At 48.1% G+C, this 59,485-nt stretch overlaps 4 protein-coding genes and 2 non-coding genes across 16 annotated transcripts; 4 read left to right on the top strand and 2 right to left on the bottom strand.

Moving 5' to 3' along the window:
- The first annotated feature begins 2,255 nt into the window (after nucleotides 1-2,255).
- Nucleotides 2,256-16,447, top strand: ESYT1 (extended synaptotagmin 1). 2 transcript variants are annotated; one of them, XM_016224537.2, is made up of 31 exons: nucleotides 2,258-2,732; nucleotides 4,280-4,321; nucleotides 4,508-4,642; nucleotides 4,762-4,835; nucleotides 4,935-5,007; nucleotides 5,169-5,258; nucleotides 5,427-5,482; nucleotides 5,908-6,031; nucleotides 6,119-6,295; nucleotides 6,421-6,503; nucleotides 6,812-6,860; nucleotides 6,987-7,073; nucleotides 7,175-7,267; nucleotides 7,499-7,570; nucleotides 7,791-7,877; nucleotides 9,677-9,826; nucleotides 10,158-10,313; nucleotides 10,442-10,618; nucleotides 10,790-10,872; nucleotides 10,998-11,046; nucleotides 11,156-11,245; nucleotides 11,376-11,471; nucleotides 11,771-11,842; nucleotides 11,937-12,023; nucleotides 13,906-14,046; nucleotides 14,163-14,317; nucleotides 14,424-14,522; nucleotides 14,603-14,734; nucleotides 14,813-14,918; nucleotides 15,133-15,182; nucleotides 15,586-16,447. In XM_016224537.2, the coding sequence occupies exons 1-31, from the start codon at nucleotides 2,343-2,345 to the stop codon at nucleotides 15,623-15,625; spliced, it is 3,315 nt and encodes a 1,104-aa protein (XP_016080023.1). In that variant the 5' UTR covers nucleotides 2,258-2,342; the 3' UTR covers nucleotides 15,626-16,447. The 2 variants fall into 2 exon arrangements, with proteins under 2 accessions (XP_016080024.1, XP_016080023.1); XM_016224538.2 differs by lacking the exon at nucleotides 13,906-14,046 and having other exon boundaries at nucleotides 2,256-2,732.
- An 8,251-nt stretch (nucleotides 16,448-24,698) lies between these two features.
- MYL6B (myosin light chain 6B) lies at nucleotides 24,699-28,906 on the top strand. Its single transcript, XM_016224471.2, has 8 exons — nucleotides 24,699-24,781; nucleotides 26,146-26,365; nucleotides 27,099-27,126; nucleotides 27,345-27,488; nucleotides 27,719-27,892; nucleotides 28,433-28,510; nucleotides 28,635-28,672; nucleotides 28,809-28,906. The coding sequence occupies exons 1-7, from the start codon at nucleotides 24,699-24,701 to the stop codon at nucleotides 28,661-28,663; spliced, it is 756 nt and encodes a 251-aa protein (XP_016079957.2). The 3' UTR covers nucleotides 28,664-28,672; nucleotides 28,809-28,906.
- Nucleotides 28,754-32,356, top strand: MYL6 (myosin light chain 6). Its single transcript, XM_087813759.1, has 7 exons — nucleotides 28,754-28,765; nucleotides 29,000-29,050; nucleotides 29,528-29,555; nucleotides 30,381-30,524; nucleotides 30,750-30,923; nucleotides 31,012-31,089; nucleotides 32,160-32,356. The coding sequence occupies exons 1-7, from the start codon at nucleotides 28,754-28,756 to the stop codon at nucleotides 32,186-32,188; spliced, it is 516 nt and encodes a 171-aa protein (XP_087669885.1). The 3' UTR covers nucleotides 32,189-32,356.
- Nucleotides 32,357-33,099: 743 nt separating this feature from the next.
- Nucleotides 33,100-53,350, bottom strand: SMARCC2 (SWI/SNF related BAF chromatin remodeling complex subunit C2). 10 transcript variants are annotated; one of them, XM_087814615.1, is made up of 30 exons: nucleotides 53,217-53,350; nucleotides 51,066-51,185; nucleotides 50,240-50,325; nucleotides 49,706-49,787; nucleotides 49,519-49,611; nucleotides 48,829-48,898; nucleotides 48,531-48,600; nucleotides 47,707-47,782; nucleotides 47,409-47,540; nucleotides 47,188-47,303; nucleotides 46,705-46,829; nucleotides 45,279-45,338; nucleotides 45,089-45,126; nucleotides 44,686-44,816; nucleotides 44,334-44,405; nucleotides 41,674-41,787; nucleotides 41,051-41,204; nucleotides 40,289-40,381; nucleotides 39,915-40,031; nucleotides 39,760-39,822; nucleotides 39,190-39,448; nucleotides 38,803-38,964; nucleotides 38,481-38,545; nucleotides 38,133-38,268; nucleotides 37,888-38,054; nucleotides 37,127-37,261; nucleotides 35,753-36,137; nucleotides 35,344-35,427; nucleotides 35,002-35,067; nucleotides 33,100-34,460 (listed from the first exon to the last, which is right to left on the bottom strand). In XM_087814615.1, the coding sequence occupies exons 1-30, from the start codon at nucleotides 53,325-53,327 to the stop codon at nucleotides 34,384-34,386; spliced, it is 3,459 nt and encodes a 1,152-aa protein (XP_087670741.1). In that variant the 5' UTR covers nucleotides 53,328-53,350; the 3' UTR covers nucleotides 33,100-34,383. The 10 variants fall into 10 exon arrangements, with proteins under 10 accessions (XP_087670741.1, XP_087670737.1, XP_087670743.1 ...); XM_087814611.1 differs by having other exon boundaries at nucleotides 35,002-35,427; XM_087814617.1 differs by lacking the exon at nucleotides 35,002-35,067.
- Nucleotides 53,351-54,207: 857 nt separating this feature from the next.
- On the top strand, nucleotides 54,208-54,289 carry TRNAS-CGA (transfer RNA serine (anticodon CGA)). Its single transcript has one exon. It is a non-coding gene; the product is annotated as a tRNA-Ser (tRNA).
- Nucleotides 54,290-59,051: 4,762 nt separating this feature from the next.
- LOC148093837 (U1 spliceosomal RNA) lies at nucleotides 59,052-59,216 on the bottom strand. Its single transcript, XR_015714118.1, has one exon. It is a non-coding gene; the product is annotated as a U1 spliceosomal RNA (small nuclear RNA).
- Nucleotides 59,217-59,485: the final 269 nt, after the last annotated feature.

The raw sequence follows: 59,485 nt of genomic DNA, 5'->3' as shown, positions 1-59,485 counted from the left end.
CAGCTGCTGATTGTGTGGCTCCTGGGCCCCAGCTGGGAAGAGACCTTCCTAGCATGAATTTTTTGTGCTCCATATACAGTCTTCAGTAGGAGGGTCTGATAATCTAGATGGGGTGAAAATGGGGAAAGTTTGAAAAGGAACCTCCATAGGTAACCCTATCTCCCAGCATAAGGGAACCCTTTCCCCCTACTCCAGTGCTTGGCAAATTTCAGTTTATAAAGAGGTTTCCCTTTAAGGAGCTTCATCCATTTTTCTCCTATAGTTCTGCTTCATCAGTTGGGGAACAGATCACTCTAACCTCCTCCAAACTCCTTGAGCTCCTTTTCTATCTGCTTATCTCTCAGAATATGGAGAACATAGGAGGCAGGCAGAAAATTGTTCCTTAAACAGTTCTGCAAACTGAATGAAGCAGTCTAGATACTGTAAGCCTCAGAGAAGTAGAGAAAGGGAAGTGAGAAATTTTAAGATTGGGCAGGGTTAGGTTTTAAGCAGCTTTGATGAAACACAGCCTGATGAAATCTATGCCCTGCAGAGCCAGGTAAAATTTATCAGCTGAAGATCTAGTCTTGCCTCAATGATCAACCCTAGTTCCTCTGCTGCATCAAACAATAAAACAAGCTCTACAAATACTGCAGTAAACAGTAATCATTTTATGACCAACCCTTGCCTCCCGGGCTTCCAGTTAGTCCAGTTTTGTTCTGTTTCTTTTTTTAGAGAAAAATTTTTTTATTGATTTTAGAGGAGGAGAGAGAAAGAAACATTGATGTGAGAGATAAACTGATCTGTGCCTCCCATATGCACCCCAGCTGGGGATCAAATTGCAACGTGGGTATGTTTTCTGACTGGGAATCAAACCCACCACCTTTTGGTTCATGAAACAACACCCAACCAACTGAACCACAGCTGCCAGGGCCAACTAGTCTAATTTCTAAGTCCCCAGACAACTTCACCTTTTTTTTTTTTTTTTTTAAATATACCTTTATTGATTTGAGAGAGAGGAAGGGAGAGGGAGAAAGACAGAAACATCAATGATGAGAGAGGAGAGAGAGAGAAAGAGAAACATCAATGAGAGTAATCACTGATCAGCTGCCTCCTGCACGCTGGGGCGCTCAACCTGGGCATGTGCCCTGACTGGGAATCAACCGTGATATCCTAGACCCTAGGTTAATGCTCAGCCGCTGAGCCACGCCCGGCCAGGCAACTCCACCTCTTAAGTCCTGTTAACTAGTAACAGTGGTCATCAGTGTACCCTGCATTTTCCCCTTCCTCAACCTGTACAGTACAGCGTAGAACTGCACTAGCTCTACATCCGACTATCTCAAACCTTCCGACTCCAGCAAATGAGAAATGGAATCGTCTCTACTCTTGGTTTCTTATTTTCGTGTCCTAGCATTTGTCAGGGTCTGGAAATGTAATCATTTCTGTTGCAGCTGAGCGTGCCTGCCTCCTTTTTGGAGCCGAATTTAGTTTTAATCAGCCATCTATGTTAGAATGGACTCTTGGAGATTTCTAAAAAGAAATAAAGCCTCATTTCCTATTCACTCTGCTTTCTTTTCCCCCTCTTCCCTGAAGGGTGGATTATCTCAACTCTGTAATTCTCGGATTCTCCAGGTTTCTGTAGCGTCTGTCGATACACTGCAGAGACAAGCTAGAGGACTAGAGACAGGGTAGGCGGGGTAGGTCAAGGAACACTTTCATTCCAAATAGGGTAATTTCCTTTCCAGTTTTAAGGACGGCCAGGAACATATGGAAAGTGCTTAGGATATGAAAATTAGGGAAGCTGACAAATGAACATGTAGGAATCGCAAACCAAATCCAGCCAAACCGAATGGAGTGAAAGGGAATCCTAACCCTCCACAACCCCTCAACTTCGCAACGGCAGCTCGCTCTAAAAACCGAGAGCTCGGAGGAGCGGCTCTGCGTGACGCCGTACCACTGGCAGTCCAATCCCGCGTGGGGGAGCTCCTGGTCCCGCCTCTCCTGTTAAAATGGTCCACCATACCGCCTTCTCTTTTTGGCCAGTCCGATGCTGCTCTTTAGCTCGCTCTTCCTTTTCCCGCCATCTCAGGCCTCCCATTTTGGCACTCTGGTCCAATCCGGGAGGCCCTGCCTCCCCCGAACCCTCCCCCTTCCCGCGGAAGAGGGGCGGGGTCTCGATATTTTGACTCCACCTTGGTCTGTGCCGCGCAGACCTACCCGAGCCCTCAGAAATAAAAGGGCGTGGCTGGAGGTCCCCTCCCCCATTTGGGATTCACCGTTTGCTAGGTGGGGAGCTAGTTTTAAGACTAGGCAACCTCCAGAGCGGGTCGCTAGGTCCCGCGGGTCTTCCCAGAGGTGGCACCATGGAGCACGGTCCTGGAGACGGCTCCAGCCCCAGCCCCCAGGACCAGCCCTCTGCTCCCTCCGACCCCCCTGACCAGCCCCCCGCTGCGCACACAAAGCCGGACCTGAGTTCTGGAAACCAACCTGCCGGCCCAGGAGCGGCTGCTGAGGCCCTGGCGGTGCTGACTTCTTTCGGGCGGCGGTTGCTGGTGCTGGTGCCGGTGTACCTGGCCGGGGCAATGGGACTCAGCGTGGGTTTCGTGCTTTTCGGCCTCGCCCTCTACCTGGGCTGGCGCCGGGTCCGCGATGAGAAAGAACGGAGCCTTCGAGTAGCGCGGCGGCTGCTGGACGACGAGGAACGGCTCACGGCGGAAACACTCTACTTGAGCCATCGAGAGCTACCTGCCTGGGTGAGTGACCACTCTCAATCCGCAGTGCAAAATAGCCCCCTTCTAGTCCTTCAGCTCTAGGGCTCTCCATCCCTATCTCTAAAGTCCGCTCCCCACCTTGGGACAATGGGCCCCGCCCAGACTTTCCTCTCTAGACCCGCTAGCTGCCTTTCTCCACTATCCCCACCCCGCATCCCGCCCCTTGCCTGGCCGCACACCCAGATCCCAGATCCCTATCAGGACTTCTTCCCCTCCTCTTGGGCAGGAGCAATACTAACTCAGCCGTGCCTCTCCCTCCTAGCCAAGCCCCTACTCGCTTTTGGTGCCACTCATGCCTTTGCTGCTGCTGGGTATCCCCGTTCCCGCAGCCGCTTAGAGGGTTTCCTCCTCTCTCCTGTTCTCAAGACTCCTCCCTCCTCCCCATTCAAGGCTGTAAGGTTCTTCTCTCTTTTCCCGCTGGTATCCCCGGGGACCCGCTGGGACCCAGCCCCGGGAACACTGCTCAGCCAAGCCCCCTGCACCTGGCCAGACGCTCCGGCCATCGCCACCTTCCAGCCTCAGGCAGCCGGGCCGCAGCGCAGCGCCGGCGGCTGCTGGACTAAGGGCGGGGGTGCCAGGAAGGGGGGGTGCGAGTGCTGCAGTGCCCGCAGCCCACACTCCACAGCCCTGGCCCGCCCCACCCTTTTCCGGACTTTGAGCTGCGCTTGGTTGGGGCCCAGATCCTTATCTCTCTGCCCCTGTCCTTGCAGAGACAGAGACCGTTACCCAGTCCCTCCTTACTCTTCCCTACTTGTTCGTCCCAGCCGAGGTGCCAGTCTAGAGGGACACCAGCAGGAGAGAGAAATCAAAGTTGACACTAGAGAGAGGCAGCCATGCTTCCCAGGCCGAGGATGAGAAGGGAATGGGGAAGCAGTGGTCCCCTGGGACTTGTAGCCCAGGCAGCAACTGTCCTTTGTTCCTCCTACTCCTCAACATGGAAACTAATCTTCAGAAGCAACCACCCCATCTCCTCCCCCAATATAAAGCACAGGTGTCCTTTCCCTTAAAAGAAGTCACACTGATCAAAAGAAATAAAGGAAGAAAAAAAAATAATCCAAGGCCTAAATAGCTCTTCTGGTCCCTCCGAGCTGCTTCCCTTTTCACCTTCCTGGTATAGCAGTCCCAGTCAGAGAGGAGGGAAGGCTGCAAAAAGAACCAGGCCTTCTCCAATCCCAGAATTTCTTCCTCAGACTATGATTTGGCAGGACCTCCCCCTCCAGAAAGAATGTGCCCTTCTCACTCCTCCTCTTGCCCCAGCAGCTGTCATTTCACATCCCTGACTATCCACAAAGCAACTAAGTGTGGCCTACATCCCATGAGCTCCTCTTGTCAGAGAGACCTCAGTGCCCCCAAACTCTGGAAGAATGAAACCTGGGGACATCTCAGCCCCTCCCCCAACCCCTGGTTGTGAGGACACCCTGTCACACTTATGTTTCCTTTCCTCTGTGGGCTACCCAACCCCAGTGTCTTAGTAGGAAACCACAGGAGGAGTGTGTGCCCAGTACTATCTCTGCCTTCTCCACCTCCAGGTCAGCTTCCCAGATGTGGAAAAGGTTGAATGGCTAAATAAGGTAAGGGTTGATTGTCTTGATTTTATTTTTCACGAGGGGTGAATGGGGTTCCCTCTTCTTGCCAGATCTTCCACACTTAGTTCTAGCCCCAGCCTAGACTCCAGTGCTCTCTGTGGGGAGGATTCTGAAGGAACGACTTTAGAGGAGGGACTGGGCTCTTCTATGACTGGCTCTCTTTCCTCCCAGATTGTGGCCCAGATCTGGCCCTTCCTGGGACAGTATATGGAGAAGCTTTTGGCTGAAACTGTGGCCCCAGCTGTTAGAGGATCTAATCCCCATTTGCAAACATTTACATTTACCCGAGTGGAACTGGGTGAAAAGGTATGTGTATAAGAGAAGTGGAAGGAAGGGGAAAGTAACAGGGAAAGCAAGTGGCCCAGGGGGGCTGGAGATACTTCTCCCTTTCCCTTCCTCTCTCTCAAGAATTCATCTCTCTCTAGCCATTGCGCATCCTGGGAGTCAAAGTTCATCCTGGTCAGAACAAAGAACAGATCTTGCTGGACTTGAACATCAGGTAACACCATTCACCACTCTTCCCATTTCCCATTCAACAGGATCCTGGTCACTTCAGCCTAGTACTAACCTTTTTGTTCTCTTCCCCACCAACCCCCAGCTATGTAGGTGATATACAAATTGATGTGGAAGTGAAGAAATATTTCTGCAAAGCAGGAGTAAAGGGCATGCAGGTGGGGCAGATATCAGGGGGCCTCCATAGTAGGGAGCCTTTATCCTAAGTTTCCTCAGATATGGGGAAGTGGGAGGTTGGAAAAACCAAGACTTGGGAAGTGTGGGAGGGGAAAGGAGGCCTTTTCTGGGGAAAGGCTTTGATCTTCTCTTCTTTTCCCAGCTTCACGGTGTCTTGCGGGTGATTCTTGAGCCGCTCATAGGAGATGTTCCTATCGTGGGGGCTGTGTCGATGTTCTTTATTCGACGCCCGGTAAGGGGAAATGTTGAGGGATGGGGAAGCAGAGGATTGGGAGGGTGAGGGTCGCCAGGTATGGGGAATGGAGGAGGGAATTGACAAGGCTGAATTCTGACAACTGTTGGATGGATATGACCAGGCCACCATACATTCTGTTCTGATCCCCCTGCTCTTTTCTTCTAGACCCTAGATATCAACTGGACAGGGATGACCAACCTGCTGGATATCCCAGGCCTCAGGTATCAAGGACTTATTGAGCACCTGCCAAGTGTTCCAGCCTGGCTTGGTGGTTTAAGGGTTGCACAGCAGTAAAAGACGCAGTGGTGCCCTCCAGGAGCCTTGAGCCTAGTTGGGGAGATAAGACAAATACCCCTGAAAAGTACCATGCTGTGACTTTTCTTCTGTGGGGGAACAGGCATTTTGGTAGAGAATGAAGGAAGCTGCAGACTGTTCAACAGGGGCAAAAAGAGAAAGAAGAGCTGGGATGGCAGTGAAGAAGGGACAGAGCAGTAGGTGAGAAATTAGGGTAGAAGAGTAGCAAAAAAAAAAAAGTTTAAAGAAAGGACTTCTGGCTTTAGGCCTCTTGGTTGTGGGAAACATAGTTGGGGTAAGGGATATTATAAATTGAGGCCACCCTCACCTCCTTTTCTACTCCCTGATTCAGCTCACTCTCTGACACCATGATCATGGACTCCATCGCTGCCTTCCTTGTGTTGCCCAACCGATTATTGGTGCCCCTTGTGCCTGACCTTCATGATGTGGCCCAGTTACGTTCTCCTCTTCCCAGGGTATGGCCTCTCCCCATTAAGTAGATCCTTCTCTTAGGAACCCTGTGCTTGGCCCTTAGTTTTTCACTATCTGATTCCTACCCTCAGGGGATTATTCGGATTCACCTGCTGGCTGCTCGAGGGCTAAGCTCCAAGGACAAATATGTGAAGGGCCTGATTGAGGGCAAGTCAGACCCCTATGCACTTGTGCGAGTGGGCACCCAGGCATTCTGTAGTCGTGTCATCGATGAGGAACTCAACCCCCAATGGGGAGAGACTTATGAGGTGGGAGAGCTGAGGAGTGGGGCTGTGTGAAATGGGGAGGACTCGGAAGGTTGTGGGGGAAGATGCTGATTGGATAGTCCTCACAGCCATAGCCCATGAGACCCTGATTGCTCTCTGCTCTTCAGGTGATAGTACATGAGGTCCCAGGTCAGGAGATTGAGGTGGAGGTATTTGACAAGGATCCAGACAAAGATGACTTTCTGGGCAGGTGAGACTCTACTTATGTTACAATTCTAAAGCCCCAGTGCTAGCAGGGTCACAAAGGTAATTATAATCCTTTTCCAGGCCTGGGAATTGTGTATCATTTCCTTCCCAACCTCCCATCCCTCGCCCCCACCTCACACACAGGCACATGCATGTGTGCGCATGCACACATACACAATCCTCTCCTGAGTGTAAGGAGAAGGGAGTCTGAGATGTGTCAGTTATTTCTGGGTGGGTGAGTGGAGAGCCAGTGACATGCTACTAATTACAACACTCTCCTTTTTTCCCCTTTCACTGTCCCTCCTCCCCCAGAATGAAGCTGGATGTAGGGAAGGTGTTACAGGCTGGAGTACTGGATGATGTAAGTTAAGAGGAAGGTGGGGGGTGGTCTCACCCATTCAGCAGATAAAAGTTGCTACATTGGTAGGGAAGAGGCTGGGTGGCTGTCTGATCTCTACTGTACCTCATTTTCTTCTCCTTCCTTCAGTGGTTCCCTCTACAAGGTGGACAAGGCCAAGTTCACTTAAAGCTAGAATGGCTGTCACTTTTGCCAGATGCAGAAAAACTGGAGCAGGTAACCAACATGGAAGCGGGAGGATGGCAGGGGAGAGAAATAGGTATCTGGAAGTACAGGGGACTGCAGGGACTAAGGTCTAACTACTGTCACCCCTCCAGGTTCTACAGTGGAATCGAGGAGTCTCCTCTCGACCAGAGCCCCCATCAGCTGCCATCTTAGTTGTCTATCTGGATCGGGCCCAGGATCTTCCTGTGAGTATGGCTTCTGAGGGTGGGTGAACAGGGAGCCTTGGGCCTAGCATTCCTACACCTTCCCTTGCCCCCTCTCTGCTTTGCTCCAGAAGTTGCACCATGTAACACAAGGGTTCAAAGGAGGGTTTCAGAGCCACCTCAGGGAAAAGTTTATGATGAGAGTCTACCTTCCTTTACTGAAACAAAAACAAAAACACCCATAATAGTGACCTCTGAATTCTTCCCCCACAGCTGAAGAAGGGGAACAAGGAACCCAACCCCATGGTACAGCTGTCAATTCAGGATGTGACCCAGGAGAGCAAGGTGAGGGCCATGTATCATTGTGGGAAGTATCATTTGTGTGTTGGGGGAAGGGAGGACTGCTCTTGGGATGAAGTTTCCCCTTTGGAAAGCCTATTATGGCAAGGGCTTTCTTGAGAAACAGGAATGGCACTGTGGCATGTACCCTTTTTTAAAAAATTTATTGGGGCGACTTTGGTTAATAAAATTTGTGGCATATACCTTTAATCCTGCACATCCCCAGGCTGTCTACAACAACAACTGCCCAGTATGGGAGGAGGCCTTCCGGTTCTTCCTGCAAGACCCTCAAAGCCAGGAGCTTGATGTGCAGGTGAAATAATCATCTGTTCAGCCCCTTCCGAATACCCTGTTCTGCCTTCTCAGATCTGTATCATTTCTTCTCTCCATGTTCTCCTTTGATCTCTATTTTTAGTCCATCTATCTAGACTCTACCTCCTCTACTATCTCTACTGTTCCCCACATATCTAGAATCACTTTTTATAACTGAGAATTGTACACTTAAAATGAGTGATTTTATGGTATATAAATTATACCTGAGTAAAATTATTTTTTAAAAAGAGAAAAGAACAGCCTTGGCTGGTTTGGCTCAGTGCTTAGAGCATCTGCCCATGGATTAAAGGGTCCCGGGTTTGATTCTGACCAAGGACACATACCTCAGTTGTAGGCTCAATCCCCAGCCCCAGCAACCAATCGATGTATGTGTGTCTTTCTCTCCCCCTTCCACTCTCTCTGAAAAGCAATGGAAAAAATATCTTCGGGTGAGGATTAAAAAAGAAAAAAGAGAGAGAAAAGGACATATTGAGTACCTATTAGGTACCTAGTGTTTGTTTGTTTTTAATCCTTCCCTGAGGATATTTTTTCCATTGATTTTTTTTTTTTTTTTAAATATATCTTTATTGATTTCAGAGAGAGGAAAGGAGAGGGAGAGAGAGAGAAACATCAATGATGAGAGAGTCATTGATTGGCTGCAGCCTGCAACCTGGGCATGTGCCCAGACTGGGAATCGAACCCTGATTGCCTGGATCCTAGGTTGACGCTCAACTGCTGAGCCACGCCCGGCCGGGCTCCATTGATTTTTAGACAGAGTGGAAGAGAGGGAGGAGAGAGAGAGAAACAGAAACATCGACGTGAGAGACACATCAATTGGTTGCCTCCTGCATGTGCCCTGACCTGAGCCAGGGATTGAACCTGCAACCCAGGTACATGCCCTTGACTGGGAATCAAACCTGAAACCCTTTGGTGCATGGGCCAATGCTCTAACCACTGTGCAACACTGGCCAGGACATTTTTAATTTTTTTATTGACTGGGGATCGAACCCACAACTGTGGCAGTTCAGGACAATGCTCTAAGCAACTAAGTCACCTGGCCAGGGCTAGGTACCTAGTATTTTAAAGGTCATAGAAAAAGCATGAAACAGTACCTGCCTTCATGAAGCTTAACAGCTAATTTCATAGATAAGACACACATATATAAAACCATCCAAGAAGGATTAAATATTAACTAGTGGGAGTAAAACACCCATAGTATAGTGCTAAGGATGGCCAAAGAAAGGTACAGAGGCTGGAGTAACTGAAGATTTTGTGAAGGAAGTAGGATTTTATGTGGACCTTGAAAGATAAGTAGAATTTAAATAGGCAGAGAGGAGAATGAGAACTTTCCAGGTACTGGGAACAGAATGAGCACAGGCAGAAGGGACCGTGGAGTGAGCAAAAAGACTGAAAAGATGACCCAGAATAGAGAAAAGGGTCTGTAATTGGCACAGAGAGAATGAAGCTGCTGCCATATTAAGATTTCCCCAGGCCCGGCTGGGTGTGGCTCAGAGGTTGAGCATCGACCTAGGATCCAGGAGATCGCAGTGTGATTCCCGGTCGGGGCACATGCCTGGGTTGCTGGCTCCATCCCCAATCAGGGGTGTGCAGGATGCAGCTGATCAATGACTCTCTCTCGTCATTGATATTTCTAGCTCTCTCTCTCCCTCTGTCCTCCTCTCTCTGAAACCAATAAAGACATACTTTAATAAATAAATAAATAAATAAATAGGATTTCCCCAGGATGCCTCCCTCTTCCCTAACATCTCTTTGCAACATCTCCTTCTTCTGTACCTACAGGTGAAAGATGACTCTAGGGCACTGACTTTAGGGGCACTGACCCTGCCTCTGGCTCGCCTGCTGACTGCCTCTGAACTCACCCTGGACCAGTGGTTCCAGCTCAGCAGCTCTGGCCCAAACTCCAGGCTCTACATGAAACTGATTATGAGGGTATGGAGGTGGAGGAAGTGCTGAGGATGCAGAAGGGTCTTTTAGATTCCTTGGTATTACCAGTAAGGATGGGGGAATCCTCTAGGATTAAATGAGCTAGTATGTGTGGAAGCACCTAGCCGGCACACACAAAAATGTTTGTAGATCTAACTGGGGGAAGACATGGTGTATGAATAGGATGTGTGTGGAGGGAGCCCCACAGAGATGAGCCAGTCAAGATGGGGACCTGGTTTCCCCATTATAGCCCCTGCTCTACCCTCCAATCCACACCTACCTGCCTGCTGGTGGCTAGCTGCACTTCTTTGATTCTACAATCACACTACCCTTCCAGATCTTGTACTTGGATTCATCAGAAGTGCGCTTCCCCACTGTGCCTGGTACTGCTGGTGCTTCAGACCTGGACAATGAAAGTCCCCAGACAGGCAGCAGTGTGGATGCCCCACCTCGACCCTTTCACACTACTCCTGACAGTCATTTTGGGACTGAGGTGAGTGTATATCTGGAAAGGACTAGGGTCTGTTTGCCCACCCTACGTGTGCAAAGCCTGTTTCAGAGCTGGTTCTAATAGGTTTCTCTCTGACTGCCATTTGGTGCCTCTGTCTGTCCTGTTTGCAGAATGTTCTTCGGATCCATGTATTAGAGGCCCAGGACCTGATTGCCAAAGACCGTTTCTTGGGGGGATTGGTGAAGGGCAAGTCAGACCCCTATGTCAAACTAAAGCTGGCAGGACGAAGCTTCCGGAGCCGTGTTGTTCGGGAAGATCTCAATCCCCGCTGGAACGAGGTTTTTGAGGTCAGAACTGACTGGCTAGGACTCCTCCCAGTTCTGCCCCATGCTTCCCCCTATCTCTGAGAGTGGTCCACAAAAGCTATGGGGTTCAGTTGATTGGATGGAGGGGGTTCCAGTCATTTGGAGAAGAAAAGGAGAGAATCCCCTTTTGTCTGCACTATTTTCTCCCACTAGGTGATTGTCACATCAATTCCAGGCCAAGAGCTAGGGGTTGAGGTTTTTGACAAGGACCTGGACAAGGATGACTTTCTGGGCAGGTGAGAGGCTGGAGTCTAGCCAGGGACATAGGCTGAGCCTCTGTAGGCCTTGGAAGTCTGGCCTCAGGGAGACAAAAGCTTGGCTCTGACCACTGACCTCTTGGCTTAATCTTTCTCTTTCACAGGTGTAAAGTGAGTCTCACCGCAGTCCTAAACAGTGGCTTTCTTGATGAGGTGAGCATAGAATTAGAATCAACAATCCTTCCTGATCTTGACCCAAGGCTCATTCTCATAGTCTCTCTGTCCCCACACCTCCAAATTTTAACCCTGCCTACTACCACAGTGGCTGACCCTGGAGGATGTTCCATCTGGCCGCCTGCACTTGCGTCTGGAGCGACTGACCCCCCGTCCCACTGCTGCTGAGTTAGAGGAGGTAAGGAAGCTACAAGAGGAAGGAAGGGACCCCAGATGTGTCAAGATGAACACTTCTATCTGATTTTAAGGTATATACTAATACAGGATGTTAGTCACCACTCCTCAACCCCCTGTGTGTCTTCCCCCAGGTGCTGCAGGTGAACAGTTTGATCCAGACTCAGAAGAGTGCAGAACTGGCAGCAGCCCTGCTGTCCGTCTATGTGGAGCGGGCTGAGGACCTGCCGGTGAGATCTCCCCACGCCCCATAACTCCCTGGCCCTCCTTCCACCTCCCTCAGGTTTGGATGCTCCTGGTATATTTGGAATAACAGTAAATTCCAAATTCCTCTCTTTCCCAGGGTGGTGCTGGGGTGGGAAGAATTGTCTGTCCAAGGAGGGTGGTGGCTGTTAAGTGATAATGGGGACATGACCGCTGGCTATGGATACAATTTGGAGGGAGGATCTGCCTAACTTGCTCCCAATTTAAGACAACTTTTAATATTTGTATTAAATATTTAATATTTAACACACTATTCTCTTTTTAGCTCCGAAAAGGTACCAAGCCTCCCAGCCCTTACGCTTCTATCACTGTGGGAGATACTTCTCATAAAACTAAGGTATTACGAAATGCTGCAGGGATAAGAAAGGGAGGGATAAGAGGAGTAGAGAAGAGACTATCAACCACTGCTGATCACCCCTCATCTCCACCAGACTGTTTCCCAAACTTCAGCCCCCATCTGGGATGAGAGTGCCTCCTTTCTCATCAGGAAACCAAACACTGAGAGCCTGGAGTTGCAGGTACTATAAATTCATTCTACAAACATTTTGCAGATATCCATCATGGGCCAGGCACTGAATCAGGCACAGGGCATTTACGAGAGCAGTGCTCTAACCTCTGAGCTACAGAGCCTCTGTGCACAGGGCATTTAGAGATAAAAGATTTCTCATCTTTATGGAGCTCATACTCTCTTTTGGAAGAAAAATTATTTCCAGAGAATACTTCCAGACTGATAATTGCTGAAGTAAAAGGCACTGTGCGGGGGAAGGGGGGAAGATGGGTTCTAACTCAGACTAGGGGAAAAGGTGGAGGTAGTAAGAAATGCATCCTTGGATGTCCCCTGAATTTAAGAGTAAATAGTCTCTGACCAGGAAAAGATGATCAGGAAAACTCTCCAGTCTAAGAAAAGACTGGAGAAGAAAGCAAGCAAATTATAGATTAGAGAGGCAGGCAGGTGCAAGATCACAGGGGCTTTTGAATATTATGCTAAGAATTTGGATTTTATCCTAAAGGCATAGGGAAATATGTGAAGGAATGAGAGGTGACATATTCAGATTTCTAATTTAGGAAGATCATGCTGAGAGCAAGATAAAGAATGGACAGCACTGGAGCCAGCTAGATCAGTTAAGAGATTATTAGAGTAACTGAAGTAAGAAATGACAGAGGCTGGATGGTATTTGGTGATTATTTTTACATGGAGTGGGAGGAGGAACAAGGGACAGCCTAGATGCTAACTCCTGTTTTTTTAGCATGGGCGGCTGGAGAGACAAAGGTGCCTTTGACAACATAGGGAATGCACAAAGCAGGAGTTTTTGCATTTGAGATCTGAGAGAGACATCCAAGGGGAGACAGCCATCCAGAAGATAGATCTATGGCCTGTTATGATGTTCTTCCCTCTCCCTCTTAGAGCATCATGAGCAAGCAACAGGTAGCAGCAGCTGTCATCATGAGTGTGAGTGAGATCTCATAGGGCTTGTGTAGAGTGAAAAAAAGACAAAGGATGGACATGCTGGGCCCTGTAACAATGACGGGGCAGGTGGAGGAAGAAGAGCTCTTCAAAGGGCCTCAAGTATAGCCAGGGCAGGGGGATACTCACCAGGAAAGAGTGGGTTACAGATATTGAAAGGAGTATTTCAAAAGACAGGAAGTGGCCAGATGTTGCTGAGAGGTAAAGTTAGATTATTGAAAATTATTCATTGACTTTGAAAACTAGGTCACTGATTATTGCAGCAACTTCAGTGGGATAAATGGAGTAGAAACTAGATATCACTAGGTTGAAGGGTGAGCAAAATGTGAAGAGGTATGGGAGATAGGGACAGGAGAGGTGGAAGGTAATATAGGACTGCTCACTTCTTATGGAGTAGTCAGATACCTTTTAAAGTTAATAGAAGAATAAGTAGAGAATTACATGATTAGAAACCAATAGAATTTAAAATAATGTAACTAGCCCTGGCTGGTTTGGCTCAGTGGTTGGAGCTTCGGCCCATGGACCCACGGGTTAGGGGCATAAAAAGAAAAAAGTTAAGAAAATAAAATAATGTAACTGTTAACAACACTAGCAGAGGTAGATATGCAAATGAGCTCAATTCCTCATCTTGCATAGCAGAGAATCAATCAGTGGATACCAAAGTTGGCAAATCATGAAATAGAGATTTAGGCATATTAATTAGAATTATGTTAGAACAAAGGAAACTGGAAGGTTTTGAAGGTTAACATTTGGAGATAGTATAATCTACTCTGGTTAAGAAAGGAAAGGAAGTGATGAGACCTTTAACTGTTACCAGGGCTTCCCTGCCTTTCACAAAGAGGAGTCTCTCACCAAAACCACCTGAGTCCAAGCGTTTGGGCCTGGGACACTAGGATTAAATCCTTTATCTTTCAATCAGTGCTGTTGCTCCACAGGTTCGGGGTGAGGGGACTGGTACACTGGGCTCACTATCCCTGCCGCTCTCGGAGCTCCTTGGGGCTGATCAGCTCTGCATGGACCGCTGGTTTACACTCAGCAATGGTCAAGGGCAGGTGTTACTGAGAGCACAGCTCGGGGTGAGTACCAGATGGTTGGCAGGAGGGGAAGGGTTGGTGGGAACAGAGAGCTGCATCCTCATAGCAAGGTAGTGGAGCAGAACTCTGCCCAGCTCACAGCTTTCTTGCCCTCCTAGATCCTGGTGTCCCAGCACTCAGGAGTAGAAGCTCATAGCCACAGCCATAGCTACAGCTCCTCACCTCTGAGTGAAGAGCTAGAGATCTGGGAGGGACTGCCTCACACCACCTCCTCAGCCCCAGAGCTCCGGCAGCGCCTAACACATGGTGACAGGTAAAGGACTAGGATAGAAAGATGGGATGCAGTCAGGAATATAAAGGATGAGCCACAGTTTCCCTAGGCACTGCCTTCTCCCAGACCTATCTCCATCTCTCTACAGCCCCCTTGAGGCTCCAATCGGGCCTCTGGGCCAGGTGAGACTGACTGTTTGGTACTACAGTGAAGAACGGAAGCTGGTTAGCATCGTTCACAGTTGCCGGTGAGACTCCATCAATCAGATCCTCCGAGTTCTCTCCCTCCCCCTTGTGTTGCCTTATCACCTTCATCTTCCTGCTGCAGGTCCCTTAGACAGAATGGACGGGATCCCCCTGACCCCTATGTGTCACTGTTGCTGCTGCCAGACAAGAACCGGGGCACCAAGAGGAAGACCTCACAGAAGAAGAAGACCCTAAATCCTGAATTCAATGAACGGTCAGTCAGTGGGCATTCAGGTGGAAAGATGGCAGGCTTGAGAAGGATACCTGTCCCTAATACCCAGTCCCTCTCCAGGTTTGAGTGGGAACTTCCCCTGGATGAGGCCCTCCGGCGAAAGTTGGAAGTCTCTGTGAAGTCTAATTCCTCCTTCATGTCAAGAGAGCGTGAGCTGCTGGGGAAGGTAAGAGGGTGAGAATGGACAGAGCAAAGATGAGAGTTAGAAGCTGCTGGTATCAAGGCTGTAATCCCTATTAGGGAGGAAGCACCCCAGGTGACATTACTTGATAGGTAACCCAATCACCTCTGCACTGGTTTGGGACCAGCAAGTGTGATGATGAGACATGGTCTGTGGAGCTATGAAAATAACGTCTTGCCTTTACCATCCTCCAACACAGGTGCAATTGGACCTCGCTGAGACAGACCTTTCCCAGGGCGCAGCCCAGTGGTGAGTATCTGATGGTCCGGGGATGGGCCTAGATTTAAGTAGAAGAAATCCCAATTATGGGAAGGGGGAATAGTATGCAAACTGAGCTGAGAACCATTGATTCTCTGAAGTATAAAAGCTCTTAGATTGTGTCTCATATTTTCATATTGATTTTTTTAGAGAGTAGAAGGAAGGGAGGGGGAGAGAGAGAGAAAAACATCGATGTGAGACAGACACATCAATCAGCTGCCTCCCACATGCACCTCAACCAGGGTGGGGGATTGAACTTGCAACCCAGGCATGTGCCTTTGACTGAGAATCAAACCCACGACCATTTGGTGTGTATGCTGATGCTCCAACCATTGAGTCACACTGGCCAGGGCAAGAGTTAACTTTATACCTGAGTATTCTCTTTCTCCCACAGGTATGACCTCATGGATGACAAGGACAAAGGCAGCTCCTAAAATGAGGGGATTAACAGCTTCACTGCTGTCTCTCTGCCTGGCCTCTTGCTGCATCACCACCTCAATGTGATGAGCCAAAAGCTAGGGCCCGAGGGCAGAGCCTGCACCCCTCAGCCCTCTCAACCTCCCAGGCCCATGCTAGGGCCTTTGCCTCACCAAAGAGGGAAACCATATGTTACCCTTTCTTTACTGCACGGCCTTTATCCTTCTGGGCTCCTGGGGCAGGGACCTGAGCTGGCTATTTCCTGCTCTGCCTGCAAAGTCTCCTTTGCGCCCAACTCCTCAGGGCCTTCTGTACCTGTGCCTGGCCACTGGCAGCACTAGCAGTGGCATTAGCTTATGCCAAATACACTTTTGGAAAGACGTCTTTAATTGAAGGATCATCTTCTTCCCTATCGTAAACAGGAAGAGAAAGGAAAATACAAGGGTGGGAAAGCGGATAGGCTAACCACTCAAGCTCTGAGCCTCTTGGACCACTGCATGTAGCGAGTATAGAGCAACCCAGGCCCCCATGTCCATTTCTGTTTCCACTTTCCTCAAGCCTGTCCTGAAAATTGTACCTGCTATGATGACTGGGGCCAGCCAGTCTCCTGATTCACTCTGGGAATTGGGAACACTTGGATTCTACCCAAGCCTTTAAGTAGCCGGTATCACTCTTGGAGCCTCTAGCTGGTGCTGTGCAGAGGGCCTTGGAGGACTCAGAACAGCAGGTCCAATTTTTTGTTATATGCCTACTCTGTTAACTCACTGACTAGTCGGAATCTCTTCATTCTGCACCAGCTCTGCCAAGCACTGTATCTTACATTAAACATATTCAAACCAGCTGTGGCTCTTTTCCTTAAGGACAGGGAATCTACCCTACCTATCAGATGCTTATTTCAAGTGTCAAAAGCTTTTATTTAATTCACAAATCATGTCAGTTTACCTAGTGGTCAGAACCTACTGTGGTTTCAGCCACAAAGAATGTTGGTTCTGTTGAGGATGGTCAAGGGACCTGTGTGACGTAGCTGCTGCTGAGTTTCCGGTGAGATTCATTCCCAGTCACTTTGATGGAGTGTGTTACCCACCCAACTTGCCTGCTGACCATTATTTCATGGGCTTTCCAGGAAAAGGATTCCCAAACCCAGTGAACCTGGAAGCCCTGTGCCTCAGTGGTATGTTTACCTATACCCAAAAAGACTTCAGGCCCACCCAAAGGGCAGCTAAATGAGGGGTATTTTATACCCATTCAGGTCTGCTCACCTTGAACTCTGCTCCTTTTGGGACCCTTCCTGGAATGCAAGCTGTAGAAACAGTGCACCATCTGTTCTACCAACCACATGGAAAGAGAGTGAGATAGAGGGAGAGAACTACCAAAAACAGTTACTGGAATAGGACCTTGGAGATTTCATAACTGCTTCAGCAGGGCCTTATTGCCTCTGGAAGAACATAAACTTTAGGATGCTGTCCACTGGGAGGAGAGGAAAGGCTCGGGGGCAAAGAAAACTCAGTTCCACAGGTTGTCAAAATTCACCTTATTAGCAAAAGTTGAACTTATACTCCATGCCATCTACTAACTCAGCTCGTTTTATTTTTCAATAACTCCTCTGTAGTCATTGATGGTTCTTCTGCCATTCTACTTTCTTATCAACTTAAGGGAATCCCAAGCATTGGCCATGAGCGAAAGGTCTCAGTTGCCCTCCCCCTGACCCAGAAACTTAAGGGGGGAACTGCAAAAACAGGACAGAAGAACTAAGGACCCTGTCTTATATTTGGTACTGGGCATGTGGCCCAAGGCCTCCTGTCCTAGCTGGCTTCGGCTACAACCAGGGATCTTGCAATGTGTGATATTAGGAAACACTCTTGACCTAGTTCATCACTTCAACTAATAAACATTTCCAGAAAACCTAAGGACATGGCACAAATTCTCCATTCCAGAAGGGTCCCTACTCTTCCAACTTTCTCAAGTTCAGGATACATAAGGGAGGAAGTATTGATCTACGTATTAAATACAAGATGAGATAATTCAATAACTGTTGCACTTATATATACAGAGATTAAACAAATTAAGGATCATTAATCACAAGAATTTACTGTTATTTCTCAAACAGCTGGACTTCCACATTGACACATACATGATGCCTACCTCTTCCAGAGAAAGGCAGATATAGTTGCATATGGGTACACTGTAACTTGTGTTTACAAATACTACCCCCTTGGAATGTGGCTTTATGGGCCCAAACACGTGTGCTGTAGTTAAGTGGGTGTAGTAACACAGTTGTCTAGCCAACAGCCATTTCCCCCTCTTCCCTATATTCAGAAAACCCCACAGCATTCCTTGTGACAGTGTGTTAGCTCCAAAGGATTAATCACGATTCTTTTTGCTATACAGTCACTCTCCCAGCTTCCCCTGCAACTGGCTCTATGACCCAGCTATGGTGAACAAGATGTAAGAGGAATCAGCTGGGGACTCCAGTATCAACAGAAGAGAGCCCTCATTGCCCCTTCCTTTCTGCTGCAGCAGAAGTAGCAGCTGCAGTAGCCTTCTTTTTTAAAAAAAAAGTATATATTTATTGATTTCAGAGAGGAAAGAAGGGGGAGAGAGAGAGATAGAAACATCAATGATGAGAGAGTCATTGATCGAGCCCGCAACCCGGGCACGTGCCCTGACCGGGAATCGAACCCCAATCGCCTGGATCCCAGGCCGACGCTCAACCACCGAGCCATGCCCGGCCGGGCTGCAGCAGCCTTCTTTAAGGCCATGTGGTCACTAATACAGGGAGTAAAAGCTAACATTATTACAGGAGTACCTATTTTATAAATTAGCATATTATAACCTGCTTTTTTCATTTAAAACATAAGCATTTTTACACTTCATTATATATTCTTTGAAAATATAATTAAAAAAAAAAAAGTCTTTATTGATTCAGAGAGAGGAAGGGGGGAGAGAGAAACATCAATGATGAGAGTTATTGATCAGCTGCCTCCTGCACACACCCTACTGGGGATCGAGCCTGCAACCCCGGGCACGTGCCCTGACCGGGAATTGAACCTCGATCATAGGTCAATGCACAACCACTGAGCCACACTGGCTGGGCAAAAATTTAATTTTAATGGTTGTGTATAATTCCATAGAATGCACCATAATTTAACTAATTCTCTGTCAGAAATATAGGTAGTTCTCACTGTGGCCAGGTAGCTCAGCTGGTTGGAGCACTGCCCCTATGCACCAAGGTTGTGGATTCGATCCCATCAGGGCACATACAAGAATCAACCAATGAGCTCTGGTCAGTGTGGCTTAGTGGTTAGTGTTTTGGGCCCAGTTTGATTCCCAGTCAAGGGCACATACCTGGGTTGCAGGTTCAATTCCCAGTCCCCGTCAGGGAGTGTATGGGAGGCAACCAATGGATATGTCTCTCTCACTCATTGAAACACTGATGTTTCTCTCTCTCTCTCTCTCCCCCTCTCCCTCCCTTCCACTCTCTCTAAAAATCAATGGAAAAAATATCCTCAGGTGAGGATTAACAACAACAAAAAATCAACCAATGAATGCAAAAATAAGTGGAACAACAATTGATGTTTCTCCCTTCCTCTTTCTAAAATCAACAAATAGCCCAGCTGGGTGTGGCTCAGTGGTTGAGCATTGACCTAGGATCCAGGAGATCAGGGTTCGATTCCCAGTCAGGGAACATGCCTGGGTTGCGGGCTAGGCAGCTGATCAATGATTCTCTCATCATTGATGTTTCTATCTCTCTCCCTCTCCTATCCTCTCTGAAATCAATAAAGATATATTTAATAATAATAAAAAAAGGCAACCTACTGAATGGGGAAAAAAATCATATATATGATAAGAGGGTAATATTCAAAATATCTAAAGGACTCATACAACTCAATAGCAAAAACAAACAATTTGATTAAAAAATGGGCAGAAGATCTAAATAGACATTTTTCCAAAGAAGACATATAGATGGACAATAGGTATATGAAAAGGTGCTCAATATCATTAATCATGCAAATAAAAGCCACAAAATCTCCTCACACCTGTTAGAAGGACTACTATCAAAAGTCAAGAAGAGCCCGGCCGGGCGTGGCTCAGCGGTTAAGCGTCGACCTAGGATCCAGGCGATCCGGGTTCGATTCCCAGTCAAAGCATATGCCTGGTTGCGGGCTTGATCAATGACTCTCTTCTCATTGATGTTTCTATCTCTCCCTCTCCTTTCCTCTCTCTGAAATCAATAAAGATATATTAAAAATTAAAAATAAAGTCTATTAGTTTAAAAAAAAAAAAGTCAAGAAGAGACCTGGCCACGTAGTTCATTTGATTAGAGCACTGTTCCAATACGCCAATGTTGCAGGTTCCATCCCCGGTCAGGACACATACAAGAATCAACCAATGAATGCATAATTAAACGGCACATCAAAGCAACGTTTCTCTCTCCCTTCCCCCCTTAAAAAATATTTAGAAAGTCAAGAAGTAAGTGTTGGTGAGAATGTGGAGAAAAGGGAACCTTTGTGTATTATTGATGAGAATGTAAATTGGTACAGCAACTATGAAAAACAATATGGAGTTTCCTCAAGAAATTAAAAACAGAACTACCATGGAATCCAACAATTCCACTTCTGGATATGTACCCAAAGAAAATGAAAACACTATAATTTGAAAAGACATCTGTACTCCCACCTTTACTGCAGCATTATTTACAATAGCCAAGACAGAAGCAACCTGTGTTCATCAATGAATGAATGAATGAAGATGTGTATATATATACACACCACACACATACACACAAACTAATATTATTCAGCCATAAAAAAGGAAATCTTGCCATTAGCGACAACATGGTTGGACCTTGAGGGCATTATGCTAAGTAAAATGTAGTCAGAGAAAGACAAATAGCTTACGATCTCACTTATATGTAGAATCTTTTCTATAAAATTATTTATTTGTTTATTTTAGAGAGAGAGAGGGAGAAAGAAACATCAATTTGTTGCTCCACCCATCCATGCACTCACTGGTTGATTCTTTTTATATTTTTATTTTTAGAGGACATTTATTAAAGCTGGGGACAGTGAAACAAGGAAGGGCCTAGGATAGAAGCAGCAGCAGAAGAGGGACTAGGTGGGAAATGAGCCTAGGCTGGGCTGCTTTGGCTCACCAGGAAGTCAGAGAAAAGTGGGCCTTGGGGACTGGGTCAGGGGGTTAGCCCAGGATGAGCTGCTGCTGCCCACTGTTCCCTGGTTGCAAACCTGGTGGATTCTCTTAGAGTTTAGGAGATGTACGCCTGTGGAAGGGAAAGGGAAACGCACAGGTGTGCTCCTAGGAGGGAGAAGGAGAGTCACTGGTTGATTCTTGTACATTCCCTGACCAGGGATCAAATCCCAAAACCTTGGTATATCAGGATGATGCTCCAACCAACTGAACTACTTGGCTAGGGCTACATATAAAATCTTATAAAAAAAAAAAAAATTGCTCTGGCCAGTGTTGCTCAGTGGATTGGACATCATCCCGTGCACCAAAAGGTTGCAGGTTCAATTCCCAGTCAGGGCACATGCCTGGGTTGTGGGCTCGATCCCCATTAGGGGGGGTGCAGGAGGCAGCTGGTAAATGTTTCTTTCTCTCTCTCTCCCTTCCTCTTTCTCTAAAACAAATCAATAAAAAATCTTTAAAAAAAGGAGCTCAGATACAGAGAACAGATTGGTGGTCAGAGGCAGGGGGTAAAAGAGTGGGGATGGGTAAAATGGGTTAAGGGGGTCAAAAGATATAAACTTCTAGTTATAAAATAAGTCCTGGGGATGTAATGTATAGCATAGTGACAACAGTTAATAATACTGTACTGCATATTTGAAAATTGTTGAGACTAGATTTTAAAACCTCTCCTCACAAGAAAATAATTTTTTTTGTAATTTCATATGGTGATGGATTTTTTTTTTTTTTTAAATATCTATTGATTTCAGAGAGAAGAAAGGAGAGGGAGAGAGAGACAGAAACATCAATGATGAGAGAGTCATTGGTTGAGCCCGCAACCCGGGCATGTGCCCTGACTGGGAATCGAACCTGGATTGCCTGGATCCTAGGTCGACGCTCAACCGCTGAGCCACACCCGGCCAGGTGACTATTAACTAGACTTACTGCAGTGGTCTTTTCACAATGTGGTGATCATTTTGTAATAAATATCAAATTGTTATATTGTAAACCTGAAACTACTGTGTCAATTATACCTCATTTGGGGGGGGAAAAAAGAACTAGGAAGGAGATGGAGAAAAATGTGTCTGTGTGTTTGTGTGTGTGTGTGTATCTGTACACGCTTACACAATTTTATATTAAACACATCTGCATGCATATGCCTAGGATATCTCTGGGAGGATCCATAGAAACCTGGCAGCTTTGGTTGCCTCTGGGAAGAGGGGTGGGAATTACTTTTCACTGTATACTTTTTGTACCTTTGAATTTTGTACCACATATTATCTATTGAAAAAATAAAGTTTTTAAATTAAAAAAGAACTAAAGTCCTGGCTGGGTGGCTCAGTTGGTTGGAGCATCATCTCATACACCATAAAGGCTGTGGGTTCCATTACTGGTCAGGGCACATACCTAGGCTGTGGGTTCGATCCTCAGTTGAGGCGAGTATAGGAGGAAACTGATTGATGTTTCTCTTTCACATCAATGTTTCCCTCTCACATCGATGTCCCTCTCTAAAATCAATAAAAAAACATATCCTTGGGTGAGGATTAAAAAAAAAGAAAAAAGAAACTAAAGTCTAGGTAGGAGTAGGGTGACCAGGCAAGCAGAGTATTCCACATAAGTGAACGTAAGAAAGGTGTAAAGAAGAAAAGGGAGGGAAGAGAGCAGCTGAAGGGCCCTGATACAATCTCCACTGTTCCCCTCCATCGCAAACCTTCCCACTGTGCTCTCTGCAAACCTAGTTCTAAATAACACTTCCCACCCACTCTATCCTTTATAATTCTTTACCTTTGTTTATACAAAGCTCACTCTGGCCTCTCCTAAAACTTGGCTCACCTCCCAAGAGACCTCATGCACCTGGAACATCTTCCAGGGGAGACTACTCCTTCTCCTGAACCCCACAGACTTATATTGGGAGGCGGGGTTTGCATTCTTTTTGCACCCCAATGCTGCTTCCCCATCGTTATTCTCAGAGCAGTAAAAATTTCAGCTCCTTTAGAGATAATGCCAATCTGATAACTGTCTCTACCTTCTTTCAACTCTGTCATTCACTAAATACATGGACACTCAATATTACTGAAGGGTATGGCATCCTAAATACTGCTATCATCCTGGCATCTTCAATGTACATTGTAGGTCGCTCGATAATTAGCATCAGAGTTCCTCATTGTGGTAGACATTGTTGGTTTCCTCCCCAATGTCCTTTCCACTCCTCCCCATTTGGATGAACTTCAATTCACCTTCAGTGGCAAGGACATGCTATGAGTTGGCCACAAGGGTGGGCAATAACCCATGCCTAAGCCAATCAGGGCATGATATTTCCCTGGCCATAATGATTATAATGTTTGAGGGTGGACAGGCATTTTTCTAAGTTGGTTTAGTCAGAGTGAAGTCTAAGAACTGACTCCAATGGTCAAGAGAAGCTCACTCACTTCCTCTTGTGGTATAAAGCTGTCATGGTTGCGCAGCTAAGCCACATCTGGCTCCAGGAGGGGACCCAAGGAAGGAGCTAACACATGGGAAACAGTGGCAAGAGAATTAGAGAACAGATCCCTTTTGTTATGTCCTGAACTTCTGGGTCACCATGAACCCAAAACCCACACAACCTCCTGAATATAAAATAGAGGAAATACCAGCTAGCTCATATGTTGGGAAGATTAAAGGAAATCTACCAGACACTTATATACCACTTACTCTGTGCCAGGCCCATTCTGTTTTACAAATATTAACACATTTAATTCTCCCCACAGCCCTATGGGGTAGATACCATTATCCTAATTTCACAGATGAGGGAACGGAAGCACATAGAGATAACAACTGCTAGACGTTGCCAGTAAACACGTGACAGAACCTGGATTCCTCTCTAAGCAGGCTGCTCTGAAGAGCGCAAAGTCTTTAGCACCCCCTGTGCTGCTTCTCTGAGATAACTGAGCCCCTCATGCAGTACCTGCTTTGTGGAGGCCTCCAGGAATGGTCGCTAACTTCTCATCATCCTTATTTCTGTTTACAACCCACTACTAGTCTTCTGAGAAGCTTTCTCCAACTAACAAACATCAGTTTCTGCCCATAAAGTTAACTTAATGGCTCAGCCTTCCTGACCTCCACCCACTGACTGCATGACCAGGTAGCCCAGCCTCCAACAGGACATGCTTGACAGGGAATTGAGGGACCCAGTGCGTGAAGGTGGGCCTGGCCGGGCTGCCTCCCTGCCGGCACAGAAGAGACGTTTGGTAAAAGTCTGGGGGAAGAAGCTGCCCAACGCTGCGCAGAGGTGTCTGAGCAAAGGGCTGGAGAAGCTCGCCTGCAGTTCCAAGGGGACCCGTGAGGTCCCGGCAGGGTGGCTGGCACCTATGAAGCCGCAGTAGGGAGAAACTTCGACTAGGTGAGACTGGGGCAGATGATGGGCTTAATTCCAAATCTTAACATTTACTTCAACTGCCATCTCATTTCAAAAAATAAAAACTTTGGGGTTAGTGTTCCAAGTCACACAGCAACTCAGTGTCCTCTGTTCACTCCCTACCAAACAGTAAGCGGAAGCTAAAGGGACCGCACCACTCTCCCCAGCCAGTAAGTGCTTCCTACAAGCTGACCTCTAACCGGCCTGCTGCAGCTGCGGCTCCAACCCTTCCCTTGGTTCCGAGTTCTCTTGCCAGGAAAATATTCCCGCCCACACTAAACGGAGAACTCGGGGATGAGCAAAGGACATACCCTGAGGAGCCCCGCACCGTTTTAGGGCCAGGGGTGGGGACTGTAAATTGCTAATTGCCTTTCAGTTCCGGGACAAGAATCGCGCCTAAAAGAACAGCAGTCACTAACCGCAGCCACCGGCCGGAAGTCGCCTCCCAGCTTCCTTTTCGAGCTATAGGGGCGTTTCCTGGAGCCCGCGGGAGCGCGGGGACTACGACTCCCGGCATGCTCCGGGGCGCCGCGGTTAACCCCTCAGGGCCCACGGCCGCCAGGCGCCCCGCCTCCGTCCCTTACCTGGATCCCGCAGGGTGAGTTTTGCGGAGCTGGGAAGGGACTCTCCCCTTTATTTAAGTCGTGTGGGGGTGTGTGTGTGTGTGTGTGTGTGTGTGTGTGTGTGTGTGTGTGTGTGTGTGTGTGTGTGTGTGTGTGTGTGTGTGTGTGTGTGTGTGTGTGTGTGTGTGTGTAATGTACTCCCAAGAAATGATTCTGATTTTCCTAAAATGGGACAATTGCAGTAATGAGATTCAGACGCTTTATTTTGCTAGAGAAGACTCAGCATCTACTCTGAACCGCGGGGCCTAAATGAAATCACTACTGTCTTCCTCTGAATGCTACCTAAATCCTCTCCTTTCGCCCCAGAACAAAAGTAGCCAGCAACCCCTCCCCTCTCCCTAAGGCCCCCGACTTAGACCCTTTTCTTGTGCCTCGAGCAAGCTTTGTAACCTGGTACCTGAGTCAAGGTTTTTATTATCCCTCTGGTTGGGGGCGAGGGGTGGAGTGAGTACTCCTGGAGCCCATAGGAACTCCCACATCCTTTTGGATTAGAGATTTTAGAATTTAGGCCCTTTCTCTTTCTGAGCGTGCCCTTCCCCTCAGGGTGTCACCAGGGGTCCCTGCAGATTCAGCAGGCACCCTACCTTTATCTGAGTTGAATGGCCAAGGGCTTGTGGAAAGGCCTTGTGAGTATGGGTTGTGAGTGTTAAACTGGTCGTTCCCCCCCCTTAAAACAACATGGCACAGGAGGCCGGGTGGGGGGTAGGAGGTGTGTCACACTCCGTTTTCTATTACTATCCTTTCTCTGTATTGTGCACAGTTCCAGTTCTTGGCTGGAAGGGAGGAGGACAGTGACAACAAGTATTGGGGATTATTAGGCTGTAGGGTCAACTACCCCTGCTCCTCATCCTTGGTCAGAGGGAAGTGGAGAGGATGTTTGTTTTTCACACCTTTCACTGCTCCCAGACCCCACTTTATTCCAGTTCACAAGGCCCCCCTCCCTGCCTCAGTCTTCAAGAGTCTAAAGCTGCTAGAAAAAGGGGCTACTCTGAGTCAGGAGGTCGAGGGCCTGGAATGCCTGGATCCCCTTCTTTGCCTCACCCCTATCTCAGTGTCACTAGCATGCATCTTGCCCTCACCCAGGAGGTTAATTCCCCCATTCTGGGCAGTCTCTAGCTTTTTTCCCTTGCCCCCAAAGGGGTCATTGTTCTGACCAGCCTTTGGGGCAGGGTAGACAGAAAGGAGAAGACCTTGGGGCAGGAGTCCTGAACCATAGGAGGCCAGGGGAGTGAGAGCAGGCCGGCATATCTCTCCTCTATCTCACCCTCCCCACCGCCAACTGGCTCCCTGCCTCTGCTCCCGCCCCTTAACATCCCAGACTCCCTGGCTATTTAAACAGAGATGGGTGCCCCCATCGGCACACTGTCCTTTGGCCACCGGACATCATGCCTCCCAAGAAAGATGTTCCTGTGAAGAAACCAGCAGGGCCCTCTATCCCCAAGCCTGCTACCAAGCCAGCAGCAGGGGCCCCTACAGCCAAGACCAAGACTGAGCCAGCAGCAGTCTCTTCAGCCTCTGAGAAAACATGGGAGCCCCCCATTGATCTCTCCAAAGTGGTGGTGAGTCCCCGGAAAGTGGAGAAAGAATTTGGAGGGAGTGGTACAAGGGTGGGATACAGCCTAGGGAATTAGGAGGTATCTAGAAGGTAGGAATCAGTGAGCACTGAACTGATATTGGGGGTTCCTCTTGGTCCCTCATTTGGAAGCAACCAGGCTTATGACTCTGCTAGTATCTTTGTTGTTCTCTCCTCTAACCTGTAACACATGTGTGTATATATACACATACACAGACACTCACTCACTGACTTCCCTGCTGGAGGCAGGGACTGGGAGATGGGGAACATCTGGGTTCCCAGGACAGTTTCAAGGTGAAGGGAGGGAGCTACTGCCTGTACTTGGCTGACTGTTCAACTCTAAAGGCCACATCTCTGAACCCCAGGAGGGAAGGCTAAAGAGGACAGACTTGTTAGACAATCACAGCTGGGGGCCAGGAGTAAATTTAGCTTTTGTTCAGCCCCCAGTTATGTGAGGGATGCAGGGCTCAGGGCAGTGGAGGGAGGGGAACAGGTGGCATGGGATTAACCCTGTTCCCAGGAAACCCTCCCCCCTGATAATTCCTTCTCTTGGGATTCTCCCAAGGTCCAGATCTGGGAATGGGACTGAGGTGGCTGGGCTCCCAGCCTGGTCTCTTTGGGCCCCTCCCCAGAAGTGGCTGGCAGTTGGTTGGGAGGAGTGCTACAGAGGGATGGAACGAGCCTCGTCATCCCTCCTCACCTGCTCTTTTCTTCCACAGATCCAGTTTAACAAGGACCAGCTGGAGGGTAAGGAAAAGTTGGTCTCCTGAGCCCACTGTCCAGACCCAAGCCCCTGGTCAGATTCTCTTTCAATTCCCCTAAATCCAGTCCCAACCTTGAAACCTCCCACACTAGTCCTATGTGTCCCCTGTTCTGCCCAGCTCTAACACATGGTTTCTGAACTTCCTTTCTGTCTGAGGGTAATGGGAAACTCTGGTCAACACTGGTACCTCTTTATACTTCAGAGTTCAAGGAGGCCTTTGAGCTGTTTGACCGAGTAGGGGATGGCAAGATCCTGTACAGCCAGTGTGGGGATGTGATGAGGGCCCTGGGCCAGAACCCTACCAACGCCGAGGTGCTCAAGGTTCTGGGGAACCCCAAGAGTGATGGTGAGGGCGCCCCTGGAACAATGAGGGTTTTCAGTTTGGTGGTGGAACTGAGGAATGTTGGTAAGGTGACAAAGGATTCCAGGGTGGGTCTCATGACTTCAAAAACTGTCAAACCCAAGGGTAGAAAAGCATCCTGAATGTTGAACAGGATGAAAGCCTTCATGGTTGGGATGGGAGCTGGGTCCTAGGTGACAGCACAGTGACCTCTCCCTCACCTCTCAAACCTTCAGAGCTAAAGTCCCGGCGTGTGGACTTCGAGACTTTCCTGCCCATGCTCCAGGCCGTGTCCAAGAACCGAGACCAAGGCACATATGAGGACTACCTGGAGGGGCTTCGGGTGTTTGACAAAGAAGGGAACGGCAAAGTCATGGGAGCAGAGCTCAGACATGTCCTCACCACCCTGGGTGAGGCACAGACCAGAACTCCTGTGGAGTGGAGAGAAGAGGGTGGACCAAAAAGAAGGTTGCCAAGTAGGAAGGGTCAGGGAGGGATTACTGTCCTGTAGGTCATGGGCAGGAGACTGAGAAGGTCAGAGCAGTGGGGCCAGAATCTGAAGGGCTTCCTCTTGCAGAGGCTAAAGTGAGAGAGGGCACAGATGCCTCCCAAAGGGCAGAGGAAAGGGGAAGAGGTGGGAGACTCGAGTTTCCGTTTTGGAAGAGATGCTGGTGCTCTGTGATCTGGTACTTTCTTTTAACTCTCTGGAATTTAGTTTCATTGTCAAAGCTTTCACCTGGTGCTAATGCAGGTGAAATGGATGGCAAGATGCAGAAACACGTTCAAGGCATAACCATTACAAGGAAAAGATTGCTTTGAAGTTCTGTTGCTATGGGCAAATCTACAGGGTGGGAGAAGAGGAGGTACCACACGCAATAGCGGAATAGCGTGCACTGGTTGGTGAGGAAGGGAAGACAGAGGCTAAAATGTTGTGTCTGGCTGGGGCTCAGGAGAGAAGATGACTGAAGAGGAAGTGGAGACTGTTCTGGCAGGACATGAAGACAGCAATGGCTGCATCAACTATGAAGGTGAGGGGGTCGAGGAGCAGAAGGGGCAGAGGAGGAGGAGAACCCCGGGGCCTGGATTATCTAAAGTCAGATGGATCATCTAAGTGCCTGCTTCTGAAGCCCCTCTTGCCTCCTCTCTCTGCAGCCTTCTTGAAGCACATCCTAAGCGTTTGAGCTCCACAGGTAGGGCTCTTCCACTCGCCTTGAGAGACTAGTCTCCTTCCAATCCCTCCACCAGGGTAGAAAAGCGGGAAGCGCGTTTTCATGTTCTGCTGCGTGTGAGCACCCGGGTTTGGCAACTTTTCATCTTTTTCCACAGATGCCGAGGTCGGACACTGAGCCTCCCGCAGGCGGAAGCACGTTCCTACCACTAGGAGGCCACCTATTGTTTCAAAATAAAGAGATGGTTCCTCCCTTGGCCTCCGACTGTTGCTTTCTTCAGAGGTCGGGGTGGAAGGGAGGGAAACGGGGGCTCTCCTCTCCCAATCCGTTATCCTCTGATCGGAGCAGATTCCTTGCGCCCCTCCCCATTCCATCCCCCGGTGCGTTTCGGTGTCGCAGGTAAGGCTCTGGAGAACTGAACTGCGGCAGGCCCGCTCCTTCATTACTAATGTAGCAACTCATCTGCATAAGCCCAGGCAGGAATCCTATTGGCTGGGTCCGCTTAGGGTGACGTCATTGGGACGTCCTAAGACTAGGGTTGGGCCCGGAGCCGGAGCCATTACTGCAGGAAAAGGTCCCGCAGAGCTCAGCGGCCAAGATGGTGGGGAACGGGGCCTGGGAGGATGAGCGGGATTTGGGGCGAGAGGCGGGAAGCCGGAGGGGTAGGGGGTGCGGAGAAGGCAGAGGTAGGGGGCAAAGTGAACCTGAGGGCCTGGAAGATTAGAGTTGGGGTTGGAAAGTTTGGGGTCTTGTCCTGCTGGGAAGCGAGCGAATCCCCTGCACGGAACAGGAGTTTGTGGTTGAGCTTGTGGGACTGGGATAGAAGCTTGGGGGACTGGAGTTCAGATGTTGACCACTCCCCTCTTCTCTGAGCAGTGTGACTTCACCGAGGACCAGACCGCAGGTAGGTAACTGACCTCTACTAAGGTCACACTTAGGGAGACACACCCCCCCACCTACCCCCCAACCTGTCACCTCTTCAGAACCCCCAGGGGGGTACCTCCTGGATTTCCTCTGTCTCCTTCTGGAGCCTCCATTTTCTTTTCTCACTCTTTCTTCCTCCCTCTCCTTCCACTCTAGATCTGAGCCCCAAGCACTGGGAGAGTTTTAGGTGGTGTGGGTATGTGAAACAACTTGGTCACCTAATGCCTGCTGTGTGTGGGGCTTGGGGAGAGTGTCTGAAGCTGCCTGTGCGCCTCCATCCCTTAATGAGCTTCTTCTGCCTCTTCTCTCCTTCTGTGACAATTCTCCCCCTCCCCCAGCTTGGAATTGTGAAGACTAAAAAGCAATGACCTGGTATTTTGTAAAAGTGGGGAGGGGGGTCTGCTGAGGATACTTTTGCTGAAGGGGAGGGGTGGGAAGTGGCAGGCTGGGTTGACCCCAGTCCCAGGCTGCTGCTCCCACTTCCTTATAAGGACAGGACCCAGACAGGGCGGTGGCAAATTCCTGCCCTGAGTAGTGTAGTGAGGAGGCTGGGCCGGCTTGCCTCTGGCGGATGGGGTGTGTAAGTGGATGTTACTACTGTGCTTAGAGGGGAGGAAGGCTGTGTCTTTATGTGGGACACCTGAGTTGGGAGGGATGGACACTGGGTCCCTCTTAGAGGACTTGGGTGTACAGTAGAATAAATATCTGGTTTCCTCAGCATGATTAAAGTTGAATGGGCAATGGACACCATGAGGGTTTGGGTTAACCGCATGTGCCCAGTGCTGATGTTTATCTGAATCCTCAGAATTCAAGGAGGCCTTCCAGTTGTTTGACCGAACAGGGGATGGCAAGATCCTGTACAGCCAGTGTGGGGACGTGATGAGGGCCCTGGGCCAGAACCCCACCAACGCCGAGGTGCTCAAAGTCTTGGGAAACCCCAAGAGTGATGGTGAGGGTCCCCAAGAACTCCTCAGTGCAGTAGTGTGCCCACGGTTCTTCAGCTAAGAGTTTCCTTTATCTTCATAGGCCCCAAACTCAAGCAGGTCTTGTCTCAAGTAGCAAACTCTATGGATTTCTTCTGCTTTGAGTGGGAGCAGTCTGTTTGGTTGTGATCCCTGTAATCCCCTCAGTTCTGAGAACTTGTGTGACTTTCCTTTTGCCTCCTTTATGGCAGAGATGAATGTGAAGGTGTTGGACTTTGAGCACTTCCTGCCCATGCTGCAGACTGTGGCCAAGAACAAGGACCAGGGCACTTATGAGGACTATGTTGAAGGCCTTAGGGTGTTTGACAAGGAAGGGAACGGCACTGTCATGGGTGCTGAGATCCGACATGTTCTTGTCACACTGGGTAAGGCTCTACCCTTGCTCATTGAGCAGAAGTGCCACCTGATCCTTCACCTGTCACTGTGTCCAAAATGCTTTCTTTCCCTCTGCAGGTGAGAAGATGACAGAGGAAGAAGTAGAGATGCTGGTGGCAGGGCATGAGGACAGCAATGGTTGTATCAACTATGAAGGTGAGTGACGAATTGGGGCTCTCGTGGAGGAAGGAGCCATATGGGGCAGGTCAAGTACAGTCTGGGGCTTTCCTTATACCTGGACTTGGGCTCAAAAAAGTGCCAGAAGGCAAGAGGCAGGGCCCCGCCCAGCCCAGGAGTGGGAGGCCAGGGGTATATGACAAGAAAGGAAGGGGCAATATGGTGTGAAGGGTGGGGAAGGAATGGGAAGTAAAATGAATGGAATGTCTATGTCCCCACTGCCTGACCCCTTCATCCCATGTGTGTCTTGTCTTCACCATTAATGTCTCTTCCTTCCTGCAGCATTTGTGAGGCATATCCTGTCGGGGTGACGGGCCCGTGGGGCGGGTACGGCTCCTCCCAGCCTCCCCTTCTCTAGTTGACCCCCCCAGTGTTTTTCTTCCCAACCTTTGCTCTCTGTCCCCTGCCCTACCCCTACTACCATCTGACTTCTGGCATGTTTCTGCATGGAACTGACTGGGGAGGGGAAGGGAGGGGAGGGGAGGCCGTCCTCGAAGAGGAAGACAGCCTGGGGGTATGGTACCTCCTCTCCTAGAATGGGCTCTGAAGTTTTATTTATAGGGCCCTGGGTGCTGGTGTCTGGGAACTGTCACCAGCCTATCCCCGTCTTGCTTTAGGGTGATCCTTTAGCCCTGGAGCACTGGCGGTTGGCATAGGGGGTGGGTTGCCTGCCCCATTGTTTTGCTGTAGCTTAACAGTCTCTTCCCCTTTCTTCTGCTGGGCAGCTTGGAGGTACCCTAACCCAAAACTCTGTCTTCTCCTCCTGCCAATGGCTGACAGTAGCTTTAGGTGTAGTTAAGAACTTTTCTGCCTCTGCTGTGTTCTTGCTGCTCAGGGTGGGCTGGGGAACTAACAGCTGATGGGAGGGGAGCTGGGGACCAAGAGAACTGGTGAGACTCAAGGTGACTCCTCTGCAAACCGACCTCAAGGTTGGTTGCTGTGGGCACGTCCCTTCTTATGCCACCTTTGTGGTCTCATGGTCTCCTGGCCCCTGGTGGACCCCTCCCCTTGGCCCTGCTTCCTGGTTTATACCTCTCTCCTTTCCACAGAGCTCGTCCGCATGGTGCTGAATGGCTGAAGACATTCCCAGTGTGCCCAGAGCCTTGTGCCTTCCCCTGTGTGAGACTGTGTATTAGCCCCAAAGGCTTCGTAGGTTCTCTTGTCACAGCACTTTTCCCAGCTTGTATCTCTTGGATGATGTTTGCCATCAGCATTCACCAAATAAACTCACTCTCTGTGCCCTAAATGTGGTTCTGCTTTCCTTCCTGAGCAGGGTGAAGGGGCAAGAGAGAGCCCAGAGTTAGTGGACCAGGGACAGGGGAAAGCTGGGGAAGGGCCTGTAGGAGCCATCTTTGCCTCATTGAAGAAATGCTGACCCCATCCATTGATGCTTCAAAGGCTACCCCTTGCGGGATGAGGAAAGCCATAAATCTCTGTAGGACCAAGGCTGGCCAGCCTTGTTCTAGGCCACATCAGGCTGACTCCTCGCCTAGCACTCCAGCTCCTTAAACCCAGCCCTGATCCTCCCAAGCACTGCAGACCTTTTGTGGCAGAGGCCTGGAGACTGTTTATTGGAGTTAAAGCCAGGGCATATTAGCACTGCCAGAGCCTGTCACCCCAGCAGGGCTAGGGGCCAATAATTACAGAAGTAGGTGAGATGCCTGCATTCTCCCCACCTAATAAGGGAAGAAATGAGCCACTACTTCTGAAAGGATAAACAAAATCTCCAGGTTGTGAGGATGTCCTTCCAAGCCTTACACAGCTATTTTTGGGGCAGATGAGAACCTCTGCCCAGCTCCTGCACCAATGCACAGTTCTGATAGCTGTGCTGCCTTTAGCTGTCAGAGAGAGGCTCAGTATCTGGGCTGACTGCCTCTCTGGCCTAACTGAATGCCCCTGGGAAGAACTCCAGGAATGATGCCCCCAGCCCGACCCCACTACCTGACAGCCACAAGTCAGAGAACACAGAAGGCATCCACAAGATAAAACTGAAAGCAAATTAATTTATAAAAAAGAAAAAGAAAGAAAAAAGAAAATTTACAGAAAACTTTTGAACAGAAGGAAGGTGCCAAGACGCAGAGGAAAAGAAACATGGGGACATAAGGAACAAAGGGCCTGGTGGGGGAGGGACTAGGGACTGATGGAGAGCCTGGAATCACATTTGCCTTCACATCAAGGATGAAGAGGGAAAGCTGGTATGTGAGGCACTGGAATCGGGAGCTGAGCTGAGCTGCAAGCTGGGGGTCAGCACTACCCTAGGTTGGGCACCCCCACCCTGACTGCCTCCAAATCCCAGGGAACCCCTAGCTACCAGTCAAGGTTCTGACGGTCTTGGTGGAGGAGGGAAGAGTAAGTTATGGGGATGATCCACTGAGTCATAAGAAGGAGGTGCTTAACAGGTTTTTTAAACTTTCCATCTTCTAGCTGCCCTCTCCATGTCTTCTAGGACCCCATTGATAGAGCCCAGGGAGGAAGAAGAGTCCCAAATGCCCTGTCCTCTATTATCTACCACAGGAATCTCCAAAAATGTGTTTCCCCACCAAATACATTACGCTGATATCAACTACATTGGTGACTTAAAAACACAAAACTGACATTCAGAGGGAATGGGGTCATTGGCTGAGCTGGGGTGGCCTAAAACAGCAACACTGAGGAAGCAGCAGGAGAGATTAGTAAGAATAAACGGGGTAGGGTGGTTGAGGGGGTTCTGAGTTGACTTAGTCACTAAGGAGGGGCTGGAGACAGGTTCTGCACCCTATACTATCACCAGAGTTCTCTCCAGAACATTAATTCCCCTTTCCTAAAACGGTCACCTCCCTCCTCTAAGAAATGTAAAAGTTGGACTTTTTCTTTTAGTGGGTGGAGGGAGCTCCAATGCAGCTTTTAAAAAAATCTACTTCCTGTAAAAGGTCTTAATTTTTTTTATCCATAAAAAATGCAGTCGTTTTGAGGGGGTGTACCCTTAGAAGTGGTTAGTTAGAACCTTGTATAAACACCTTCCCCCAGCCCTTCCTTTGAGGGCAGCATCCCCATCCTATCCTCTCTCCCAGACATTAGAAAGATCTTTTAAACAGAAGTCCTTCCTTGAATAATCCGATATAAAAATGCATGCCCGACAGGCATGGTAGGGGCTTTGAAGGGGGCAGGAAGAGCTTTCCTTACGTAGTGATGAACTCTCCAGGCTGGGGAAGGGTCCCAGTGGTGGGGGGAGGGCTGTTCCTGGAACCTTGATCTCCATGGGGGGGTGAGGGAGAGAGATGTCTGGCTGGCTCCTCACTGTGGAGGTGGCACAGGGGTGACTGTGCCTGGGCTCGGGACTGTGGGGTCTGGAGGCAGGGGAGTGCCTGGGTCTGTGGAGAAAGGGAAGATGAATCAGCTAGGGTGAGCAGGAGAGAGGGCTCCCGACCTAGGCCGCCATGGACAAACAGAACTGGGCAAGGCATGCAATGGGTGGGTAGATGAATGAGGTACCCACAATATACAACTTCCTTTTCCCAATAACCTCTCCCACCTCACACTGGGAAAACTGATAGACCCTAAATCATCCTCCTGCCCCCAAGGGAACTCTAAATGGGGCATTTGAGCGTGATGGGGACAAGCAAAGGGGATGCCAATTGTCATGCAATCAGGTAGCTGTTTTTCAAGTTTACAGCTGAGATGCTCTGTGCCACAGGACTCCTCCATGACCCATCAGTGAAAGGCCCCAACTTCATCCCAGAGGTGGCAGCAGCCAGGCTGGGGAATGGTGGAGGACAGCCAGAGAGGCCCTTCCTCCTGTATTCTAATTTTATCAGAGCGCTCAAAAAGTACCTGAGTCCTTTCCCACTTGCCCTCCATCCCTCCATGTGGACCCCTCTCCCTCACCCTTCTCCCCTCCAGGACCCTTCTCACCTGGCAGTGGGCTGGCACTGGGCAGGAGGTTGCCCTGAACAGCTGCCACAATGGCAGGGCTCTGGGCTGCGGCGGATCCGAGCCCCGGCCCGAGAGGCAAGGAAGATGGCATGGTGGTGGTCGCCGGCAGGTTAGGATGTAGAGGGTTCGCCATGGACACAGGCAGGTTAGGTGGGGGGAGAGTGCCCGGGGCGAACGGGAGATGGTGGTGATGCCCATGCAGGTTAGGAGGAGGGGGAAGGTTAATACTGATGGAGTCAGCTAGGCTACTAAATGGGATGATGGATGGAGCAGGAGGAGGAGGAGGCGGCATGCCAAAAGGCAAACCCAAAGGAGCATTACCCGCCACGCCTGGGTGCCCGCTGCCTGGCACTGCCCCTGGCATCATTGAGGGAGGAGTTTGTTGGTTGGGGAACGGTGAGGGGCCTGAGAATAAAGAGGAGAGATCCAGAAGTTAGAGGCAGAAAATTTCACTTATCAACTCACTTTTATAGAGGATAATCTAGCTACTCCTAGGCACCACCTTCCCTTTTCCTGACACTAGAATTAGTCATAAATCCTTGGAGCAAAATTCCAAAGATCTGGATTTGGGGAGAGATCCTTGCTGGCTTAGGGATATAACAGAAGTGGGCCCAGCAGTAGAAACTGAGGCCAATTCTATCTCCAGTCCTATCAGGTATCCCCTCAAGGGGACCTGGAATGTTCTCCAGGATCCCTCTGCCCAGCAAGAGTTCAAGAAGCCATCACTTACCATGGGGTCCAGGGGGTGGTACCCCTGGTGGGACTGCCCCAGGTTGGGGGGCTCCGACTGGTTGCTGCTGCTGCTGTGGCCCTGCAGTTGACCCTGTCTGCCCAATCTGTTCAGAGGGGCCCAAGCTTCCAGGAGGGGCCCCACTGCCAGCAGGAGCAGGTGCCACAGAAGCTGGAGCCATAGCCAAGCCATGAACCGTGGGTGGCCCAGCAGCGCCTGTAGGTGGGATAGGCTGGGAGCCTGGGGGCAGGGCTGGTGGTGGCTGCTGCTGCTGTTGGTGCATTTGTTGAAAGTGCTGCTGCCGAGCTCTCATCTCTGCATACTTCAGCTGCTCCATATGGAAGGCTTGTCTGTCGGCCAGGAGCTGCTGTCTCTGATACTCCAGCTGCCGGTGCCAATTGAGTACTGTTACCAGTGTTAAGAAGATCCCAAAAGCAAACACCTTGCCCCCTGCTTTGTCTTCGGACAAACCCAGCCTCTCATTCTGGCCGTTCCCATCAAATCTAAATCAGTGCTTGGGCATCCTCTCCCCCTACCCCCATCTTCTGGCTGCCCACATGGCTTCTCATCGCAATGGTGTTAATCTGTTTATTTCAGCTCCAAAGCTTTGTACTTGTCATTAATTTGGAAAACCCTTTCAGTTCTCTTGTCAATTCATGTTCTTCCTTAAAAATTGGCTAAAAACTCACCATTCTTAGGGAGCCATCCCAGGTCAACTCACTAGCCTCTCAGCTTTTGGCCTTTATTCTATCTCCTCGGGACTTATATTCTTGATTTGAAGTCTCTTAAATATGAATTTGTCAGATACTTTAAGCATTAACTGTTTTTGATGTCTCCATGTTGTGTATATTTAATATCTCTAATTAAACTCTAACTTCTCTGTGGGCAGGGCCTGTCTTCTTTTTTTTTTTACAACTTCTCAAAGACAAAGTGGTCCACACTTTGTCCACCCCATCCCCTTTCCAAGTTCATTTCCTGGATATGAAGTCTCTACCTTCCCATCATGCCTTAAATCTGTTCGATTACTCAACAAATATTTATTGAGAGTTTACTAAGGGCCAAGCACTGTTCCAGTACCTGGAGATGCAGCAATAAAAAACATACTAGGATCTCTGCCCCATGGAGGAGCTGATATTCTGTGGGACCTCAGTCTCCAGGCTTCACTTGCGGGCCACTTGTCCTTAACTGCCTAGGGCTGGGTCCTCCTGCCCTGGCTTGGGCTGCTGCTCCACTCTTGCTTCAAGGCTTTGTCTGTTTCAGGCTTTCTGCCCTGCTGCTCCCCCTGCCCTGCTGCCCTATCCTCAACTGAGGGACAGCTCAGTGTCAAGGTGGGAGTCCCTGGGCTCTGCTGACCCCCAAGGAGACATTACTCACTGCTTCTCGCTCCCGATCCATGATCGTCTCCAGTTCCTCAAAGTGCCGGAGTTTGATCTCCAGCTTTTTCATCTGGGTCTCCACCAGCAGGGCCACCAGAGACTTGATTTTTCTCTCCTCAACAGCAGCCAAGTGCTAGGGGGGGGTGGGGGGGTGGAAGGCACTTCAGCAGGAAGGCCCAGTGGAAGACATTTGGGGCAGAGAAAGGTAGGGCAGAGGCTGGCAGGTTTTAAGAAAGAATGTGTTGCCCAGCCGGGTGTGGCTGAGCAGTTGAGCATCAACCTAGGATCCAGGAGATCGCGGTTCAATTCCTGGTCAGGGCACATGCCTGAGCTGCAGGCTCGATCCCCAGCCGGGGGCGTGCAGGAGGCAGCTGATCAATGACTCTCTCATCATTGATGTTTCTCTTTCTCTCCCTCTCCCTTCCTCTCTCTGAAATCAATAAAGATATTTTTTAAAAAAAGAAAGAACTTCTTGTGGTCACAGCCCAGACAGTAACACAGGCTTGATATTTTAAAAAGAGTATGAAGAAGAATAAAGTGTGGCGAAGGATAAGACTAAGTCAAATAATCAGAGGATGGTAAAAGCCTAAAAAAAGTTTTTTTTAGAACCGCAAAGACCAACTCTCCCTCTTAGGATCAAAAGAAAAAGGAAATGGCCAGCATTATTTAAGGGGAGCAAGGAAGGATTTCCTCCAGGTAAAGTGACATCAGAGAAGGGGAATCTCCTTCTTGGGGGTCTCCTGGGTCTCTGGCCCTCACCTTGGCCTTCACAGCGGCGGCAGCCAGCGCAGCGGCGGCGGCAGTGGAGAGATTGCCCTCACCGATGTCCCTCTCCACCTTGGTCTTCCTTTCCCCCTCCGACTCCACCACTTCCTTCAGCGCTTCCTCCTGCCCCTCCTTTGGCTCCTTCTCCTTCTCAGGGTCAACTGGGCCAGGAACAGGGTTATTAGTCCCACAGACTCCCTTCTCTCTCCTGGACTTACCCACCATGCTGGGAGGCTCACCTATGGGGTCCCCATCGCTCTTCTCTGACTCCTTCTCGCTGTCGCCTTCTTTTCCTTTCTCTTCATCCTTCTTGGGAGCCTCGCTGGTCTTCTCCTTTGCTTCTTCCTCTACAGCCCCAACTCCTTCTCGGGGTTCCTGGAGTCCCAGGGAAAGAAAAGTAGAGGATATCAGTGTGACAGGTTTTCACAAAGGGTCTGGACTGGGAAATGCACTTACACCTCTTACTTGGGAGGTAGTCTGGCTCCAGGAGCAGCCCAGCCCTCGCCTGCCTGAGCTGGACAAAGCCAGCTCCCCATCACCATGGTGCGATGCCTGCCCCCCCGCCACCCAGGTCAATCCCACTATACCTTGGGCTCCTTCTTCTCCTCTGTGGCTTGGCCTTCCGCCCGCACCTCGTCAGTACCGCTCTCCTCTGGGCCCATAGGAAGAGGAAATGGGAAATGGCTGATACAGAGTCTGTCTCTACTATACTTTTCCCATAGCCCCTTTTCCTAGCCAAAATCTTAGTGAGAGGACCAATAGGAGGCCACAGTCCCTAAGGTAAAGTCCTGGGGAAAAGAAAAACCCCACCAATTTCCCATCATCTCATGCTCTTAGGCCAACCAAGGCAGAGATGGCAGAGGGAGGCCAGGTTGGAGGGGGAGAAATCTGGGAACTTGCCAGCCTTACCAATCCGCTCAGGCTCATCAGAGGTGGTTCCAGCAATACCACTACTCTCCAGACCGAAGGCTGGGTCTGCCTTGCCTGTCACTTTAGCTGCTTCTTCCACTTTCCGAACATGGGCCTCCACCAAGGCAGTGGGCACCTCTTCCTTCATTTTGGAGAATTCCTCTGCAAGATCCAGAGAGCATGAGGCTGGGAGTGGAGGCAGGAAGGTAGTTCTGACTACCCAGTGAAAGCCCACCTCTCCATCCAGACTAGCATGGAGACAGACAGGTGCCTGAGCTGATGCCAGCAGAAGACAAGGCCAGTAGGGCGGCCAAATTGGAGGGGGTCTCAAGGTCTGAGTAACCAGTCCTTCAAACACAAACTAAGGCCAGGACCCCTCTGCATTACCGAGAGCTGACTTTGCAGCAGCAGATGCGACTCGAGGATCGACGACGGAGGCCAGGAAGGCGACAGTGCTCATAACAGGGTTGCCTGACTGACTGAAGGGGATGGGCTGGTAGGCCAGGGGGCCCAAAGAGGCCTCTGAGTCCTCCAGGTACGGGTCTTCAATGGGAAGACGAAGAAAATGCAAGATGCACTCGTCCTGCGTGCGGCTGCCCACATGCTCAGATACTTTGTTCCAGTCGTCTTTGTACATTTCCAGGGCCTGGTGGTGGTGGTGGAGACACAACTTCGCTTACTTAGCCACTTTCCTTGAAGGTCAACTCCCCCCATCTTACTAAGGATAGCTGGCTTCAAAGCTCTCTGTTTGTGGTATTTGTGTACTCTGCTGGGTCCAAAAGGAACTTCCAAGTAGCACTAAGAAAGGATATGGAGTTAGGGAAATGGCCCATATCTCTCGGCAGGCATCGGGAATGGGAGAGACTGAAGGCAAGATCACACTCGCCCTGCTCATGAGTGCGCCTGGCACCCTGGCCACTTCTGTTTTCATAGGCCTCTTTTCCTCACCCCAATTACCTCCAGGAGTAGAAGGGTCTCCTGTTCTGTCCACTCTCGAGTGGCACTGGCTGCAGCTTTGCTCTACAAGAGAAATACAGGTGGGTCAGAGAGAGGGGCCTTGATCTCTGAGCAGTAAAGGCACTCTAATCTCGAGTCACCCCACACCCCCATACCTTGCAGGGAACGTTCTTCTTTGTGTACATGTCTGTACGTAGCCCAAAGTTCTGCATGTCTGTTGGTTTCTCTTTGCCTTTGTCAGGGAAGTTGAGCATTTGTTGGGAAGCAGAGGTCTGCTATTTGTGGAGGGAAAGGACGGGGTAAGTACAAATGACCATTGGGAGCCAGGGGTAGAGAGAGAGAGATATGTAGAGATAGATAGAAAGAAAAGAGACAGAAGGAGCTTTCTTCCCAAAGCCAGGGACACCCCTGGGCGGGACTTCCTCCCTCACTGCTGTAGCTCCTCTGCTCTCATGTTTCTTCTTCCGGGGCAGGGGCCCCCCAATAAAGGGGCAAATAAGAAGCCCAGCAGGGTCTACACCCCACCTACCAGCTCTGGCTTGCCCTTAGCGGTCTCTGGCACCAGGTCGTCCAGCTCTTTGCCCTTGCGCCCAGCCTTGGTATCAGCATCAACCTGGCGGCCCTGGGGGACAGAGCTTGACGTCATGGAGGCTGGGCAGGGAATACCATGCCAAGGCCCTAGAGGCCTCAAGACCAAATGCTGGGTGGTCCGCAAGCTCTGGGGGCATTCATGCCACTGTTCCACGTACCCTTAATGATTAATTAGATCGGTAGTTGGCATGATATCCATTTGTATTCACATATATTTTTACAGGTTCTCTTAGGAGCTGGACAGTTAGGTTTAATCCTAGATTTAGTACTCGGTGACCTTGGGCAAGCCACATAACCTTTCTCCTCTTAGTTTTTGTAATGTATGAAATGGAAGTGGAAATATGGAAGTGATCATAATTATGAGACAAAAATGAAAAAATGTTGGAAACAGGACAAAGCTAAAAAATTTCATGCAACTGAATTTTAAGCCATTTTTCTCTCTCTGTTCCATCCCCTACATTAGTCTGTCTGCTCCTTGAGGAAAAGGAACATCTCTTCTCCCTCAGCAAGTCCTCACAGTCTTAGGTACAGTGGCTGAGTCAGGTTGCTAAACACCTAGGGCTGATTCCTGTGCATCCCATGGAAAAGGAAGAAGCCTCAAAACACTCCTGAACCATTACCCTAAAAAACCAGAAAAAGAAAAGTCCAAAGAAACCCAGTTTTCCCGCCGCCACCCTGTCCCTACAGTCCCTCACTCCACCTGTGGGGTCTTGGGCTGCAGAGGCACCAGCCCTGAGGGTGTGTCCGCCAAGACATGGAAGTGAGAGGTAGGTGGAGGCCCCATTGGGGTCGGTCGACTCTCAGCATCCACCTGGTAGTTAATAAGACCCCACTGTTCTAGGAAGGCATGGACCCTGTGAGGAGAGAGAGAAACAGAGTCACAGAAACCAGAACACCGAGTGAGGATAGCTGAGGGTAGAGGTGGGAGCCTAAAGCTTCCTCTCCCTGGTCTTCTTTTCTCTGCTCATTTACCTCCCTGGGAAATCCCATCTCCTCCCACCATGTAAATGCCACATCTACATCTCCAGTTAGGACTTCTCTTCATACTCACCCACCTATTAAACGTCTTCCTGGACAGACAGTAAAATTGAACCAGGATCCTTCAACCGTAGACACGCTCTTTCTCCTTTCTTCCACACTTCAAGGAGTGCCACCGCCACTCCCTCAAGTCACTCACACCCCAAACCTGAACTTCATCTTTCTCTAGAGGTGTTTTTCCCCGCTTTTTCCCCTATGTTCCTTGCTGGCATCTCTATTTCTGCCAAGAGACACCTGTGGGCAGACATCCTGATGCACCCCCTTCCTCTCAGCTGCAAAACCCACCTCATGATGGCACAGACATCACCCGCCAGGTTCCTACGGCAGGCAGTAGAGGTGAGATACTCTTGAGGGTTCAGCCGGTAAGTATCAATCATGAAGTTTCGATAAGCCAGGTAGCTTAGAAGGAGAGATGAACAATGAGGTAGAAAAATAAATGTCTGTTAAGGGCTGAAGGGTCGGAAAAGTGATAAAGGAGCTAATGTCTCCTCCTGTGTGGTAAAGATAGAAAAGAGTGGATCATTCGACTCAATAAACGACGTGAGTCTACTATGTGCTAGACGCCAAGGGTTCAAACATTGCTGATGTTTTCCTTGATGGCTTTTTTTAAATGTATCTTTATTGATTTCAGAGAGAGGAAGGGAGAGGGAGAGATAGAAACATCAGCCCGGCCGGGCGTGGCTCAGCGGTTGAGCATCGACCTAGGATCCAGGAGATTGGGGTTCGATTCCTAGTCAGGGCACATGCCCCGGTTGCAGGCTAGGCAGCTGATCAATGACTCTCTCATCACTGATGTTTCTATCTCTCTCTCTCCCCCTCCTTTCCTCTCTCTGAAATCAATAAAAATATGTTTAAAAAAAAAAAAAAAGAAACATCAATGATCAGAGAGTCATTGATCGGCTGCCTCCTGCACACCCCTGACTGGGAATCAAGCTCATAACCCAGCCACATGCCCTGACGAGGAATTGAATCACAATCTCCTAGATCCTGGGTTGATGCTCAACTGCTGAGCCATGCCCGGCTGGGCTCCTTGATGGCTTTTTTAGTTAAGTGAATTACATCCTTGGCTATACTTGGGGATGATTCACCCAGCTTTTAAATAAGGAATCAAAAGGTAAAAAAAGCAGCCCTTATTTCCAAATGCATGTTGAAGGGAGGTCCATATCTATATATCCAACTAGTCAGCATGATACGGTATAAAGAATATGTTTTTCAGGTGGAAAGATCTAAGTTCAAATCCTAGTTCTACCCTGATGGCATCAGGCAAGTTACTTAAATTTTTGCCTCTCAGTTTCTTCATCAATAAAGTGGAGTGTCTGTTGAGGATTAGAAAGGTCTGTGAAGATCTAGTACAGTGCCAGGCATGTTGTAGGAGCTCAAAAAATTGTGGCTATTGTGGTATAGTGTCAAGTTTGAGACCATAACCCAGATTAAAGGGTTCAGATCTCTGTTTTATTGCTTACTAGATGTGTGACCTTAAGCATGCAACTTAACCTAAGTTTCCTAACCAGTAAGTTGGAGATAATAATGACCTCCCTCTAATTAGAGCTGATATTGAGAGTAAATTAGTCAATGTATGTAGAACACTTAGGATTATGCCTGGGAGACAGTAAGCTCTCAATAAATGCAGGCAATTATCATCATTTACTATTTTATACCAACAGTGCAAAGTGTAAGTTAGGAAACATGACTTCCAGTACCTCTTTGCCACCAAAAAATAGCTTTGTGCCCTTTATTTGCCAGTCACATAATCTTGATAGCCCTCAAGTTTGTTAGTTTTTAATGTGGTGAGTACTATACAACTTATAAACTTTCTTCCAGACCTAAAAATCTATGATTCTCTCTTCCTAGTGCATTTGGTTTATCTCCACATCAAAAAATAAAACATACACTCCAGCAAGCGCGGCTCAACGGTTGAGCGTCGACCCATGAACCAAGAGGTCAGGGTTCGATTCCCAGTCAGGGCACATGCCCGGGGTTGCCAGTAGGGGGCGTGTGGGAGGCAGCCAATCAATGACTCTATCTTTCTTCCTCCTCTGAAATCAATAAGAACATATTTTAAAAAACAAATCAATAAAATAAAACATATAACTTCAAAAAAAAAAAAAAAAAGAGTGCAAAGTGTAGAACAGTTCCAGTTCCAACCTTGCCTACAAATCATGTTGATCTCTTGTCACCTGGTCTCTATTTCCGTTTCACAATGCACTCCCAAGAAGAAGAGGAGGAAAGAAGCAGACCAGGTTACAGGAAAAAAAAATCGTAGGAAGGGAAGATGGCCCCAGAGAGAGGAAGCGGAGGAACAGATGGGAAGCATGCTCTTTGGGTTCTCAGGGAACCTTGGCTCAGCACTCAGTCTCACCATCCTGGAGCATCCCTAACGAGAAAAGACTGCCCAGTCTCATCCAAAGCCACGCACGTTTAGCCTGAGGCAATACCCTGAAGGAGATGAAGAATTCTGAGCTTCAAGCCTGCACTTTACCTAACAGTTCTCTCCAGAGAACCCTCTCCATCTCTTAATTCACAGACTTGGGTCTTAATAGTTTTCCCTCTCGTTTTTCTATCAAAACCTACTCTCAAGGACCAGACTGATAATAGTCACTTACATTTTAGTCAAAGCTATTCCTTATGTTAGGGATATTTGCATTTTGGACATCAATAATTATGGATTGAAAGACTTTGTACCCTGTTAAAAGGAATGGAGGAACCGGAGAAGGTACCTGTTTTGTACAGAAGAGCAGGCTTATATGGCCAATGGGAAAATCCTAGAGAGTATACTACTGTGGTCAGTGCTGGGCTGGGGCTGCCTGCGGCAGCGATCACATCTCAGTAAGCCTTGCACAAGTGCCTGGCTCATGGAAGAACTCAATACATGTTTGCTAAGCTGAATGCTGGAAGAGTGAGCGGGGACCGGGGAGAAAGAGACTCATGAGTCGAGGTTTCCTTACATTTCTGGAGTCTTGGACTTGTTCTTGCCGTTGAAGAACTCAGGGAGAGCCCGCCGCTCAATGGCATGAACGCTGCAAGAGAAGCCAGTGGATTCAGAAGGCACAAGTGGGGAGACAGGAGACCCAAAGAGAGAAAAGGCCTAGACAGTGAGGCAGGCAAACAGTTGGAGACAGCAGGAAGGAATCAGACACTTGGGGAGAACTTCCTGCCAGGGCTCCCCTAAAATGGAAGTGTACCCCGTTCTACTTGGCTGAGGAAGAAATAACTTAGTCAGCGGCAGGAGAAGGAACAATACATTGACCCCAGGAGGCAGGGAGATAAGGATGTGGTGAAAGGCTGGAGCAACAATACCTGTTATAATCAAACCAGGCTGCATAGCTGGGAATGATGATGTGGTGGGTCTGTTCAGTCACATTGTCCTCATGCAGGTCCGGGTTCTTGGTCTGCTCCCCCTTGTTCCCCGTACTGCTTTCATCCTCATCCTATGAGTATGAAGGCTGCTGGACACTCAGCTTTCTCATTTTGCCCCTAGCAACCCCCTGCTTCTCTCACACCCCAGAAATGTGAGCACTAAAGATGGGTGTAGGAATGAACAGTTATGGGCCCCAGGACTCGAGAAGGGTCAGTTTTGAGCAATAGGTAGAATTAATCTAAGGTAGGAAATGTCCAGCAGGGAAAGTTCTGGGCAGAGGGAACTTTATAATCACAAATCAAAATCACATAGAGAGGTAGGCCCTCTCTAAACTGGCTCCACCTTGCCCGTGGTCTCCATGCTCTCATCTTCCTGTTCATCTGAAAAGAAAGAGAGAGCAAGATAAAAGGTTGAAGCCTCCTGAGGGGCCGAGAAGAGTCCTACTTTCTGAAAAGACCCAGCAGCCTGGGGGAAGGTGGCAGTGACCTCCCCTCCTTCAGACTCTGCCCTGCCCCGAGGCTCCCCATCTTACCCAAGTCAGTCATGGTGCCTCCTTTGACTGGGGCCGACTCTGAGTCCTTCTTAGTGTTGACTGCCAGAAGAGAGTCATTGTATCAGACAAGTTCTGCCTAAATTAGGCCCTTACCTCTCTGCTAAGTTCTAAATATCTCGCTTTCTCCAAAAACTTCTTCCATCTGATCACAAAACGTGGTAACTTCCTCCAGTCACAATCATTCTAGGGTTTGAAACTCACTTGTCATTTTTCTCCCTTCCCAACCAAAAATTCATTTAAAACTTTTTTCCTATAAGGAAGCATTTTCTACTCTACGGATATTCATAAATCATTCTTGTCTTTCATGGGCCCTTATATCCACCTGTATCTGTAAGTACTTTTTTAAAAAAGATATGTTTCTATTGATTTTAGAGAGAGAGAGAGAGAGGAAGTCGGAGAGGGAGAAACATGAACGTGAGAGTGCAACATCAATCGGCTGCCTCCTGCACGCCCCCTAGTGAGGACTGAGCCCACAACCAGGGCATGTGCCCTGACTGGGAATTGAACCCATGACCTCTCAGTGCATGTAAGGATGCTCAACCAGCCTGGGCTGTAAGTTCTTAATGAACTGAGACAGAGTCTGACCAAATCACTCTGTAGAAGAGTGGTTGGATCTTAAATGTTTTTGAAAGCAGAGGACACTTTCCTCAACTGAATTCATACATGAAAGCTCGGGAGAAAACACGGACCGAGAGGAGAGCTGCTCTGAATGATTAAGGGGTGGGAGCCAGAACCCCACTCCTGAAATACACTGAAATACATTTAGGCCTAGTCTACAGAACACAGATTGCAACCAGTACTGAAGAGCAGTGGTCTCCAAAGTGGGGTTCTCACATAGGATGCACAAGATGGTCCACTAGAACATAGGCAGATAATATCAGAACTTCTCTTTATATTTTTTAATCTTATCCTTTACATTTTCCAAATTTTAGATAATATTTGCATGTGTTTTATAATGTTCCAAAAGGAATAACAGTTCATGTATGTAATTTGTGCTCAAATATATTTCACTGTTGGGGGTGTAAAATAAAAAAAGAGTATGAAGAGCCCTGACCAGGTCACTCAGTTGTTCAGAGTGTCGACCTGATATGCCAAGGTTATGGGTTCGATTCCTGGTCAGGGCACATACAGGAATCAACTAATGAATGCATAAGTAAGTGGAACAACAAATCGATGTTTCTCTCTCTCTCTCTCTCTCTCTCAAATTAAAAAAGAGTATGGAAACAACTACTGTCAAGCACAAAGCACAGTCCACAACTCAGTTATGGATGTGAAGTTAGAGGATTGTCCATGGTGACGAAAAGAACTTCTAGACCTGGAGCTGGTCTTGGAAATCAGCCTACTCAGGGGTGTTGACAGAGCAGGGGCAGGGCAGGCAGGCCCAGGAGCTAGGCCTGGCCCATACCTGTTTTGGGCAATGTCACCTCTTCTACGTTGGGGACTGGTGAGGGCTCATCCATGTCCTTTGTTAGGTCTTCTTGCTCCTCTTCTCTGTGGCCACGCTTGGACTTGGTGTAAGGTGTTGAGGGACTGGAAGGAAGGAGAGTGAAAGAGAACCCAGTCATCCTTGGACTGAGTCCCTGGAAGTTAAAGTTCAAGGGAAGGGAAGCGAGAGAGAACCCCAAGGGCAGAATTGAGCAAAAACAGAAACCAATCATCTCAGACTAATGGGAAGTGGCCAAGGCTTTCATTTGGAGATAAAGCTCTTTGCGTTTACTAGTGGCTGGGACTAGAACTAACAACTGGGCAGCTACAGAAGACCTTTCCATCTTCACTCTCGGAAGATCAATAGAACAGGGTCAGGTGGTTATGGGAAGGGAGCTGTCATTTCCTTCAACATGGTATGAGGGGATAGTGAAGGTGGGGGGCAGGTTAGGGTCTGGCATACCCTTTCTTAGCATTTTTCTTCTTAGCTTCTGGGGTTGGTGAAGGAGAGGGGGAGCGCTTCCTCTTCTTATAGTTCCCCCCCTTCTTGTCTCGTCGATCTGAATCTGGGCTGTTCACCTGCAGGTTGGGGAGTTGGGACAAATGTTAACCAATAATCTCCAGTGAAGACTTATTCCAAAACTTATGCTAAGGGCTCAAGGAAGAAAGAAGAGGAATTTTCACCTCATCTGTCAATGTTTTGGCTGAAATCTTCTTTCGACGGGAGACAGGGTTTTTGTCATCATTTACTTCATAGTCTTCCTCATTCATCCACTCATTAAAGGTGTCTGTGTCCAGGATCCACTTTGCATGAACCTAAAGTACATAGGCAGACTGTGCTGAAGAGAAGTCTTGAGGCCACAGCTCTGTCTGGGGCCCTTAACAGAGAATCCAAGGGTACAGAAGCTGCTGCTTCATCTGCAAAGAGTGGTCTGGTACAGGAATCATTTTTCTTGGGGTGGGGGGGAACAACAAAGCTCACCTTCCTAGGTTTCTCAGGAGTTGGAGCATCTTCCACAGATGCTTCAATTTCACTGGCTGGGATCCATGTGTCGTAACTGCCATGGAAAATTTAGTGTGAAGCAGAATCAATGAGACAGAGTTGTGGAAAAGGAAAGTGCAAATCTTTTACCTTTTCCATATACAAAAAGTATTGTGTTGTTGGGTTATTTTTTGGTATAATTTTCCCAGTTAATACTGGGATTCTTTTCATTATGAAGTAATAAAAACAGTTATAAAATATTTCAAAAATAAAAAAAGGATCACCCTAACACAACTACTTGTGACATTCAGTGTATGTTTTTCCCCAGTAACTTTTTTCTGTACAATTTTGTTTTTACATAATTGCAATGATACTGGAGTTATTTTATATCCTACTTTTTGCAGTTAATATTCATCTACAAATTATCCCTGTTATTTCTGTAAGCTTAAAGGCTGTCTAATAGCCCACTGAGGAGATATACAAATAGGTTGAAACATTTTCCCACCATTAGACATTTATATTGTTTCTAATATTTACTTATCAAAAATTATTCTGGAGTAATCATTTCACACGTAAAGCCCCAATCCTTTTAGCCTAAGCCTTGTCCAACAAGTACAAACCTCTCCCAAGACAGAGGATTAACATAATAGGAACAAGGAAAACAAGTGAACAAACCTAAAAATAACCCCAAAAGATAATGAAGTAAAAAATAAAATTAAAACCCCTAAAATATTTCTCAAAATCACTCGTTGTTGATTTGCTAGATGTTCCAGCGCTTCTCAGCTGGCTCTTGTATTTACACCTGCCCAGCAACCCATCCTCACCTGTCAGGATAATAGCCCCAATGCAGAAGAACCTGCTTATCCCTCTTCATGACTGGTCGTACCCATTCCTCTGGGGATAGAGACAGAGCAGGGAGAGATATAAGCTAATGGGGTACAAAAATGTAACTCTGTATACAACTCCTGTTGCAGCAGAGGACCTGGAAATAGGAATGTAAGATGGTAGGAGAATTTAGGGTTGAAAGGAGAGAGAAGCCCAGGTACCACATTGGATCTGAGCAGTCCTCCACCTCCTAGTCCAAGCCATTCACTGCAGTGGCCAGGAAAAGTCAGGTCTCACCTTCTTCTAGGTTCCCTGGGACAGGATACACAACATGGGAGGCATTGTTCTTATCCTCAGTGACCGTTCCCTGGATGGCACAAAAAGAAGCAGGTAAATACGGTCCCCTCTAAATTACTTATTGGTATAAATAAACCAAACTAAGATTTAACCACAGATCTGCCTTCCTAATCATATTTTGCTCAGAATGGTATTAAACTTAGTTTGTACCCTCTACTAAGCACACACCTACTGACTGGCAGAGGGAAACAGCTGGGATTGTGCTAATAATGGAGAAAAGTCAAAGAATTAAAAATTGCTATAGATAATCTCTGAATAAGTAATCTACACATGGGAAATGTAAAGTTGACAGTGTGTCTCTAGCAATGACATCTGCTGGTTATTCTAGAGTTCCAAAGAGCAAAGATTTCATTTCTCTGAAATCAGGCAATCTCTAGTTCAGTGGAAGTAAAAGCTTTCCCCTCCAAGGCCAAGATACTCTCTAGGAACAGGGATCCAAACCTGTCAAGACTGGGAAATGAGAGGAGGAGACAGAGAAAGAGCAGCTCAAGGCTTCAAGTCTAGTCATTTTCCAAGTAGGTAGAGGCACCTCTGCAGTAGAAGACATGGCCCCTCAGGGCGGTTTATTGAATGGAAAGCATCAGGCAGAGCCATGGAGTTTCCCAAATCTCTCCTGACCCATCCACTCACCTGGTGTCTCTTGATAATATCCTTTAATTTTCCTAGCAGTTTGGGTTCAATTTCTGGACACAGAAAAATGTTTGGTCGAGACAGGCAATTATTCTGAGGGGAGAAGAAGAGTGAGATTATGGGGGAGGGGTGTTTTGGATTCCTACTGAAGGAAAGAAGACGGATAGGGGAGGTTCTTGACTAGTACCTGCACCAAGGACTTCTCAATGGTCATGAACATTTCCACATTGCGGTCCATGCGTGATGGGTTCTGGAAGTCGTAACGCCGCCTTGTGAAGAGGCAATAATCTAGTGAGTGGTATAGCTCAGATCTGGGGATGAGGTTAGGGTATGTGACTTTTTTAACATGGGTAATTAGGAGGCAATCCTGCTCACAGCTGTTGCCAAAACTGCCTAGAATCTGGGGTTCACTGATCTCAAATCACTTTGTAGTTAGTCCAAAGGACAAAGCAAAGTTTGAGATGCCAACCTAAGAATCCCTTTTTCTCTACAATACACACACTGATGCACACACACATACTCACTCGCTCTTGGAGGCTATTTTGGCTCTGACTCCCAGCCATTTTTCTGACCTAGCAAGTCAGGCCTACTGACCTAGCAAAGTAAAAGACTCATAAGAATATCTACCTAAGCTCTGCCACCCCAGAAAGACCCCGAAGAATCAGAGTGGGGGGACTCCCTCTAAACTAAATGTAAAAAGCATCGAGAGAGGGCATCTCACCATCCCTGGTCACTCTTGAATTTGTAGGCAGCTGCAAGTATGTGGCACAGGGAGCCTCCTGCTTTGAAATCTAGGAAACATTTGATCTACAAAATTGAGACAGGGAAGAAGTATGTAAGAATTACAGCCTAAACTCTCTTATTACTTAATCCTTTTACAAAATCCCATGCTGAAGTGATCTCCCTCTCAAAGCTGGAATTCTTTAGCCCCTGTGCCACTGTATCATGTAGCCCAGATGAGGGGAGAGAAAGAAACCAAAATTCACAAAGCCCCACTTTGTGACAAGCACTTACTGGGTTACCTCACTGACCATTACAGAAACCCTACCTAGAGATTAAGGAACCAAGATGAAAAAGGTTTATTTACATATTTATTTTTAATTAAATTTATTGGAGTGACAATGGTTAATATGAACATATAGGTTTTAGGTATGGGTTTCTATGTTACAAGATCTGTCTATTGCACTGTGTGCCCACCTGCAAAAGGTTTAAATTGCTTGTCCCAGTCACAGAGACTCCAAGTGGCAGAGTCAGGATTTGAACACAACCTGTGCAAATCCAAATCTCATACTCTTTTAACCACGCCATGAGAGTTTCATGCACCGAGTTCACACACTCTGAAATAACCTGTTGCATAAAGTATTACTAAGACAAAGGGAATGGTAAATTGGGGACTAGGCCAAAGCAGCAATGCCCTGACCAGGGATAGGGATGGTAAAAAACTACCCAAATCTCAAAAAATACGAAATTTACAAAACAACCCCACAAAAAAACAAAACAACTCCCTTTCCAGTTCTGAGGATTCATTCCCTGGCTTTTGTACTCACCGGCAGTTTAGTGAGCGGTGCATTGCTGACATGTTTGCCAAAAACTTCTTCCTGAAATTGTAGCAATTGTACAACCAGGCTAGACAGGGACTTGTTGGTGGGTGGTTCAGCTTGTATATACTGGGGAAACAGGGAAAGAAAAGAAAAACAGACCCCAGATAAATTGTCCACCACTTCCTTATTTCTTCCCCAGGAACTTTGGAAACATCTGGGGCAGAGAAAATTGTGTCTTCTTCCCCTACATGTCTAGTTTCTATAATGAAAATGGCAGAAGGGAGGCCCTTTACGCCCCTCACCAGGAAGTTGCAATTCTGCTGCCCCCAGCCCAGGCTACCAGTGTTGGGTGCTAGGGACAAGGGGTTTTCCTACTCTTCCTCAGCTACACCCTGACATGGTAGTTGCAGGACCCTGATCTCTATCTACCCTGAGGGTTGTAAAATTCTGAAGATTCCTTGAGTTCAGGCCATGGAAGCAATACCTTTGAGGCTCTAAGTGAGATGACAGTGTATTTCTTGGGGTAACTTTGTGGAATGCCAAGATTCTCCCTATAATATGGCTTAATAAGGTGCAAGGAAGTGAGGTAGGGCAAACAGACTGAGAGAGTAAGTGTGGGCAGACTGAGAGAGTAAGTTTGGGCAAACAGAGAGAGCTTGTGCATTCTGCTTCTGCTAGGAACAGGGTATAAATGTTTTTGCAGGCCCTCCTAAATGGGAAGGACTGGCTATTACCCAGCCTGGTGGGAAAGAGCAAGACCACATCTGTCTTTTCTGATGAAAACTTAGCTGAGACAAGTAATCCTGGGCATTCTTAAACATTTCCATATTATTGCTACCTAAGATCCTCACCTTCTGTCCTAATTTAAAACTGAGCTGGAGGCTAACTTTCTCTTTACCTTTTAACCCCAGTTTCCTCAACTCTAATCACAGAAAAGAGTGCTCCGTCTCAGTGGGAGGTGTAAAGAGATCCTTGAAGGAAAGGTAAATGACAAAGAGCTAGGAGTTTGAAAGCTGAACCAGGTCACAGGCTGTCAATCTCCCCAGGGCCGGAGACTAAACCCCTAGATTGATCTCCCTTCCAAAAGGTCAAAGGTAGAAGCCTGGGAACCAGAGCCTCAGGCAGGGGTACAGACAAGCCACAGACCCAGCAGCTGTTTGTCAGCATCCTGACACCCAGAGACCTGAGCAGGAACAGGCTCATAACCAGGATCAGAGGGGTGTTCTCCTAAACCACTCATCACACTTCTGACAGGCTACAAAGCTGGGCTTGAAGAACCGTAGAGCTAAAGGAAAGCCAGAAAGCGGGGGCTAGTGAGAAGAGAGACTATCTCCAGAGAAAAACCTTATGTTTAGATGTTCCTTTCAGCAAGGCCTAATAGACAAAGACAGCACCAGGAAAAGGTTCAACAGAAAAGACAGGTAAGGCTTCTTAAACCCTTTGTTCACTACCTTATTACCTCCAGTTATGGGGTGGGGGCCTAGACTCTGAACCCCAAACCCAGGGCAATTCACGGCCAGGTGGGGAGGTTAGCTCATTGTGAAGCTGAGGAATGGTTTGAGAAGGGGTCCCTGGCAAGGAACTTAAACCCTGGCTCGCAAAGAGGTTTTGCTGCGCCTTGGCTGGAGGTGAGGGCCAAGAAGTAGAGACAGGTGATCTCAGGGTGGGGGCCTTTTTCAGGCTGATGGAGCAGCCGAGGGCCTGCTCTGTAGCTGTTTACCCTCCTGCTTTCTGAACGTACACAAAGCACCACGGAGGCCTCGGCCCTGCTGGTACCTGGCTCCGTGGGGAGCTCTGGCGGGCACTGTAGCGGGCACGATGGGGGTGGGGAGCATAATCGACACCCGGTCCAACCCGGGTCGTCTCTCCCGGGAAAGCCCGGAAGGCGATGGCTTAGAAGAGGGTGGGCTGCTGGCACCGGGGCCCGCGGGGCAGTGGGGGCAAACACGGGGCAGAGGGCGCCGCGGGGGAGGCGGGGGCTGGAATCTGAGGCCCGAGGGGGGGCGGGGAGGGGCTGGGGGAGGGGCGCAGGCCCGAGGGCGCGCTGGGGGCTGCACAGGGCCCGCGGCCGCCGGAGGGTGGGCAGGATCCCGGGGTGCTGTGGGACCGTGGTCCCTTTGTCCCGCCCCCGGTCCCCGCGCGGCCCTGCCCGCGTACCTTCTTGTAGTTCTTGCCGAGCCAGAGCCGCACGTTGTCGAACTGGGTCACTGTGTCCGCGGCCTCGTAGTACTTCACGTTGGGGCCGCCGTCCTTCTTCCGCACCGCCATCTTCTCGGGCTCGGGCCCCGCCGCCGCCGCCGCCGCCGCCCGCCCGCCCCGCTCAGCTCAGCTCCCGCCTCCTCCACCTCCTCCGCCCGCCTCCCGCCGCCGCGGCCGCCGCCTCCCGCCGCCTGGGTCGGCCCTGGCCCGCGCAGCGACCCCTGCCGGCCAGCCAGGCGCGGCGGCGGGACCGACCCTGGCGGCCTCCCCGGAGGCGGCGGCGGCGGCGGCGGCGGCGGCGGCGGCGGGAGCCCTGGCGAGGTGGTTGCTTCCCGGCGGAGGCGCCCATTCTCCTCTGCTGAGATCGCTCTGGACCTGACGGGAAGCCGTTTCCTTTTTTGCCTCTCAGCCGGGAAGTGGCACCTCTCTATTCCACCCCAAGGGGACGCCCGTCGTCTGAGCCCCCCCCACCTCCCAGTGGCCGTCACCTTGTACATTCCTAACTCACCGGAGACCCTAATCCCAAGGAGCTCCAAACCCTTTTCTCTAAGATGTTCCTTTCTTTCATCCGTCTCCAGGAGTTACCCCTTTAAACTCTTAGTCTCCCTCACCCCTAACGCCTTTTCCCAGCACCCCTTCTCACTCCTTAATCCGAGGCGTCCCCTAGCCGCCACCCTCGGGGCCAGCCCCTTCCCTCCAACTGCTAACTTTGTAGGCTTCGCCTTCGCCTCCTAAGTAACTGCTCTCCTTGAGACCCCGAATCTTTGCTGGGCAGGTGACCCTCCCAACCTAGGTCACCGGACTCTTTTCCTTTAAGTGGCATAGAAGAGAGGTAAGGAGCCGGGGGAGAGGGGAGGGGTGTCACAGGGTATGTGCATATGCATTGGGGTTCGGTTTCCCCGCAATTCGGCCTCCTTCTGTAAGCGCGAAGCGGAGTGTAGTTTTGGGAGTCACGGTGGCCGAGTGGTTAAGGCGTTGGACTCGAAATCCAATGGGGTTTCCCCGCACAGGTTCGAATCCTGTTCGTGACGGCCGCTTTTTTTCCCTCTTCTGGACGTGTAAAGGGAACCCTTTGTTTTCCCACGTGAATTTCGTGCACTTAGCTTTCTGTCTCGGAAACAGAAGCCGGAACGTCTCACCCCTGGATCTGGGGGGATGGGAGTGATCAAGGAAGCTTAATTATGTACAATTTTATTGGCTGCTAGGATACAAGGCACTTTCAGAATTCTGTAACTTCAGATTTGCTAGCCGAGCTTTGACATTGTTCCATGCTTTTGGTAGGGAATAGCAAAGGATTTGAAGAAGGGTTAAGTTTTGTTCAGGAATTTGAATACCTGTTGTGCTGTAAGAGTCAAAACTGGAGTTTCCAGGAGAAGAGGGCACCTCTGTCTGGATTTGGTGACCAGAAGTCATACCTTGTAGGTCTGATTACAAATGAAGACCAAGGATTTCCTTGAATAGGTGCACCTCAAGTACTACAGAGCTAGGGGGAGTAGCCTATTGAAACAAATGCAGATCCAGCTGGAGCCAGTGTGGGATGATAACTATCACTTTTTATTGAGTGCTCATTATATGTCAGGTACTGTTCTAAGTACTCCGTGTATTAACCAAGATAGAGAATCTATCCCTTCTCTAACCTGTATTCACCTCACTCAGTTCTTCCTATCCCCCAATTTCTGATTGTGGGGAATAGCTAAGATACTTGTGGAGGATGTTCTTTCTGTATTTCATTTCTTACACAGCATCATCTTCTCCAAGAAGGATCCCCAAAGGACAGGGGGTTCAAAAGTAATTCATAGAGCTTTCTACACACTTATATTTGGGAGTTTTCCACCTTCATACCATTGCTCATACCGTTCTTTCCAAGGTCACCCTCCCCACCCCCTTCTCCCCACCCCCATTGTAATCACTTTCTATCCCGCACATCCTTTTACTCCTTCTCTTTGAGGCTCTTGATTGCTCCAGATGGAATCTATCAGTCTACCATGACCATTCATTAGATGGCATGCAAGGAATTTCCTTTGATACATGTCTGCAAAAATTAATTTTAAAAAATATTCTACTTCCCACCTATGCCTTAAATCTGTCCACTTTTCTCAGGGTTGAGTGCAGGCTGGGCCCACCATTTGCTGGAGCCTTCATTTGGAAAGTAGGGGTAATTGTGAGGACTACAAGATTTAATGTAAAGCTGCACTAAAGCCTGCACACTGTAAATGGAGACCTTAAAACTTTCCATAGCTGCTTTTGGTCTCTTTTCTCCCACCGCTCTTCCATATTTCCTACTTCCATCCCCTGGCATTATTTAGTTCCTGGTATAGTATTTGTCTGTGTTCATTCTGTTCTCTGCCTGAAATAATCTTTCTTATCCTCACCTTCTTCTTAGTCTCCACTTAAATGTTGGTTCTCCTGGAAAGTCTTCTCTAATCACCTATAGCCCACCATGTCCTATGCCCTAATTTTATTATTTGGAGTCCTTCTTCCCCTGTAGAATATAAACTCTTGGCACCTATAAGCTGCTCAATTAAAAAAAATCATTTTGTTGAGTAAATGGATGCTTTTTACAGTAGTTATGTGTACATGTTTTAATCTTCACTCAGACTGTACTGTAAATTCTTGGGAGTTAGGACTGTGTATTTTATTTGTATCTACTAAGTCTTACATGTAGGTGTGATCAAATATATCAAATATATACTACACTACCACCTAATTGGATCAGTACTCAGCTTCCTACCCAATCCCAATTTTGCGCATGCTCCCGGATTTAAATATCTGGAGAGCCAGGACCAAAATTGACCAGCAGAGGGCAAACGACAACTATGTTGTGAAAGGATGAAGGCTCCATGGTTTATAAAATGGAGGATCTGGACTGAGAATGAGAAACTGGCAGAGGTTGTTTGGTACTTAGGAGATCCTACATTTCACTCTCAAATGCTTCCCTTGTAACTTTCTGGGGTGAGAGGCCAAGGCTTTGAACTCTTATGAACAGTAGATAAGTTCAGATTTTTACCATCCCTGCAGCCCACTCCAACTCCCCAATTCTTTCATCCTCCTTCCATCCCAACAAATCCTGTCTCTCTTTCTCTGCATTGCATGATTGGGCCCCTCTCCCCTTCATTCTTACATATTACATTCTACCTACTGACATTCTTTAGTTTCTTCTGGTTCAGTATTTGGCCTTGCTTATCTGCCCTTAAGTTATCTTCTCACCTTGGCTTGCAGTCCCACTCATTTCAACCTCCTAGGGAACCTTCCATAAGTACCCTTCCTACTCTACTGGATCAATCCTTCTTTAATTCAGAACAAATAAAACTACACCTGACACTTACAAACCACCACATTGTTTTCTATTTTCATTTTTTTGAATAAAATGCATATCCTCTGCCTCCAGCTCCATACTATCTTTAATACCCTGTTAGAAATCTTTGCTATGTTTGTAACCATTGATATCTTAATGGGCTTCAGAGACATTTGTTTTTCTCTTAGAACAGTGATTTTCAACCTTTTTCATCTTGTGGCACATATCAACTAATTACTAAAATTCTGCGACACACCAAAAAATATATCTTTTGCTGATCTGACCAAAAAAAAAAGGTATACTTTTGATTCATTTCTACTGGACAGCTATTATCGTGTTGGGTGTTGTCATTTTTATATTTGACAATCTAAGGGAAAAGAGGTCAGTGGCCCTGACTAAATAGTCAGGTATTGCATGTTTTAAAAACTCTTGCAGCACGCTGGTAGAAAATCGCTGTCTTAGAACAGTTTCATCAACAACTAAGATTTTACTAACTGTGTGCGTGTGTGTGTATATATATGTAAAATACATACATAAATACATAAAAATATATACATAAATATATACATATATAAAATATACGTACACATATATACATATATAGAAATATATAATATATACACATTTAATATGTATATAAAATATATAATATATACATATATAAAATATATATACATATATCTTAAAAATATATATATATTTTAAGTAAAGCAATGAGACAGAGTGGCTACTCCACAGACAGAGCAACCACCATAAACTACATATATTTTTGTGTGGTTTTTTTTGTGTGTGTGTGTGTGTGTTTTAATCCTTACCCGAGGATATTTTTTCCATTGCTTCTCAGAGAGAGTGGAAGGAAGAAAGAAAGAGAGAAACATCAATGTGAGAGAGACATAGATTGGTTGTCTCCTGCATGCACCCCGACTGGGGCCAGGGATTAAGCCAGCAACCGAGGTATGTGCCCTTGGCCAAAATTGAACCTGGGACCCTTCAGTCCGCAGTCCGACGCTCTAATCACTGAGCAAAACTGCCTAGGGCTATATATATTTTTTTAATTTTTTCTGTTAATCTTCACCTGAGGATATTTTTTTCATTACTTTTCAGAAAGAGTGGGAAGGAGGGAAGGAGAGAGAGAAACATCTATGTGAGAGAGGCACATTGACCGGAGCCAGGGTTCAAACCCAGAACCCAGGTACGTGCCCTTGACCGGGAATCAAACCCTTCACTCTGTGGTACTCGGCACGATGCTCTAACCACTGAACACCCTGGCCAGGCCCAAACTATATATTTTAATCCTCGCCCAAGGATATGTTTTTATTGATGAGAGAGAGAGAGAGAGAGAGAGAGAAACACTGATGTTCGAGAGAAACATCAATCTATTGCCTCCTGTAGGAGCCCCAGCTGGGGACTGAACCTGCAACCTAGGTATGTGCCTGACCAGAAGTTGTAACTGTAACCTTTTGGTGTACGGACAACACTCCAACTAACTGAGCAACCAAGCCAGGGCAAACTATATATTTTTTTAATTAAAAAAAAACAGCTGCAAAAAAGGAGAGAAGAACTGTTTCTCCATCTCATTTGTTTTCTCCATTCTTCTGTGGAATTCTACCAAAGCTTCATTCTTTTCCCTCCTCCCAAGACAAAAATCCCAAGCCACCATTCCAGGCATGGCCTCTCAGCTAAACCATCGTCCTTTATCTCTAGTTGTCTGTGTCTGCATAGCTGACCTAATATCACGTAAAACACAAAACTTCTCTTTCCCAGAATCACATTCTCGACTTTTTCCATTTATGTTGATACTATTCTCAGTTCCATCTAGTTTCCAACCTGAAGGATTATCTGACTTTTTTTTCTCCCATGCCCATGATTCATCAGTCATTGCTTTCTCCATCACATCATCTAATTCATGCTTTTGTTACAGTGGCCTTCCAGGTGCTCCAGTTTCACCACACTTAAATCTCTAAAACACTACTTTCATATTACTTCCTTGTCCAGAAACTTCAATGCCTGTCTGATCAAACACATGCTCCTATTTTCAAGAACACCCTGCCTAAATCACCCATTTTTTAAATCCTTAATTCTTCCCAATAAGATACCCCCGATCTAATCAGGCTGGACATTTCCATGTGACAGCCTAATTCCTTCTCTCATGAAGCTCCTGTCTCTTAATTTTTATTCTTTTTAATCCTCACCTGAGGATATTTTTTCCATTGCTTTTCAGAGAGCAGAAGGGAGGAACTGAGGGAGGGAGGGAGGGAAACATCAATGTTAGAGAGACACATCAATTGGTTGCCTCCCACACGTGCCTGCAACCAAGGTATGTGCCCCTGACCAGAATCAAACCCGAGACCCTTTAGTCCATGGTCCGATGCTCTAATCACTGAGCCAAACCGGCCAGGGTCTGTCTCTTCATTTTATAATTAATGACTAACTAATGGTACCCTACACTAATTTTTTTCAGCTACAAATTCTTAGATCTTAAGTTTTTTGGGGGGGTACAGGGGAAATTGTGAATGCAGTCCCCCACTACTACAAATTATGCAGTCAAGTTTGCCACATTTGGAGAAATCACAGGGGTCAGTACATCCAGAGTGCAATGGATAAGCCTCAGCCTCGGAAAAACATCTTCGTGATCATGGTTATCGCCCCTGACAGGTAAGTATCAAACTTGCTTTTATGTGACTAGAAAGCTTATGTGTGGGAATCTAACGTACAACAATTTAATATTATACCCTTGCAAGTTGTTGACTTGTTCCAAACGTTAAGAGGCTTAGATCTCTGCAGTTTATCCAGTAAAGCAAATTAGAGGACTTGAGCTGAAATGATCTTAACTTACACTTGTTTCAGGAATGCTGCCGTTGTACAAAATATTTCTGGAACTCCTTCACAGCTAGTTTATGAGCCACATTTAAATAATTTACTACTTCGCCTG

The sequence above is a fragment of the Miniopterus natalensis genome, chromosome 2 (genome assembly GCF_054644295.1).
Source record: "Miniopterus natalensis isolate mMinNat1 chromosome 2, mMinNat1.hap1, whole genome shotgun sequence".
NCBI classification, from domain to species: Eukaryota; Metazoa; Chordata; class Mammalia; order Chiroptera; family Miniopteridae; genus Miniopterus; species Miniopterus natalensis.
This window is presented reverse-complemented; position numbering and strand designations above follow the sequence as displayed.

Bases quoted from the DNA above. Each gene is read 5' to 3' on its own strand.
- SMARCC2 (XM_087814611.1), bottom strand. From the start codon at position 53,327: ATGGCGGTGCGGAAGAAGGACGGCGGCCCCAACGTGAAGTACTACGAG. The intron at 49,612-49,705 runs GTACTAGTCAAG...TTCTCCCCTCAG, and splicing joins TTGAGAAGTCCTTGGTGCAG to AATAATTGCCTGTCTCGACC. The intron at 41,788-44,333 runs GTAAGGAAACCT...TCTCCTTCTAAG, and splicing joins AAGTCCAAGACTCCAGAAAT to CTACCTGGCTTATCGAAACT.
- MYL6 (XM_087813759.1), top strand. The intron at 29,051-29,527 runs GTAAGGCTCTGG...TTCTCTGAGCAG, and splicing joins GGTGCGTTTCGGTGTCGCAG to TGTGACTTCACCGAGGACCA. The intron at 30,924-31,011 runs GTAAGGCTCTAC...TTCCCTCTGCAG, and splicing joins ACATGTTCTTGTCACACTGG to GTGAGAAGATGACAGAGGAA.
- ESYT1 (XM_016224537.2), top strand. From the start codon at position 2,343: ATGGAGCACGGTCCTGGAGACGGCTCCAGCCCCAGCCCCCAGGACCAG. The intron at 7,878-9,676 runs GTGAAATAATCA...CTGTACCTACAG, and splicing joins GCCAGGAGCTTGATGTGCAG to GTGAAAGATGACTCTAGGGC. The intron at 9,827-10,157 runs GTATGGAGGTGG...CTACCCTTCCAG, and splicing joins ACATGAAACTGATTATGAGG to ATCTTGTACTTGGATTCATC.
- MYL6B (XM_016224471.2), top strand. From the start codon at position 24,699: ATGCTCCGGGGCGCCGCGGTTAACCCCTCAGGGCCCACGGCCGCCAGG. The intron at 24,782-26,145 runs GTGAGTTTTGCG...CTATTTAAACAG, and splicing joins CCTTACCTGGATCCCGCAGG to AGATGGGTGCCCCCATCGGC. The intron at 27,489-27,718 runs GTGAGGGCGCCC...TCAAACCTTCAG, and splicing joins GGGGAACCCCAAGAGTGATG to AGCTAAAGTCCCGGCGTGTG.